The sequence below is a fragment of the Neophocaena asiaeorientalis genome, unplaced genomic scaffold (assembly GCF_003031525.2).
Source record: "Neophocaena asiaeorientalis asiaeorientalis breed wild unplaced genomic scaffold, Neophocaena_asiaeorientalis_V1.1 scaffold7, whole genome shotgun sequence".
NCBI classification, from domain to species: domain Eukaryota; kingdom Metazoa; phylum Chordata; class Mammalia; order Artiodactyla; family Phocoenidae; genus Neophocaena; species Neophocaena asiaeorientalis.
The window spans coordinates 19,468,297-19,540,385 of NW_020185337.1; the positions used below are offsets into that span (position 1 = coordinate 19,468,297).

General features: G+C 38.2%; 1 protein-coding gene across 1 annotated transcript; it reads left to right on the forward strand.

Annotated features, from left to right (window-relative positions):
- The first annotated feature begins 26,696 nt into the window (after positions 1 to 26,696).
- Positions 26,697 to 57,754, forward strand: LOC112393699 (protein FAM13A-like). The gene is made up of 3 exons (XM_024736024.1): positions 26,697 to 26,943; positions 34,322 to 34,531; positions 57,573 to 57,754. Exons 1-3 carry the CDS (start codon positions 26,697 to 26,699, stop codon positions 57,752 to 57,754), a joined length of 639 nt encoding a protein of 212 aa, XP_024591792.1.
- Positions 57,755 to 72,089: the final 14,335 nt, after the last annotated feature.

The window sequence follows — 72,089 nt, forward strand, 5'->3', positions numbered from 1 at the left end:
CTAAATTGTAGTTGTTGGAAATACCTTGTGCCTAGATTGAGAGCAAATTAAAAGAACTAAAATAACCATGAATTTGCTTCCAAGAATATATATAGCATTTTTCTATTTCATATTCTTGTTTTCATTTAGTAATTTCTAGAATTTTTATTTCAGCGTGGTTGCTAAAAGTAATGGTGAAAGAGCTAAGTGGATAAATGAGTGTGAATCCTTCTGGAAACTTCTGGTTATAATACAGTGGCAGCAATAAATAACACTGATATAAAATCCATGGGGAAATGTGTATATTTCTAGGGCTGAAATTCATGAATTTCAAAAGCAGTTCTTTTGGTGCTTACATGTAATCTTTTGCAGTAACCGAATATATCTTCAATTATATAACTTACAGGATACTGTCATTAAATTTTTTATCTCAATATACAGAAAATGCATAAAGAAATCTCAAGTTGGTATTGTATTCCAAGGGGCTTTTTTTTTTTGTCCCTGGAGGTACTAAATGAGAAATATCTTATTCTTTATTATTAACTGCTCCCTAGTGTTTCATCACATTTAGATCAGATCCTATTTATTAAGTTTCAGAATGAGCTGTATTTTGTTGTAGCTATGATGGCATCCTAAAATATCTAGAAATATCTGGGTAATTTTTGACACGTAGGCCCTGAATGGCCACCAGACGGCGCATTAGCCCCACAGGTTGAATCTCAGTAAAACTGCAGGGTGACTCCCTCGTTTTCAGCTCAGAACATCTCAGCATCTTGTGTGCAAGTCTTCCCGACTCTTGTTTCTTTTCTGTTCAGCCCCGATGCTTGGGTGCTCGTAACATCCAGGTGTGCAGCTGGTGATCTTTTTATCACTCCAAAGAGTTTCCTTCAAAATCTGACTTTTCTATGTGGAAATACTGGGTTTTTAATTTTACTTCAGACACAAGTGTGCATTCTTCCAGCTTTATAAAAGAAATACTTTAGAGCTGGAAATGTGTAAAGATAGATCTACTTGTCCTGAGATTTGCAGACATCTGATTGATTGGATCTCTACTACTTGCCCTTGGCCTACATATATTGATCTCTACCTTGACTGAAAAGCAGACTAACCCATGTATGAAATTCCATCTTTTTCCTTAATTTATATGCAAAGCACGTACAGAATTTCATTTAATGTTGACATAAAAATCATACCATTTAAGAGATCATTCACTCCAATGGATGAGTATTTCTCAATCATTCTTACCCTTCGACTCCAGCTTGGCCCTTTGATTGTGCTGTGTCCCAGTTTTACTATAGGAGGAAGCACATTTTTAGGAATCGTAGCATAGTATTTCTGGAAAAAGAGCTATTGAAGAACAAAACACTTTATGTTTGTGGCAGAAAAGTGAGAACTAATTCACACATAAATGAATGCATATGGGCTCATATGCTTTCTTGAGTTTGGGACTTTTCTACTTAGACATATATGTAGTAACTTGCTGAGTGTCCTGCTACTGAAGGTAGCCATTCTCCAGACAAAATAATCGAGTACCGGACATTTGTAGAGCGTGTGTATGGCTGTGTGTGTTTATGGATTCTTGAAGTGGGACAGACAGGTTTAAAGATTTTCATTTCCTACTTCCATTGACCAACCAACTTTCTCTTCCTCATTCCTTTTGTTTTCTTCTCTTTCCCAAATTGCAGTGGGCTCACAAATGTTCTTACGTTACAAAGAAGAGGTAGGTTCTTTACTGTAACACACCTATTTCTCCTCAGTACATCACCCCCAGGCAGAACAGAAAACTTAAACTTGCCAACCGATGTTATCTGAGTCTCTTCTCGTGGATGACTCAAGCTTTCTCAGGTGAAGCCTGAGCCTTTCCGATTCCCTGCCCCTCCAGCTGTTCTGCCCAAGGTGGTGTGTGGTCATTTTGAGGAGAGCTGGGCTGAGAATGGGGCGTTTGCATATTCTGGTGGACGAAGGAAGGGGAGCCTAGAGCGCTTCTGTGTATGTTCTTATAGCATACCCTGAACGTCCTGCTGTGTGAGTGAGTTCAGGTAGCAAGTCTGTGACTGGTAAATTTGTGGATCAGTTCTCCTGGTATTGTCGGGACCCAGCGGGCCCCCTGTCCTGACTTAGCCCCAACTCTTGCTGGTGCTGGCAACAATTCCAGGGGTATCCCAGGCTTTGTAGCCTTTGTCCCTAACTTGGGCACCTCCTGGCCTTAGCCTCTGGTGCCATCAGCTACCTTACACATATCTCATAGTGTAGGCAGGTCACAGTACAGAAAGGCTCACAGACCAAATCAAGATACTCTAGTTGCAGATTTATTGAATCAGCCTAAAACACAGCATGAAGCAAGGGGGAAAAAATAGGGGTAGGTTTACCTACTTAGAAGGGGTTTAAGTGGGACTGAAGGACCACACGCCCTGAATCCTGTGTTATGTAGTATTCATCCTTCCTATCTTTCTTGCCATCAACCTTCCCTGATCATGGTGCATTTCATTTTTTTTTTTTGGGTGTGAACTTATTAGGTGAGCTGTTTAAAACACAGTGAATCAGAGAGGTACTCTCCTGCTTTTTTTTTTTTTTAATTTATTTTTTTATATTTATTTTTGGCTGTGTTGGGTCTTCGTGTCAGTGCGAGGGCTTTCTCCAGTTGTGGCAAGTGGGGGCCACTCTTTATCGCGGTGCGCGGGCCTCTCACTATCGCGGCCTCTCGTTGCGGAGCACAGGCTCCGGACGCGCAGGCTCAGTAGTTGTGGCTCACGGACCCAGTTGCTCCACGGCATGTGGGATCTTCCCGGACCCGGGCTCGAACCCGTGTCCCCTGCATTGACAGGCAGATTCTCAACCACTGCGCCACCAGGGGAGCCCTATGGCGCATTTCTGAAGACCAGCATTGGGCATGAGCTGTCTCAGCTGATGGAGTGCATCTGGAGCCAACACAGCTTGCTCTATCGTCAGGGGCAGGTGTGCCTAGGTATAACTGTAGCTTGCTAAGACACTACTGACCAGCTATGGATTTTTATGTGCATATCTCAGGCAGAGAGCACATGGGGCCAGAATGGGTACAATCAATGGGCGACCCACTAAAGACATGAATATTTGGTGTCTCGTAAATGTTGGGTGCTTAACTTGGTTCTTCCATCTCTTCTTAATTATCCTTCGTCTCTTCTTAATTATCTATGTTGAATATATCTACCAAGCTATCCTATGTCCTTACATGTTGTCAGTACTTCGTTGTATCTGTTCTCCTTATTGTTTCTCTTGTTATCAATTTAACTGAACCAAACTTTCTTTAATACAACTAACAACGTGTAAGGTCAAGTTTCAAGGCCATCACAATTATCCTTTTTGTAGTTTCTAGATTTTTGGTACCAGCTTCCTCCCACAAAGGCTATATTTAGGTTTCTTAAATGTCATGATGAATTTCTTAATTTTTTTAAATCCGTTTTTTATTGGGGTTTTAGAGAAACATGGGCCTTGTTTGGAGCTTGGAGTACCTGAGCTTAAATCCTGGTTACGTTAGTTACTACACTCTGATCTTAGACGTTATTGAGCAGTGTGCTGTCTTGATAGTAGATTTTAGGGAGTATTTGACCATCTGTTCAACTTGTTGCCGTAATTTGTCTGTCTGCCTTCTAGTAGGCAATAGTTTTGACAGAAGGGGTCATATCTTATTTGCATTACTTGCTTCTTGCTCAGGGCTAGGCAATAGTAGTTGTTCAATAAATGTTTGCACAGAACAGCTCAGTCATTCCCTAGGTTTTGCAGTTTCACCTGCTTGTATTTTATTTTTAAAAGGATTTTTGAAGACCTTCAAGAATCTAAAGGTATGTCTGCAAAGGCATTCTATCTTTTTGACGGTGCTTCTCGTGAAAATGGCACAATTTTCCATTTAGCAAAAATTAGCAGGATAATTATAAATATTTTGTACTTTTAATCATTTGAGTTTCCAACCGAATAGCACAGGAATTATTACTATAAAATTGCATATAGTCAAAAGACTCTGCACACCCATTCCATCTCAGATGATGTTTAGTCTGGTCAGTGCATAGCTTTCCCTCAGGTGAGCATGTAATCTGCGTGGATCAAGGTAATTAACGCTGGGTGTCCCAACAGACAGATCCTGAAATCTCAGTAGATCAAGGAGGCAAAAATTAATTTGTAGGTTACTCAGAGTCTGATGCAGGTTATCAGAATCTCTCTTCCATCTGGTGGCTCTGGTATCCAGGCTTCCTCCATTCTGTGATCTATTTGCTAGTTTAACATATTACCGTGTATCCCCTAGGTTACATCAGGGAAAGAAAGAAATGGAGGAGGCACACATGCTATTATCTGCCTCATTCTGGAAGTGACTCATTTCTCTCCTCATAGTTCATTGCTTTGAACTAGTCACGTGTTCCCACCTAAATGCCAAGGTAGTGGGGCAATGTGTAAACAAACACTCTCTCTGGCCATAACCTAACTTGCTCAAATCAAACAAAGAGAAGGACATACGTTCCATGATTACGGTAGCAGTCTGTCTCCCACTCCCCTACTGAATGTAAACAAGGAATTAAATACCCCAGATGCTGCTGGCAGGCATCTAACTTATGGATGGAGAGGGAAGGCAGCCTAAAGATCTGCCTTTAGTTAATTGATTAATAAATGGCAAAGTAGTGGTGACATTGACGAGCCATTGCATCTACCAACTTAATCTTTCATTCCCCTGAACTCCTTTGTATTTTTATAATGTGTTAATAAATGTCCTTTATTATTTTAGCTAGTTTGAGCTGAAATTTCAATTACTTGCAGTCCAAAACGTCTTAACCGATGTACCGCATCACGCAGTGGCTTAGTGTTCTGTGGTTTGGGGAAGCTTGTCATGCATTAGAATGAGGCAGGATTTGAAGGCAGGAGGCATGGCTTTGAGTCTTGGGTCAGCCAGTTCCTGGCTCTGTGACCTTGGGCAAGATGTTTAACCTCTCACTTCCTCATCTATCAAATGGGGACAATAGCAGCCTAAATTGTTTGAGATTGTTGTGAGAATCAAATCAAGCACTAATGTGAAAATACATTGTAAACTATAAAGCAACATAAAACACTACCTTTGTTATATGGCTCGCTACTTGCCTTAAGGTGGTTTCCTTAATACTATATCTGTTAAATAAAAAAAGGAACTCTGTAATCTGAATGGAATGTTTATATTATTGGATTTAGACCAAATTTTAAACAGGATTAAACATTTCATTCTGCCTTGCTTTCTTTTACAGTAAACCAATGATGAGATATTAGAAGACTAGATTAATAGTCAAAGGCATGTCTATCTTCTTCACATTTGAATTGTGTTGCAAGAAGAATTTTCATCTTTGCCATAGAGAATTCAAAAATCAAACAAATCGTCCATAACGCAGTAATGGATGAGTGTTTAGAAGCTGAGTTGGGGGTAAAGTCACTTGTATCTAGGTTACTTATTCTACGGTTCATTTTTTTTGAAGCATGGTTGGTTGTGTGGATGGATTTAATTTTAATTCCTGTACAGATTTTGAGGAAGTTTTAGTGACAGTGCTGGAAAGTGCAAACCAGCAGGAAGTAGCATATAAAGTGAAAGAATGAGGCAACTGAGTAGGGAAGACCATGCTAAAATGATAAGTTAGATTAATTCTGATCCATATCTTAAAGCTGACTTAGGGAAACTAAATTTCAAAGACATAGAAGAAGCTTGCGTCCAGTAGTTTGTGAAGCAGAGACCATAAGAGAGCATATTTGAGCTGTTCTCTGTAACCACGAATTAGCAATGGTTTATGAAGAGGTACTGCAGCAAGCCGTAGCATAAGTAAGTTTATATGTTATATAATTATATAAATAACAGGAAGTTTGGAGATTTAAAAAAATTTATCATCCAAAATGAGTGGTTTATGGGAAAATAATCTATATGATATTATTTTATGACGGCTCTAAATTATTATAGCTACTCCTTTAAGACTAAGTTTGGAGAATTTAGCATATCGGATAGTAAAATGACAGGAATTAAAACAGTTTAATAATGGCTAGCTACTTGAAGGAAAATAATTGCTGAATTTCTTCCTAACTCTTTAAAACTAGAGATGGATCAAAGATATAAATATCAAAGTAAAATCATAAAAATACTAGAAGAACATGTGTGAATTTAAAAATTAATTTTGGATCAAGGAATGTGTTTCAAAGGAGACCCAAGCCGCAGGCCCTAAAGAAAAGGATGGGTAAAGTTTTCTGACAACCAAAATGTCTGCACAACCACAAGTAAACCACAATTAAAATGCCAAAAGAAAACTAGGGCAGATGTGTACAACACACATGACTAAACAAGATTAATTTTTTTTAATATACAAAAAAAATCCTATAAATCAGTAAGAAAAACTACCCAGTTAAAATTAGGCAAAGCTTATGAATAGAAGGTTCACACACAAATAAGAAACGTAAGTGCTAACACACAAAATTGCTCAATCTCATCCATAGTTAAATTTTGGCAAAATTTAACATTTTTTCATGCTCAGGGATGATAGAATGGGAAACAGGCACTGTCACGTGCTCTCAATCAAGCTGTAAACCACGAAGCATTTTTGTAGGGCAACGTGGTAATATGTATCCAAATTTATAATTTATATAGTAACAAGTAAAATGAAAATTTATTTTGCTTTCATATATAAGTCTAGTGTCAAGAGACTACTCATTTAATTCTTGGAATTAGCATAAAAAACGTATGATTTATAAACCTGTTGATCTAGCAATCTCACCTCTAGGAACTTATCTTACAGGTGTGTGTACAATTAACGTAGAAATGTTTGCAAGAATGCTTATTGCTGAAATATTTGTAATATCAAGAACTGTAAATAACCTAAACATCAGTAAATAAGATTGGTTAAGTCGATTATAGTGTCTTTATAATGTAATATTAACAGGTATATGTGCTACTATGGAAAGACCTCCGAAATCGATTAAGTAGCAAAAGCAAGTGTAAGTATACAAATAGTTACATTTGCCTTTTTCAGAAGAGTATGCATATATATGCTTAATTATGCATACAAAATTTCTGCAAGAAAATATAAGAACTGTTGGAGCTGGGATAAGAAGACTTTTCAGGTTAAACTCCTATATGTTGTTTGGGTTTTGATCAAGTGCATGTGTTACTTTTATTACATTTAAATTATTAAAAATAAAAGCTGCTCAAAGAGTAGGGAATGGTAGCTCTGTCTGGAAGAAACAGATTGGTTTATAATCATAAAGGCAATGATTATTAAATTTGAATGTGTACAGTACTCTTACAGATATATATTGAAATATGTAAATTACTTGAGAAATTGTCTAATATGTGAAAGGAAGTGTACTTTCCCTGTAAATTTCATAAAGCAGACCTAGAGCTGGGTAGAAGGTAATGATGCAGTGTCAAACCAGTAGAAAGAAGCATCTAAAGATTGTCTAAAAGTTGAGCTGGTTGCCTTATGAGGTGGTCAGTGCCCCATCACTAAAAGTAAGAAAAGGAAAGCTGAGTGGTCATGGGTCGACTAGTCATAGGTGTTCCACGATGGAGTTAGAGTTAATGAGGTGAGATACCCTAGATGTGTTCAAGGATTCTGTGAGCCATTGCGTATGTCCCAGAATTTGTAGTTCTCAGCCAATTATACGTTTTCATTTGTTAGGCTGTTGGGAATTTAGCATAAACACTCCCCTCCCCCATCCTCCCTTCATTAGGGCCTCCTTTGTAAGAACGATGGGATGATTAGCCTAAGCTGAAGGCAAGATTCCATGATTTTGAGAATGCAAAACTAGGTCCCTAGGGATGGGGTGAGGGTAACTAACGTTTGAATTAGTCTCACTAGCTGTAAAAACAGATTTTCTAAATGAAGGAATTAGAGAGTATTACTACAGGCTTGCTAAATTTTTACTCCATTTCACTGTATGAAAAATGAATGTCACTTAAAATTATACAGTGGAACTCAGTCAAATAGTGTTCATTCTAGGAAAAGTGTAGAGAGTAGAAAAGGTATGCTGGAAGTAAAAGAGTTAAAGAGAATTTTGATATAAAATCGTCTTAGCAATTAATTTACTTTTGGTCTTAATTTCCAGCCATTCTTTTAATACTGAAGAAACCAGTTTTAGTCAAAATGTAAATAAATCATCTCCTAGAAATGTTTATTTCTGTGGTTTACACTGTAAGTAAATCACGTCAGCCTGCAGCATTAGTTTTAAGCACATTTGGCTTTTCTGAAGCTATACATTTTAGAATCTTTTGTTTTAACACTCTGGTTCTTCCTGTATTAGGTCATTGACCTTAAATGAGTCTTTCTAACTTTTTAAAAAACGTCCTTCTGTTTCTGACTTCACATTTTGCTAAACTTGTTGAGAACCAATGGCCTTTCCAAGAGTATTTTTCAAATTTGATGACAGCCTCTCTTCCATTTAAATCCTCCTCGACTCTATTAAGACTGCCGGCAATGATGAACAGAAGGTTCAACATTAGTGGCATTAAGAGCTTGTACCCCTTTTCCCAAAATAACCAAGGGATTCTAAGCACACGGATGTTTCTGTGCTTTCAGATTTTTATACATTGGTATAGCAGCAGTCACTTAATAGGGAGCCACCCCAGAATTTACCTATTTCATCTAGAATTATTGAAGATGGACAAAGTGTGCAGTTATAATGAAGAATGTGGAATGTTTCTAAAAGCAAATTATTATTCAGTGTGTTCTTTCTACTGACGGTCTGGCAGGAAATTACCAAGCACTAGCTGACTTTCTGTTTTTTTTAAACCGGTCTTTGAGATGTAATTTACATACATAAAATACGCATTGAAAATGTACACTATAATTTTTAGTAAATTTACCGGTTGTGCAAACAGCACTACAGTGTAGTTCTAGAACATTCTGTCACTTCAGTAAGATCCCTTGTGCCCATTTACAGTTAGTTACCACTTGCACCACCACCCCCAACCATAGACAACCACAAATTTACTTTATATTTCTATACATTTGCCTTTTTTTGGACTTTTGCTATAAATGGACTCATACAATATATCTTCTGTGGCGACTGGCTTCTTTACTAGCATAATATTTTTGAGGTTCATCAAAAATATGTATCAATTTTCATTCCTTTCTATTATAATAGAGTACCATTCTTTTATACGCTGTATCACATTTTATCCATTCACTAGTTGATGGACATTTGGTTGGTTTTCTGTTTTGACTATTGGGAATAATGCTGCTATGAACATCCATATCCAAGTCTTTGTGTGAACTTGTATCTTCATTTCTCTTAGGTACCTAGGAGTGGAATTGCTGGATCATAGGGTGAATTTATGTTTAGCATTTTTAAAACTGCCAAACTGTTGTCCAAAATGATTGCACCACTTTACATCCCCATTATCAATGTATGAGAGTTCCAGGTTCTCCATATCCTTGCCAGCCGATGGTCTTGTCTGACCATTTTTTTTTTTTTTTTTTTTTACTGTAGCCCATCTAGTGAATTTGTAGCGCTATCTCAGTTTCTGAAAGACTAATGATGTTGGGCTTATTTTCATATGCATATTATCCATTTGTATATCATCTTTGGTTAAAATGTTCATATCTTTTGCTCATTTCTTTATTAAGTTGTTTGTTCTTATTGAGTTGTAGGGTTGTTTTTTTTTAAATATTCTGGATGTAAGTTCATTTTCAGATACATGAACCGCTGGGTGTGGGGTTTTGTCCTGTCTTCTAAATCGGTTCAGCCAAAACCCAAGCTGCTGGTTTTCAGGGCTCTACCAGCCCAGCCTGGAGGGCGGAGGGACTGGAAGCAGGCCCAGGCAGCGTGCCACAAACTCACACGATTCTCAACTAAACTTCATGAGTTTTTCATCAATAAGTGTTTCTCAATGTTTTTTGCCTTCAGTCAGTTTCCAAAGCTCTGAAACGGTCGTTTTGACAATTTTGTCCAGTCTCTGTATTGTTTTTTGAGGAGAGGATTTGCAGACCTTTTATTCTACCGTCACTGGAAGTCAGCAGTAGGTCCTGAGTTCTTTTATATAGAGAATGTAGCTTTTTATAATAACCTTTTAATTTTTCTTGGTATAATAGTGATATATGTCTAACATATAAAATTATGAAATACAAATAAGTAAAGAGAAAATAAGAATCATCTAAGATTCCATAACCCAGAAACATGTACCATATTTGCTTATGTCCTATAGTTCTTTCTATGAGCATATAAAGTTATAAAAAGAGATTATACTTGACCTTAATTTCATAGCATTCTTTTTTTTCCCAATTAACAGTATATTGTGACTATCTTGAGTTCTCATTTGCATAAGACACGAGTCATGCACACTGTTACCTCCCCTTCTCCCCTGTTTGGAGACCTGGCTAGAGGGAGGACGGCCTAGAGAGAGGATGAGTACAGCGTTTCTTGGGCGTTGCCAAATTGCCCTCCAGATATGAACCACTTTACATTCCACCTCTTTTCTTCTTACCAACATTTTCTTTTAAGGAAAATTTCCACGAGTAGAAGGGATGACAAATGGTATCACATTATTGTTTTTGCCTATCTTTGATTACTAGGAACTTCACCACCTTCTGAGAAAATCTATTCCATCTTTAGAAGTGACCGTTATTTCTTTATACGTCTTAAAATCTGTCTCCAGATAAATACTATTCACTTTCTGGTTTTGTCCTCTGAATCACATGGTAGCTTTTCTAAAATCTGGAAATGTTTTAACCCGAGTCTTCTCTTTTGAGTGTAATTGTTCCAGGTTCTTCATTCCATCCTCGCATAACATGGTTATACTTTAAAATTTTTACTTAATTTTCTTAAATTAAAATTTTCAATTTCCTTTTAAAATTTCTTTGCCAGTCCTTTCATCAGAGTCTCCTCAGTCATCTATTAATTGGTTAAAATTTGTGCGCTGGTAGTTTTCTCAAGGAAGGTTCATGCGTACAGTATTCTCTTAGCCTATTATTCAAACTGTAGCTTTTATAGTTGGAGGACAGCTTGATTGGTTATTAAATTCGGCTCATGCGTTCTTAACTATCTTGTGAGCCTTATTCCATTGTCTTCCTACGTTAAATACTGCAGTCAGTAAATTTGAGGCCACTCATGTTTTCTTTCCTCATTATGACATACTTTTTGCCTGGCAGCCCAAAGGATTATTTCTTTATTGGTAGTCTAATAATTTCCCTAGAATGTATCTTTGTGTAGACTGTTCTGGGTATGTTGTGCCATTTCAATTTGTAGATTCAAGGCTTCTATTTAAAGAAAGTTTTTGTGAATTACATCTTTACGTATTCTACTTCACTGAATACTCTACTCCAAGATGTTATTTGGTTTTCTTCTTTGGGGACTTCAGTAACACATATATTGGAGCTCACTTAACTGCTTTCTGTAGCTATCACCTCCTTGTGATTTTTAAAAATGTTTAATTGTGTCTACTTTCTCCTTTATGTCTTCCATGCCCCTTACTGGGCTGTCCGTGGTTTCTGTTCTCCTTTGTGCTCATCAGAATTGAGTCTTCACTTCTGAAATGTTCCGTCTTTTCCTTTCCTTCCATTGCTGATTTCTGCCGGTCTCCATTTCACTTTCTCCTTTTGACTGATTATCTCTTCCCTATATTTCCGTATTTCTGCTTTGTGGTATGCTTTCATCATTGTGATCAATTCATTAACTTTTTAAAAAGTTGTGGTAAAATATATGTAACATAAAATTTACCACTGTAACTATTTTTTTTTTCACTGTAACTATTTTTAGGCTTACAATTTAGTGGCATTCGTACATTCACAGTGTTGTGTGACCATTACCATTATCCATTTCCAGAACTTTTTCCTCATCTCCAACTCTGTACCCGTTAAAAAATAACTCCCCATTCCCCCCCTCCCTCCAGCCCCTGGAACCATTGTTCTGCCTTCTGTCTCTATGAGTTTGCCTATTCTAGGTATCTCATATAAATAGAATCATACAATTTTGGGTTTTTTTGTGTATCTGGCTTATTTTACTTTGCATAATATTTTCAAGGTTCATCTGTTATTTCATGTTATGAGAATTTCATTCCTTTATGAGAATGAATAGTATTATGTTGTGTGTATATATATATATATATATATATATATATATATATATATATATATATATATATATCACATTTTGTTTATTCATCTGTTGATGGGCACCTGGGTTGTTTCTACTTTTTGACTACTGTGAATGAAGCTGCTATGAACATTGGTGTACAGATACCTTTTTTACTTCCTAATTTTAGGGTACATACTCAGAAGTATAATTGATGGATCATATGGTAATTCTATTTTTAAACTTTTTGAGGAACCACCTGTTTGCCAGTGCTGTATCATTTTACATCATCACCAGCAATGGATAAGGGTTCCAATTTTTCCACATCCTATCCAGCACTTTCTGATTTTTTTTATAATAACTATCTTAATGGGTGTGAAGTGTATCTAATTGTGGTTCTGATTTGCATATCCTTAATGACTAGTGAAATTGAGCATCTTTTTGTGTGCTTATTAGCCATTCGTATATCTTCTTTGGAGAAGCGTCTATTCAGTTTTGAAATGGGTTTTGTTGTTGTAGTTATTGAGTTGTAGGAGTTCTTAAACATATTCTGGATATTAAACCTATATCAGATACATGACTTGCAAATACTTTCTCCTATTCTATGGACTGTCTTTTCACTCTGTTGATAATCTCTGTTGATGCACAAAAGTTTTTCATTTTAATGAAATACAGTTTATCTTTGTCATTGTGGCATGTGTTTTTGGTGTCATTTCCTTCTAAACTTTTGTTAGTTATTTTTGTTAGGTTAAGTTACAGTTTTCATTTGTTTCTTGGCAGCATTTTTCTAATGAGTTATTTCAAGAAAGTTGTGGTGCTCTTTTATACTTTAAAAAAAAAATACTGTCTCTGTCTAGTTGCTGGCTGTGTTCCTTTTTTCTTACTCACATTTCAATGAGATGGCTTTTTGTGGTATCAGTATCAAGAGAGGTTCCTGTGAGGTATAGTGATGAGAGGCCAACGTAGCTTTTCAAGTTTTACAGCCCTGGAACTCCCTGCTCTGTTGCTACCAAAGGACTGTTCTCTTAAGTGTGGCCCTTCTGTTTGCCCATCTCTCCTTCTCTCAGAAGCTCACCCGGGTCAGGAACGCTCTACTGCCTTTTCTTCAAAAACTTGCCCTCCCAGGTCATGAACTCGCTATTAGGTGGTGGATTTTTCTGGTGCTTCCTGGTATCTGCCTCTTGGGGTCCCTTGTAGGTGCTTTTTGTACCTTCTTTCTCTCCTTCCTTTAAGCAGTTGAGCCCTGTTCAGTTCCCTGTCAAAGTGTGCTCTATCTTTAAAGTAATAAATATTTGTAGGAGATTTTAAAGAACATCCACTGCTGGGCCCCTACTGACCCTCTCCAGACCCTTCATGGTGCTGGTGTGACGTCTGCCGTAAGTGTCCTGCCCCGTCTTTACCTTTAGCAGCCATAATACACAAATTGGAGTTCATAGCTTTTCTGTCTTCTATTGATTTACTTTCATCTTCTTAATCTGTATGGTTTCAAAAAGAAAGGTGATAAGATTCACAAGGTTTTTATTGGATTTGTTTTTAATACTTTCTTTAACATTTCAATAATACCAGGTAACATAAAGACTCTTTAATAAATATTTTCTAATCTAAGTGGTGGAAATTAGTTGAACTTATTTGTGAGATAGTCAGTGATCCGAGATATTTTAAGTATATGTTTATTTGGATAGAGAAATCGGTTCTGCTTTTACATCTTAATTAAACCTAACTTTTCTATGCATGTCTAAAGATTCTTAGATCTTAACTTTTCAGATCATAGACCTCTGAGAATATGTTTTCTTAGAGTGAATCAGCTATACATATATCCCCATATCTCCTCCCTCTTGCCTCTCCCTCCCACACTCCCTATCCCACCCCTCTAGGTGGTCACAAAGCACTGAGCTGATTTCCCTGTGCTATGCGGCTGCTTCCCACTAGCTATCTATTTTATATTTGGTAGTGTATATATGTCCATGCCACACTCTCACTTCATCCCAGCTTACCCTTCCCTCTCCTCGTGTCCTCAAGTCCATTCTCTACATCTGCGTCTTTATTCCTGTCCTGCCCCTAGGTTCTTCAGAACCTTTTTTTTTTTTAGGTTCCATATATGTGTGTTAGCATACGGTATTTATTTTTCTCTTTCTGACTTACTTCACTCTGTATGACAGACTCTAGGTCCATCCACCTCACTACAAATAACTCAATTTCGTTTCTTTTTATGGCTGAGTAATATTCCATTGTATATATGTGCCACATCTTCTTTATCCATTCATCTGTCAATGGACACTTAGGTTGCTTCCACATCCTGGCTATTGTAAATAGAGCTGCAATGAACATTGTGGTACGTTTCATGTAGTTTTAAGGACTCATGACCCTTGGATTTCAGGTTAAGAAACATTGTTTGGATCTACAATACACACTGATAATATATGCTCTAAAGCATAACTAGTAAGGATAACTAATAAGAAATCCAGAAAATTCTTTGGGCTTTTAAAATTAATGAGCTAGATTTGGAAAAATTGAGTTATAGAAAGTTTCTGATTTTCTTGACTTAACGATACATTTAGTAAATACTTGTTGACATTCTAACAGAGCATTATTTGAAACTGTGATTTTTTTTCATCTCATGTAAAAGAAGCCCAAAGATAGGGATCGCAGGTGGATTCTGTGATGTCATCATGATGCAAATCTCTCTCTCTTTTTTTTTCTATTTTATTGTCCTTAGAGCTTAGCTTCTAGCTTCTGGGTTGCTGTGTAGTCACAGGATGGCTATCAGGCATTGCAGCTGTGATCTAAGCAGAAAACAGGGGTATTGGAAAAAGACTGAGTTGGCCTCCCTTTTAAGGAGTCTTTCTGGTGGTCCTGTTAACAACTTCTGTTTATATCTCATTGGCCAAACTTAGATATGTGATCATCCATGTCTGCAAAGATATGCTGCTACAGAGAAGATGGGGTATATTTTAACTGGGCAATTTGCTCCCCACCCTCTCCAACAAAATCAGAGTTCTGTCAAGAGAAAAGAGAGAAATTACCCATCAGTAGGCAACTGTAAGCTCTGTCACAGTGTCCTTTTAAAGAATTGGTTACCACAGAGAAATTCTTAGTGTTTTTCAGTATTGACTGTCTTCTGGTTGTATAATAGATGCTTTTACATATCTTCTACGTTATCTTATTAAACTCTCATAACACTTCAAAGTAGGTAGTGTTATTGTAGCTCAACAGATGAGGACCCAGCGTTGTTGTAGATGAAAACCTGTATAAGGTCAGCAGGCTGAATGTGAGGGGCATCTGGCTACAGTATTGTCCTCCTGGTGATACATAAGCTTGACTTAGCTCTTGTGGCTGGACAGAGAGCATGGGTCATCCTTCTTTAGGGGTGCATTTGCCCCCCTCCTAAGCTCACACTCGACCAAAGAGGCTGACATTCCCAGGGAAAATACCCAGTGGCATAACCTTGTGGTTTAAACCCAGGTACCCTAATTTCCAACAGAGTGCTTTCCCAGTGATGCAACCCTATCCAAGCTGATAGGATTGTCCACGTCTCTGTGTAAGAATATCCCCGCAGTTGTTACTGTTAATCTTTAAATTGCAATTTGAAGAGAACATATTCCTTTCCCTCCTAATTCTGCTGTCAAAAAATGGTATTACTCTTTCTTAGGCATGGAATCTCTTTGAGAGGTCTCTATTTCACCCCCCCCCCTCTTTTTTTTCTTGCGGTACGCGGGCCTCTCGCTGCTGTGGCCTCTCCCGTTGCTGAGCATAGGCTCCGGACGCACAGGCTCAGCGGCCATGGCTCACGGGCCCAGCCGATCCGCGGCATGTGGGATCTTCCCGGACCGGGGCACGAACCCGTGTCCCCTGCATCGGCAGGCGGACTCTCATCCACTGCACCACCAGGGAAGCCCTCCCCAATTTTTTATGTTATTACTTTATTAAAGTATAGTTAATTTACAATATTGCCTTAGATTCAGATGTATAGCGTAGTGATTCAGTTTTCTTTTTGCAGATTGTATTCCGTTTTAGGTTATTACAAGATATTGAATATAATTCCCTATGCTATACAGTAAATCCCTGTTCCTTAGGTATATTAAGTATAGTAGTTTGTATCTGTTAATCCCATACTCCAATATTCCGTTTTAGGTTATTACAGATATTGAATATAATTCCCTATGCTATACAGTAAATCCCTGTTCCTTAGGTATATTAAGTATAGTAGTTTGTATCTGTTAATCCCATACTCCTTATTTGTCCCCCCCGCCCCATGCTCCCTCTCCCCTTTGGTAACCATAAGTTTGTTCTCTATGTCTGAGTCTGTTTCTCTTTTGTAAATAAGTTCACTTGTATCATTTTTTAGATTGCATTTATAAATGTTATCACATAATATTTGTATTTCTCTGACTTCTTAGTATGTTAATCTTTAGGTCCATCCATCTTGCTGCAAATGACAATATTTCATTCTTTCTATAGCTGAGTAATATTCCATGGTGTATATATATACCACATCTTTATGTATTCATCTGTTGATGGACAATTAGGTTGCCTCCATGTCTTGGCTATTGTAAATAGTGCTGCTATGAACATTGGAGTGCATGTATCTTTTCAAATTAAAGTTTTTATCTTTTCCAGATATATGCCCAGGAGTGGGATTGCTGGATCATGTGGTAACTCTATTTTTAATTTTTTAAGAAACCTCCACACTGTTCTCCATAATGACTACATCAATTTATTTTCCCACCAACAGTGTGGAAGGGTTTCCTTTTTTCCACACGCTCTCCAGCATTTATTATTTCTAGACTTTTTGATGTGGCCATTCTAACTGGTGTGAGGTGATACCTTATTGTAGTTTAGATGTGCATTTCTCTAATAATTAGCTACGTGGAACATCTTTTCATGTGCCTGTTGGCCATCTGTATGTTGTCTTTGGAGAAGTGTCTTTTTAGGTCTTCTGCTCATTTGATTGGATTGGCTTTTTGATATTGAGCTGTATGAGCTGTTTGTATATTTTGGAAATTAAGCCCTTGTTGTTATTGTTTACAGATATCTTCTCACATTCTGTGAGTTGTCTTTTTGTTTATGGTTTCCATGGCTGTGCAAAACCTTTTAAGTTTAATAAAGTCACTCTCGTTTATTTTTGCTTTGTTTCTTTTGCCTTGGAAAACTGATCTAAAAAAGTTTTTCTGCAATTAATGTCAGAGAACATTTTGCCTGTGTTCTCTTCCAGGAGTTTTATGGTGCCATGTCTTAAGTCTTTAAGCCATTTTGAATTGATTTTTGTGTATGGCATGAGGGAACATTCTAGCTTCATTGATTTACATGTGTCTATCCAGCTTTTCCAACACCACTTGCTGAAGAGACTATCTTCTGATGTTTCACTGTTAGTGTAATGAAACATAACAGATTTCTGTATATTAATCTTATATCCTACTACCTTGCTGCATTATTAGTTCTAATAGTTTTTGTGGAGACTTTAGGTTTCTCAATATAGAGTGTCATGTCATCTGCAAATAGTATGTTTTATCCCTTCCCTTAGAATTTGGATACCTTTAATTTCTTTTTCTTGTCTGATTGCTGTGGCTAAGATTTCAAATATTATGTTGAATGGAAATGGCAAGAGTAGGCATCCTTGTCTTGTTCCTGAATTTAGTGGGAAGGCTTTCAGCTTTCCACCCTTGAGTATTAGGATTGGCTGTGGGTTTGTCATAAATGGCCTTTGTTATGTTGAGATGTTCCCTCCGACAACTACTTCAATGAGAGATTTTATCATGAATGGGTGTTGAAATTTGCCAAATGCTTTTCCTGTGTCTGTTGAGATGATCATGTGATTTTTCTCTTTCCTTTTGTTAATGTGGTGTATCACCTTGATTTGTATATGTTGAACCATCCTTGTGACCCTGGTATGAATCCAACTTGATCATGATGTATGATCCTTTATTGTTGGATTCAGTTTGCTAATATTTTGTTGAGGATATTTGCATCTGTATTCATCAAAGATGCTGGCCTGTAATTTTCTTTTTTTATAGTGACTTTATCTGGCTTTGGTATCAGGGTGTTCATTTCTTCTTTTTTGTTTTTCCTTTTGTGATTTGGTGATTTTCTTTTGTAGTATGCTTGAGTTCCTTTCTTTTTGGTTTTTGTGAATCTCCTGTATGTTTTTGACTTGTGGTGACCATGGAGTTCAAGCATGTTGACCCATAACTATATCTACTTGCTTTAAACTGATAGTCATACAGACTCAAACACATTCTAAAAGGTCTATATTTTTATACTTTCCTCCCTCCTCATTTTGTGATTTTGATGTCCTATTTTACATTTTTATGCTTATACTTTTACTGTTTATTGTAGTTAAAATTGCTTTTACAATTTTTTAAATTGTCTTTTTATCTACATACTGGCTTTAGTGTTCTTTAATCCTTAGAAATATTTGCCTTTCCTATAGATTCTTGCTACTTTTCTATTTAAAGAAGACCTTTCAATATTCTCTTAGAGTTGGTTTAATATTGCTGAATTCTTTTAGTTTTTGCTTGTCTGAGAAATTCTTTCTCTCCTTCCATTCTAAGTGATAATCTTGCTAGGTAGAGTATCCTAGGTTGCAGGTTTTTCCCTTTCAGGATTTTGAATACAGCATGCCACTGCCTTCTGGCCTGCAAAGTTTCTGCAGAGACATAAGCTGATAGTCTTATGGGGATTCCATTATAAATGACTTTGTTTTTTTTCTATTGCTTCCTTTATTATTATTTTTTTAACATCTTTATTGGGTATAATTGCTTCACAATGTTCTGTTAGTTTCTGCTGTATAACAAAGTGAATCAGCTATATGTATACCTATATCCCCATATCCTCTCCCTCTTGTGCCTCCCTCCCACCCTCCCTATCCCACCCCTAGGTGATCACAAAGCACGGAGCTGATCTCCCTGTGCTATGTATCTTGCTGCCTTTAGAATCCTCTCTTTATCTTTAACTTTTGTCATTTTAATTATGATATGTCTTGGTGTGGGTGTCTTTGTGTTCATCTTGTCTGGAACCCTGTGTGCTTCCTTGTACCTGGATATCTGTTTCCTTCTTTAGGTTAGGAAGTTTTCAGCCATTATTTCTTCAAATACATTTTCGATCCCCCTTTCCCTGTCTTCTCCTTCTGGAATCTCTATTACGTGTATGTTGGCATGTTTTATATTATCCCATAGCTCTCGTTTGTTGCCTTCATTTTTTTTTTTTTTATTCATCATTCTGTCTGCTGTTCTGATTGGGTGATTTCCATTATTCAGTCTTCCAGGTCACATTCATTTTTCTGCATTATTTAGTCTGCTGTTGATTGCATTTAGTTCAGTTTTTATCTCAGCAGTTGTCTAATTTTGATTGGCTCCTCTTTATAGTTTCGAGTTCCTTTTTAGAGTGATCTGCGTTTCTACCCATAGTCTTAATTCCTTTAGCATTTTTACTACCTCCTTTTTTTTTTTCCTTGCGGTACACGGGCCTCTCACTGTTGCAGCCTCTCCCGTTGCGGAGCACAGGCTCCGGACGCGCAGGCTCAGCGGCCATGGCTCACGGGCCCAGCCGCTCCGCAGCATGTAGGATCTTCCCAGACCGGGGCATGAACCCGTATCCCTTGCATCGGCAGGCGGACTCCCAACCACTGCGCCACCAGGGAAGCCCACTACCTCCTTTTTGAACTCAAGCTCTGGTAGACTGGAGAGGTCTGTCTCACTGTTTGCCTTTCAGAGGATTTTTCTTGTTCTTTTAATTGGGCGTAGTTCCTGTGCTTTTTCATTTTACTTATTTCTCTTACTCTCTGAATTTAGGAGAAACAGTTACCCACTGTGGTCTTGAAGGGCTGTTTTTATGTGGGAGTATCCCTGTGCAGACTGTGTGAGTCCAGTATTTCTGGTGAAAGGCTGTTTTTGGTATGGATGCCTGCTGTGTCTTTCCTCAGAGTGTGCTGGCTGTTGTCCCCTTGATAGGGGTGTGTTTGGTGTTGTGGTGACCAGGGCCTGCACTGGATGTTGAGTGGGGCCTCCTCTTTGCTCTGTGGTTGTCACAGACCTGTTGGGGGCAGACTGTGCTCTCTAGTTGTTGGAGTAGAAGCCCCCAGATCTGATGCTAAGCTGTAGTGTGAGGTGGGCAGGACTGGAGCACTCCCTCTGGGGAAGGAGCCTCTGCATATTCCTCCCTGGGAGCTGTCAGCCGGGACCTATGGCTCTGTGACACCACCTGCCACCTGGTGTGCAGGCCCACAAGGAGCACTGCCCCTGACCGCCTCCGCTGTGGCAGCTCCGATAATCTGCTTGGATGTCAGTTCTGCCTCCTGTGTATGCATGCTCCCAGAGCGTGAGCTCCCAAAGCCCACCAAAGCGTGCCCACTGTGAGAGCACCAACAGTAGGCTCAGGGGTCGGCCCCACCTCTGCATGTGCACACCCTCGAATTCCGCCGCTGTGGAATTACACCGAATAACCTTTACAATGATTTCATCTAATATCCAACACATTTACATTTCCCTAGTTGTCTCAAAGAGACAGTTGGCTAGTTTTTGGTTTTGTTTTTTCAGTCAGGAGCCAATCAGTATTCACAGACTACATTTGAACTTTGTATAATTTCTTTAAAATCTGGAGCCGATCTTTTCCTATGACACTGATGTTTTGAAGAGTGCAGGCCAGTTGCCTGTTCGAATGTCCCTGATTCTGAATTTGTTCGTTTCCTCACAGTCTCTTTTAACTTGTCCTTTTAGCTCCTGTTTTACCCGTAAACTGTGAGATTTAGAGGCTGGATTAGCAGCAGCTTAAACATTTTTGGCAAGAATATAAACGATGTGCTCTGCAGGTCGCGTCACATCAGGAGCACGTAATGTCAGCTCTTCGTGACGAGTGCTGCTACATTTAATCTTTTGAGTTAAGCTGAGTACACCCAGATATCAATTGTAAAGGTAATCTTTTTGTCCTTTGCAAATATCATGTGATCTTTGACACTGTGAAAATCCTGTTCTCAGACAACTTTTCACCTGATGTTTTAGCATCCACTTTCAAATCTTTGACAAAACTCTTTGTGAAATGATTTGTGGGAAAAAGGTGATTTTCTAATTCTGTTGTTCCTTCTGTACTTAGCTGCCACGTGTTCAGTAAAGCAGACTTTTACTTTGGTAAGCCCATGCTTTCACTCTTCTTAGTATCACTGTTGATTCAGGGAATTTTATTTACATAATATTTTAGAATCGTTGATAGTTCTTATTCCTGGTGCTCCAGCTGTCTGGAACTTGGCCAGTAGGAGCCCAGTTAAGATGGCCCACAGGTCTTCTTGACACGCCCCATCAATCCTTGAGCATTCCCACACCTTCGGGAACAAGCTGTCTCAGGCTCACCTTGTGCCGTCCTCGCACCCGTTTTACGTGGTGGTGGAGTGGCTTTCTATCCTGCACATTCCTGCTTAGATGGATCAGTGCTAGCCCCAGCTGCAAAGAGCTTTAAGGTGCTCAATTCTGAATGTAACCAGTCGTATAACCTGATTGTCCTTCAAAGTACCTTAAATTCATGGCACTTAAATTTTTGGAGGATTGCCTTAAGGAAATACAGCCGTCGAATTCAGTAATCTAAAATCATTTTGCTTTAAACTCTGTAAAGAAAATGCTGCATGTAGTTTTGTCCCCTTTGAGGGCTCATAGAACCACCAATGTTAAAGGTTCTGGAAATACGACAGTCTGTCATGGTTAAGAGCTCATGCGTTAGAGCCAGAGCACCTGGGGGTTACATTCTAGCTATAAAACTTTCTTAGGCAAGTTTCTTTTTCTTTGTGCCTTAGTTTTTGTGTCCAAATGGGGATAGTTAAGAGTACCTACTAAAAAGTTAGTTTTGAAATTTAGAGATGTTAATTTTTTTTTTTTTTTTTTTTTGCGGTACGCGGGCCTCTCACTGTTGTGGCCTCTCCCGTTGCGGAGCACAGGCTCTGGACGCGCAGCCTCAGCGGCCATGGCTCACGGGCCCAGCCGCTCCGCGGCATGTGGGATCTTCCTGGACCGGGGCACGAACCTGTGTCCCCTGCATCGGCAGACGGACTCTCAACCACTGCGCCACCAGGGAAGCCCTAGAGATGTTAATTTTAAAGCACCTAACCACAGAGTGTGGCACAAAATTGGCACTTTAATAAATGTTAGCTGTGGTAAAAACTCAAGGCTTCTGAAGCTCATCCTGTTTACTAGATTGATGAAAACCTTTTCTATGCAGGTTCTAATATCAAATATTGTTGTCGCTTCTGAGCATATCTTACTTTATTTTAAGGAGACCAAGAAGCTCAAATAATCCTATTTTCCTCAGCTGCAAGAACAGGAATTTTGTTTTATATTTAGCACGTGGACTGGAGTTCCCAGCATATGCTTCTTGAGTATCACTACATCCTTCGTGGAGACAGCATTAAGCATGTGTCCTCTGGACTCTGATGGCCTGAGCATGACTCCTGGCCACACCATATCCTTGATGGGACCTGGAGCACATTACTTGGCTGCTCTGTAAAACGAGGGTCACAAAAGTATCCTCCTTCCTAATGTCACTTTATCAGGATTTAAAGAGTGAAGCCATCTAAGGTATTCGGAAGTGTGACTGACATACTCTATAAACATTCCATAAAAGTTAGCTGTCATTATCATTCTGATTTTCTCATTATCTAAAACCTGGTTTTCTGTTTGTTCTGATTAGTCTTTTATTTTTTTTTGGAGTACTTTTATCAGTTGGGGTGTGTGTGTGTGTGTGTGTACACAGAACAGAAATGGGTTCTGGCTAACTTAAGCCCAAAGAAACTTTACTGGAAAGTTACAGAGTGGCCCACCATGTAGAAGGAACAGCTGAAGGACCGGTGTCAGAAAGGGGCAGCTAAAGGCCCACAGCAGCTCCAGTGATGCAGGTGGCAAGAGGTACATCGTGGTTAGTTAATCTAACCATCTTGTGAGAGCACTGCAGCTGGAATAAATTAGCTCCATCCATTTTTCTCAAGCTTCAGTGACAGTCCACTCAAGCTTCAGTGGCCTGCAGGACAAAGGGTCTGATTGACCTGCGAGGGCACCAGAGCCCAGCTCTTGCTAAAGGCAGGGCAGCGGTTGTAAGTGGCAGCCTCATCAAGGATGTTCACAGTGAGGGTGCGGTCATTCCCCCAAAGACGGTCAGGATTTGTCACTAGACAAAAGGGAAAGTGAAGACTAAGTGGTCCCCACATTTGTTCACAGTAGTGAACAGATATTCACTACTGTCCTGGTGCATGCATTTTGTGAGCTATCTTAACTATTTTTTATCACAAATAAATATAGAAAAGCAAGGTCCCAGCATGCAATTATAAAAATGAATATTGACATAAAATTCAGGTGACATGGGCTCTAGGCTCCACCCTTTCTCTTTGAGTTCACCACAAGTTTTGGGGTCCTGGTTTCCTTATTCCTAAGGTGATATTATAAGCACTAACCCCTACAGATTGTTCTAGCAGTAAACCCCAAGGTTCCCTGTCTGTTTTTTTAATGTGGGAACCTATATTACTTTTACACACACACGCACGCACACACACACGAGTCCAGTTTCCAAACTCAAGTGATGTATGGCATTGTATGCAAACGAAGGTTTAAACAGTTAAGTTTGATTTAGAATACTTCAATTAGTAACTTTCTTTTTCAACTTATATTAGGTCAAGAAAGGTAAAATGTATGTTTGAAGGGAAGCTGGAATTCCACAGATATTGACATTTATAAAGAGATAGTGGGCTTCCCTGCTGGCGCAGTGGTTGAGAGTCCACCTGCCAGTGCAGGGGACACGGGTTCGTGCCCCGGTCCGGGAAGATCCCACATGCCGCGGAGCGGCTGGGCCCGTGAGCCATGGCCGCTGAGCCTGCGCGTCCCGAGCCTGTGCTCCGCAACGGGAGAGGCCACAACAGTGAGAGGCCTGCGTACCGCAAAAAAAACCCAAAAAACAAGCAAACAAAATTTACCTTTTTAAAAGTATTAACCTAAATTAGATTACCAATTAATAATAAGATGTTCCTTTATTACTATAATTACATATAAACTTGCTTTGTAGTATGGCTCTGTACTGAGTAAACAGTTTAATTTGCAATCAGTTCAAAATGTGTGAGGTTAATTACATGTCTCATCCTTGAAAATATTGAGCCGTAATGCCAAGATTGCTTATTTATGCTATTAATAGGAGACACAACATAGTGACTGTACTTGAGTAAAGGACAGAATATAAAACAGGGCTATTAGCTGAATGTCACAGGTAGACAGGATTTCTAAGAAAACCTTGAATTTCTAATAAAAACTTGAGAAATTGTGATACTAACATGCAAAATGATTTTATGTTTATCTTTCAAAAGTCATACGTATATATTTTAAGAGATTGAGATACACGGAGAATAATTAGGTCGTCAGACTATCTACCAACCACGGGCCTAGACCATGGTGCCTTCTTCAACAGCAATCTTTAGTCCACGAAAACATTTGAGTACAGGAGTGGTTAAGTTTCTCTCAATTGTTTTGAGAAGAAATCAGAATAATTTCCTGGAAGAATGATGATGATGATAATAACCATCAGTACTTACTGAGTATGCCAGACACCCTTCTCATTCTTCTATGTATATGAGCTCCTTCCAACCTTATATATTCCTATGAGCTAGGGACTCCTGGTATCCCCATTTCATAGACGGGGAAACTGGGTGTAAGTGACTTGTCCAAGGTTGCACAACTAATGAGATCAGAATGGGATTCGAAATGGAGTCTGGTTCCACAGTCCACGCTCTAAACCAGCGGTCCCCAACCTTTTTGGCACCAGAGATCAGTTTCATGGAAGACAGTTTTTCCACGGGGCGGGCGGGGTGGGGCACGGGGTGGGGTGATGGTTCAGGAGGTGATGCGAGCTATGGGGAGCGGCAGATAAAGCTTCACTCGCTCACCTCCTGCTTTATGGCCCGGTTCCTAACAGGCCTCAGGCTGGTAATGGTCCGCGGCCCGGGGGGGGGGGTGGGGACCCCTGCTCTAAACGACTCTGCTATATTGTGTCTGTAAGAAAATAGGAAGATAAAACGTGTAGGATTTAATCTCATTGTCAGCTCTTTCTGATGCAACATTTGAGACTATTTTCAAAGTTTCATTATTAAAGCTTACTTTTTGGCTGCCTACTCACCAGATAGACCTGGTTGACTGAAATTTCCCATGTATTCTTTTGAAAGGTATTGATAGGTTTTTAAACTTACACACACAAAAATAGTAGTGGTTACAGATTTGACTTAGTTAAGTAACTTCCTTGGTAACAGAGATGATAGTTCTTGCCCAGACTACTCTGCAGTAGCTAACACTATACCTTATTTATAATATTAATAGATAACTAAATCTATTCTATAACTTTATACATTTGCTGAATTGTCACTAGGGAAATCTGGCTTTCAAATATGACCTATTAAAAGATGCAGAGATGTCCATGAAAGTTGGCCTGATTCTACAGATTGTAAGATTCAAAATCAAATTGAAACTACAGGGAACCTATAAAAATCACAACTGTAGAATTATCTTCGTGTCATTGTCATGTGTCACATGTAGAATTTATCACAGTTTGTGTTATACACAAGCTGCACTTTAACATTAATATAAATTTAAATTAAGGAAAGGAGCATGGACTTAGAGTATGATGAAACTCTTACCAGTTCCATGACTTTTACCAAATTACTTCTTAACTCTTTGATCTTTCTTTCCTCATCTCTACAATGGAGATAATGTTTCTTCTTTTAGATTGTAACAGCTACGTGAGCCTACACTTATAATATTGACACTTAGGTTAGTTGCTGCATTCATTCTCAAAAAGGGTGTGTTTCCCCTAATCTGCTTCCTCTGTCCTCAAATAAAATTTTTGCTTTTTGCCGTCTTTTCGGTGTTTAAAGTTACAGATACATACATTTATGTAGGACACATGCTGTTTTTAAAAATAAAAAAATCCCTCATTTCGTTTTATTAAACCATATTAAAATTTATCTTTTAAAATACTTCCTTGGGGAAAAATTTTCTATTAAAAGGAAGAAACAATTTTGTATGAAGTTTTCAGCGTGGTGATAACTTGAATTGATTGTAAATTGCATTTCTTATTTATAATATTTACAGTCTTATTGAAATTTTAAAAATTGTGATTACCTGAAACATTGCTCTTTCAGAGATCATAGCATTTTGAACTTCAAAGAAAATGGAGTTGATTTTTATGTGCCAAACTTTTCCTGAGATATTCAGATATAATCAAATCAGAGAAAGAAATGTTCATTCTACACATACATATTTTTTTCCTAATCCTTCAAATTAAAGCTCCCTTAAGATGACATTGAGATAAATTTTCGTCTTCAGTAACATCTTACTATTTCAGGATCTGCATGGGGTTTTGGGCGTTCTGATACGTGTCTTATTTTCCTGTTAACGAGGCACTTGTGAGTCACACCCTGGTTACTGTAGTAATATATCTTAGATACTGCCGTGTATTGTTGCCTCTCTTAGCTACGCTGAAGTTGTGGCTTTATGTTCCTCATTATTTTTCACTCCTTTTAACCGTTGTATCAGTGGGCACCATTCCTAACACACTGAGCAGCACGTGAGAGATGTTAGGGATTTGGGTTTGAGCTGAAGTAAAAATAAGTGAAGACCACTACTCTCCGAGCCTCCAAACGCGTACCCTTTGATTCAGGTGATTCTGTAGTGACCATGCAGCCTCCTGTGGTAAGCGTGACTGACTGCTCTTTTTTCTTCCGCTATTTCAAGCAAAGTAACGCAGCGGTTCGGCTGAAAGAAGACATGAAAAAGGTTGTGACCGTGCCACTAAACGAGCAGAGGAATTCCACCTACACAAAGTTATTTGGAGTCAGTCTCCAGGACCTCCACCAGCAGGGGCTGACTGAGAACGGCGTTCCAGCTATCGTGGGGCGCATAGTGGAGTACTTGACCATGCATGGTAAGTCCAGTTGAGTTGTGATTCTGTTGCTTTGTGTGAATTAGTCCCTAAAACACCTTAATTAGAATATTGAATTATGGCGTAATAGACTTTGCCCTTATAAAAGGATGTCAGGGGCATTATGACTGCTTAACACGCTTTTGAAAATATTTAATCCAACTTACCATCGAGAAATCACTTTAATTATTGAGGTTTCTAGTTTGGAATGATTCCTAGTTTTAAGTGCTAAAATACACTGTTTTAATATTAACAGTGCGTTCTCTTGATGCATTAAATTCCCACTGAGAGTCAATAATTTTTAATGTAACAGAATACTTTTTGTGTATCTCTTTCAGCTTGAGGTCACTCATGAACTTACTGAATGCCTCAATTGCCTTCAAAACTCAGAGTACCAAAAAAAGAAAGTATGATATATAACCTAGTATGGTGTTGGGGGGGACATTAACTTTTGGAATGATACAATCAGTTGTGTCACATAATTGCAGAGTGCCACAGTACATCGCACGATAAAAAGATGAATTATATCTCTCTTAGTTGCTGAGAACTAGTATGTTTTATAGCTTTTTAAATTATTTTATTTAAAATGGAACTTAGAGACCTGGATAATTTGAGACAGTGAGGCTTATCAAACTAGGGCAGTATCGTGGGAGAACTCCAAACTATAAAATAAATATCAATGAACTTTAAGAGATTTGTGAAGAAGGTATTCAAGGGGAAGAGCTTGGAATTTTCATTTTCTTTGCTGAAACACCATTTCTATACTAAAACAAGACTCACTGCAGAGTAGAATGTAACATTTGCGGGCATTTTTAAACGTAAAACTTGAGACCTGGAAGAAGTTCTGTACTTTGCACAGTTTGCTTCCGCCCCTCAATCTTGCCGTGATTCCGAGTCCGTTCTTCCTGCTGAGAAGGTGGCCACATGGGAAATGCCTGAGAGGCATGGTACCGCCTTTCTCCTGTAGGAACATGTGTCTGCTTGTGACAGGGACCATATGGCAAGACAGTTCAGACCTTAGAAGGTTGTCAGGTGTTCTGTGTTAGTTGAAAAACAGCTGCTTTTTCAGGTTACTTGGTATGTAGATGACAAAATGGTATTTTGTTCTGAAAACTGAAGAGCCAGGTTTGCATTCTTAAGCCGTAGGCGTTGTCTCCTTGTTTTTGGAGGAAGATAGCTGCAGGAGGGTGAGATTCTTAGCGAACAGCTCTGAGTTTGTTCAAATACTTTAAACAGGTTAAATACAAAGGTGTTATATGCAGCATGGCAGGAAGATGGGCCCTTGGCCTAGAAGATCCTGAAGCCAGATGTTGCTGAGATAGAGCTTTGACAGGACTCATTTACACACTCAGTATTGAGTAAAACTGTATCGTACTGACTTAGCTACAAACGGATCTCTAGGTAATGCATTTAATATCTTAAATAGGGTTGTTCAGTATTACTCATTTGGGTGCCAAAGTGTGACCACCTAACCACCATATTTTGGTTTTGGCATCATTAGTATTCTGACCTTTTATGCAGCAATGAGTGAATAATAATTGCCTTTTGAGGTTACTCTTACGTAAAATCATTTTCACTTTTAACCTCTTTAAAAGTATTGCATATTAATATGTTTATGTGGTCCAAAGTTCAGAAGGGTGTATAGTGAAAAGTCTCTCCCTCCAAGCCCTGTCCCCTGACCATTCATTTCCCCTCCCAGAAACAATATTACTATACTAGTTTTTGCTATGTTCTTACAAAGATATTTGAATATATAAGCAGATATGTGTATTTTTTCCCTCTTTTAACATAGCACACAGTGTACACCGTTTATGAATCCTCTTAAAAAAAAAAAACAAAACAAAAAAGACACTCGGGACTTCCCTGGCGGTCCAGGGGTTAAGACTCTGCAATTCTACTTTTTAGGGGGCATGGATTCGATCCCTGGTCGGGTAACTAAGATCCCACATGCTGCACAGCACGGCCAAAACAAATCACTCTACAGTATATTTTGGAGACTGTTCCATTTTACATAAAGAGCTTTTCCTCATTTAATTCTTTTTTTCCCCTGCACGCTATTCCACTTTATGTTTGTGTGTGTCACTGCTTTAACCAGTTACATCCTGATCAGCATTGAATTGTTTCCAGTCTTTTGATGTCTACAAACCATGATTCAGTGACTGACCTTTAACATGTATCAAGCACTGTGTGTCCGTAGACTAACCTTTCGAAGTGGACTGCTGGGTCAAAAGATAATGTGCATTTACAATCAACCCCAGAAGTTAAAGTAAACCAGTTTTTTATAGTCACACCATCAATGTATGAAAATCTGGAAAAAATTTGAATTAGAGATTGCTTTTCTTCTGCCTCTCCTTGGCATACCCTTAGGTGTACTTTAATAGGGTGTGTTCAGATTATGCAAAACTAAATGTCTTAGTGGGCTCAGTCAGTCATTCTTAACCAGGGAAGTGAAATGGTCACTAGCGGAATCTTTTCAGAATACCCATGCAATTGGCAGTACCTCAGATCTACTGAATCAGGACGTTTTTTGAAAATTTATTTATTTATTTATTTTTGGCTGCGTTGGGTCTTTGTTGTTGTGTGTGGGCTTTCTCTAGTTGAGGCGAGTAGGGGCTACGATCTTCGTTGCGGTGCGCAGGCTTCTCACTGCTGTGGCTTCTCGTTGCGGAGCATGGGCTCTAGGCATGTGGGCTCCGTAGTTGTATTGTAGCGCATGGGCTCAGTAGTTGTGGCTCGTAGGCTCTAGAGCACAGGCTCAGTAGTTGTGGTGCACGGGCTTAGTTCCTCCACGGCATGTGGGAATCTTCCCGGAGCAGGGCTCAAACCCGTGTCTGCTGCACTGGCAGGCGGATTCTTAACCACTTCGCCACCAGGGAAGCCCCTGAATCAGAATCTTGATGGGGCAAACTAGGGTAGGGCACCTGCCCTGTATTTTGAAAGGCTATATAGTTAATTACTCCATGGACAACCAGAAGCCCCTTTCTGTATTTGAAACTATTGATATCATGTTAATAAACCAAAGAGCCTGTGTAAGTTTGAGAGCAAGATACTTCAATTAGTTTTATTTAACTGTTTAAGTTAGATATTTGTTGTGGACCTGTGATACAGTAGGCACTCTGTCAGGTATGGGATATGAGGTGATTGGGTGTATAATTAACCATAGGTAGATATTGTGGTCATACTTTGTTGTTTAATGTAAATGTAGATATATAACAACTCGACATGAGGGAAACCTTTTATTATTATAAAGGAATTTTAGGACAGAAAGCATTTATAAAGGCCTATATTAAGGCCTGTTCAATAGACTTTGGCCTTTTTTCTTTAAAGAAAAAAAAGAAAAAATACACATTTTCAACATTCAAGGGAAAATCTTATAACTTACGAGGCATATCATCTTTTTTTTGTTGTTGTTTCTTGCGGTACGCGGGCCTCTCACTGTTGTGGCCTCTCCCGTTGCGGAGCACAGGCTCCAGACGTGCAGGCTCAGCGGCCATGGCTCACGGGCCCAGCCGCTCCGCGGCATGTGGGATCCTCCCGGACCGGGGCACGAACCCGTGTCCCCTGCGTCGGCAGGCGGACTCTCAAGCACTGCGCCACCAGGGAAGCCTGAGGCGTATCATCTTTGTACTATTTTAAAATAACTAATCTTGATGACAGTGTTACTGGATTCCTTCTACTTTACCATTAAGATGCTGTGGGATATTTAAATAGTGTAGGTTTCTCCACTTACCACTAGATGTCAGAATATGCTTACATATTGTCACATGACTGTCAGGGCCAGTGTGCCAATAAGACAAATTCTGACCTCTGGCATATTTCATTTCTGTTGATGTATTCATACATTCATAGATGTGCTCATCAGATTTTGAAATAAATATTTCAGTTGTACAAGAAAGTAGTTGTCAGTGTTATATATTATTTTTTGGTATTACTAAACCATTTATAAGTTGCTGTTTCGTGATGATTAACCCGTATCTCATGAAATCAAATATGACAGAATCTTAAATGTATGGCAGTAACTCCATAAAGCTTTCTAAACGTCTCCTCCCTCTAACGTTTCTGTTATAATCATTTCCTAAGAATTTAGAGTAGGAAAGATTAGAGATTATATAATCTGGTAAAGCTCACATGGGTATTGTATATATTATAAGTTCGCAAGGGACTTTTAAAGCTATGTGGATTCTTTTTGGTGTAATATAGCCATGTCCAGAAGTAAACTTCTCCAGATTGAAAAATCACTAAGTATCCTAAGAGTTTTTTTTTTTTTTTTCACGGTACGCGGGCCTCTCGCTGTTGTGGCCTCTCCCGTTGCGGAGCACAGGCTCCGGACGCGCAGGCTCAGCGGCCATGGCTCACGGGCCCAGCCGCTCCGCGGCATGTGGGATCTTCCCGGACCGGGGCACAGAACCCGTGTCCCCTGCATCGGCAGGCGGACTCTCCACCACTGCGCCACCAGGGAAGCCCCTAAGAGTTCTTTGGGTGAGAGATGTTCCTGAGGGAAGAGAGTTGTGCAAATAAATGGCCACGAGGGCAGAAAAAATGGTCGAGAAGCACTGACTTTAATGACTTCCATTTATAGCTTCTCTTTCCTCTAGTAAGGTCTGGGGGGATCAGGAACTTAAAGACCAAAGCCAGTTCTTGGAGATGGGTAGCTCTTTTCAAATAACTGGAAGTATACTTATTTGAGGAAAAGGTCAAAAAACGTTGTTGGAAGAGGGAACCTCAGGTCAAAGCTAGAAAAACACTGTGAAATCAGATCCAGGGGCATCTGCTGGTCCAAAAACAGGCTCTGGAGCTGGGTAAGATACAGGACTATGTCGTAAAATTCTGTATCTTCAGGATCTGGGCCTTGACCAGGAATGGGATTCTCTTTTATTGGGCGCTGTCTGCTTGATGCCGGTATATGTCTCTGAAGTTACAGATGAAGCTTTGTAGAGTAGAGGAAACAGAACTTGAAAGCTTTAAAAATGACTGAGGTGAAGACTCTTGATAGTAACCGATATTCTGCAGTGTTAAAGGGAACGGCATAGTTATCTCTTGCTACAAAACGGATGACCCCAAAACATAGTAGATTAAAGCAGTGTTTATTGTCTCACAGTTTCTGTGGTTCAGAAATCTGAGCACAGCTTAGTTATGTCTTTTGTCTTTAGGGACTCTTTAAGGCTGCAGTCATACCAGGACGTGACTGGGGAAAGGTTCACTTCCAAGCTCATGCATGTGCTTGTTGGCAGGATTCAGATCCTTGCGGGCTGTTCACCTGAGGGTCTCGGTTACTCATTGGCTGTTGTCCAGAAACCGCCCTCAGTTCCTTGCCACGTGGACCTTTTTATAAGGGAGCTCACAAAATAGTAGCTGATTCATCCCAGTGAGCAAAGCAAGAAGAGCCAGAGAGAGAGAGCGCGCACAAGGAAGCGAAGTAGGCATCACAGTCTTTTATAACCCGATCTCAGAAGTGAGTTTGGAACCTAATCATGTTCTCTTGGTGAGAAGCAAGTCACTAGGTCCAGACCGCACTCAAGCGGGGAGAGGACTATACATGATATGGTTACCAAGAGGTGGGTATCATTGGGGCCAATTGAGAAGCTGCCTAGCACACAAACTGACTGGTGTCTTCTCTGATTACATGGTGCTGTGGCCATACTGGTTGTTAAATATTTTTAATAGCATCTCTGGTTTCACAGATTTTTGTCAAAATTGGAGCTAAAATTCATGTCAGTTTTCTTTTTGTTTTTTGGGGTTTTTTTGCGATACGCAGGCCTCTTACTGTTGTGGCCTCTCTCACTGCGGAGCACAGCCTCCGGACGGGCAGGCTCAGCGGCCAGCGGCCGTGGCTAACGGGCCCAGCCTCTCCGCAGCATGTGGGATCTTCCCAGACCGGGGCACGAACCCGCGTCCCTTGCATCGGCAGGCGGACTCTCAACCACTGCGCCACCAGGGAAGCCCAGGTCACTCTTTTCTTAGAATGTGTCTTACACCTTGAACATCCCTCCGTGGTCTGACTCACTGCTTTCATGGTGCTCTGTCTCTGAATCCAGCACACTGAGCTGGAAATCATCATCCTCTCTACCTTAAAGCAGCTGCCACCCTTCGCCCTCAGTTCACCTTATCCTTTACCATGCTTTCTCCTGGATTTCTAGTTTTCAAACCTTAAAGTTATGTTTCAACCTTTCGTCTTCCCTATTTTCTTTTTGTACTAAGTTACCAAATCATCTTCATTCTCTCCTTTTCACTTCCTTCCCACCATAATCTGTCTTACAGTTGACTGTAGTCCCCCTAAGGCAAGCTCTCTGCCTTCTCCATTCTCTGCTTCTTTGCTAACTAGGTCTTCCTTAAACCACGATTATGTTGTGTCTCTCCCCTGCCCGCCCCCAACTCACACACATTTAATGCCCCAGTGATAAATAATGATAAAGTCTTCACTCTTTCCCTTGACATTCATGACCCTCTACTTAGCATTTCTTCCATTTTAGTACCCTATCACTCTTTGACCTAAACACCCCATATTTTCATCTGCCTGCCTTTCTTTACACTCTCCTCTCTCTGCTTCTCAGTTCATACATTTGTTTCTCTTTGTCAGGGGTAGATCAGGTTTTTGTGGTTCTGATGGTTAGTCCTTCTGGGGCCCTCTTTAAGAAAAAGAACACAAAATTAAGAGTATAGAATTAGGGACAGAGCGTTGGAAAGGGCGCCAATAAATGAGAGGCCCTGAAGCTTAAATTTCATTAGCTTCGCGGTACGTCAGCCTCAGTCCCCCAGTCATGCCTGTGCTTTAGCCAAAGGTTATGCAGTGGAGCCATGGCTCCTCCGTGAAGCCTTCTCTGCTGACCCCAGCCAACGCTAATAATCACAAATCAATTGGCTAAAGGCAAGGATCTCGTCTGCCGCTACCTTACAGTCTCTGAGTCTTATAATTTGAATTTATTAATTACTAAAGAAGTAATAGTTCTTTATCAAATTATTACAAAGGTAATCACATATAGTTAAAATGTTTTGCGTACATGTTAGTTTTTTCTTAAATAGTTGTTCTCAAAATGCTAAGCTGCTTTCGGAGCCCAGGGTAAGTTTCTGTTATACACTGTAGAAAATTATATGAATGAAATTTCTTTATAGAGAAGTACGTGTTCTGTGTTTGTATGTGTCCTAACCTTAGTTTTAGACGTCAGCTTTTATAACCACTTACGATCTTTGTAGTTGGTGTGTAATAGATGGGAAGATGTATTATTCTAAGAAAACATTTTTATAGGACGTGAAAATCTTCCAGTGCTTGATAATTATTCAGAAAATTCTATACTGAGATTTATTTACGTCGCTGTTCTTTAGAGTTTGTACCTGTTTGTGAGAGACCTCTGTTATTTTCTGTGCATGTACTTTGCTGTTCCAGGACTCACCCAGGAAGGCCTTTTTCGGGTGAATGGCAACGTCAGGGTGGTGGAACAGCTTCGATGGAAGTTTGAGAGTGGGGTGCCTGTGGAGCTGGGGAGGGACGGCGACGTCTGCGCGGCGGCCAGCCTGTTAAAGCTCTTCCTGAGGGAGCTGCCGGAGGGCGTGATCACCTCGGCACTGCAGCCTCGGTTCATTCAGCTCTTTCAGGGTCAGTACACTGAATCCTTCTCGGAATTAAAGCAATTTTATTTTTCAGCTAACACTAAGGTTTTAAATATTAAATATTTAAATTCTAAATGTTAAAATAGGATTTTAAATATTTGTGGTCTCTCCATAACCATCATCTTACTATTTCACTCTAGATCTTCATCTTCTACCCTCAAATAATGCTAAACTGATGATGAAATACCATTATATTAAATGTAATTTCTAAGACTATTGGCATTGAAAAGCCCTGATGCTTTGGGACCAAAGAAATTCTTTTCTGACTAGTTAGTGACTGCCATGGAAGTATTGACATTAAATTCTATGTAGGAAATATTAATTAATTAAATTGTGTTTGGTTAGTGACCTTTGAGACCGAAAAGTCACTGGTGGGCTTTCCTTTTCTTATAAGCAAGACTGAGTCCTAAAACAGTAGTTGTTTTACATAACTGAGGTTAAAATTGATTTTTTAAATGTTCTTAAGCATCTTTCTTTCACTGCAGTCTAGTTCATTTGCAATATTATATTAGTTTCAGGAGTACAACATAGTGATTCAAAATGTTTATATGTTATACTCCATTTAAAGTTATCATAAAATATTGGCTATATTCCCTGTGCTGTACAATATATCCTTGTAGCTTATTTATTTGATAAATAGTAGTTTGTACCTCTTAATCCTCTACCCCAACCTGTCTTGCCCCTTCCCTCTTCCTTTTCCTTACTGGTAACCACTAGTATGTTCTCTATATCTGTGAGTGCGTTTCTGTTTTGTTATGTGTATTCATTTGTTTTATTATTTTAGATTTCACATTTAAGTGATAAGACAGTGTTTGTCTTTCTCTGTCTGACTTATTTCACTAAGCATAATACCCTCTAGGTCCATCCATGTTGCTGTCAAGGCAAAATTTCATTCTTATTTTATGGCTGAGTACTATTCCATTGTATATGTGTATATATTAAATATATATACCACATCTTCTAATCCATTCATCTATTGATGGATACTTAGTTTGCTTCCATATTTTGGCTATTGTAAATAATGCCACTATGAACATTGGGGTGCATATATCTTTTCAAATTAGTGTTTTCATTTTCTCTGGATATATACCCAGGAGTGGAATTGCTGGATCATATGGTAGTTCTATTTTTACTTTTTTGGGAACCCTCCATACTGTTTTCCATAGTGGCTGCACTAATTTACATTCCCCCAACGTTGTACAAGGGTTCCCTTTTCTCCACATCCTCACCAACCTATGTTATTTGTGTTCTTTTTGATAATGGCCATTCTGACAGGTATGAGGTGATAGCTTGTTGTGGTTTTGATTTGCACTTCTCTAATGATTAGCGATGTTGAGTATCTTTTCATATGCCTGTTTGGCCATGTGTATGTCTTTGGAAAAATGTCTATTCAGGTCTTTGGGCTATTTTTTAATTGGTTTTTTTTTTGATGTTGAATTATATGAGCTATTTACATATTTTGGATATTAGTCCCTTATTGGTCATATCTTTTGCAAATATTTTGTCCCATTTAATAGGTTGTCTTTTCATTTTGTCAATGGTTTTCTTTGCTCTGCTGAAGCTTTTAAGTTTAATTAGGTCCCAGTTGTTTATCTTTGCTTTTGTTTCCTTTGCTTTAGGAGACAGATCAAAACAATACTGCTGCAATTTATGTTCGTGTTTTGCCTGTGTTTTCTTCTAGGAGTTTTATGGTTTTGGTCTTACATTTAGGTCTTTAATCAGTTTGAGTTTATTTTTTATATGGTGTGAGAAAATGGTCTCATTTCATTCTTTTACATATAGCTGTCTAGTTTTCCCAGCACCACTTCTTGAAGAAACTGTCCTTTCCCCATTATACTGTCCTTCCCCCTTGCCTCTTTTGTCATATTAATTGATAATAAGTATGTGGGTTTGTTTCTGGGCTCTCTATTCTGTTCCATTGATCTATATGTCTCTTTTTGTGCCAGTACCATACTATTTTGATGACTATAGCTTTGTAGTATAGTCTGACATCAGGGAGTGTGATACCTCCAACTCTATTCTTCTTTCTCAAGATTGCTTTGGTTATTCAGGATATTTTGTGTTTCCATACAATTTAGAAGTCTTCTAGTTCTGTGAAAACACCCATTGGTATTTTATTTTAATAGGGATTGCTTTGAATCTTTAGATTCCTTTGGGTAGTATAGTCATTTTAACAATGTTAATTCTTCCAATCCATGAACACTGTATATCTTTTCATCTGTTTGTGTCATCTTCAGTTTCTTTCATCACTGTCTTACAGTTTTCCAAGTACAGGTCTTTTACCTCCTTAGTTAGATTTAGTCCTAGATATATATATTTTTTTGAAGCATTGGTAAATGGGGTTGTTAACTTCTCTTTCTGATTGTTGTTAGTGTACAGAAATGCAACAGATTTCTGTATATTAATTTTGTGTTCTGAAACTTTACCAAATTCGTTGATGAACTCTGGTAGTTTTTGGTGGCATATTTAGGATTTTTAGTATCAGGTCATCTGCAAATAGTGACAGCTTTACTTCTTCCTTTCCAATTTGGATTCTTTTTATTTCTTTTTCTTGACTGATTGCTGTGACTAGGACCTCCAATACTGCGCTGAATAAAAGTTGTAAAAGTGTGCATCTTTGTCCTGTTCCTGATCTTAGAGGAAATGCTTTCAGCTTTTCACTGAGTGTGATGTTAGTTATGGGCTTTTTGTATACAGTCTTCATTATGTTGAGATTCATTTCCTCTGTATCCACTTTGTGGAGAATTTTTATCATAAATGGATGTTGAATTTTGTCAAAAGGTTTTTCTGCATGTATTGAGATGATCATATGATTTTTATTCAATTTGTTAATGTGGTGTATAACATTGATTTCATTATAAAGTGGTTTTAAATGAAGAATCTTCATTTTTAAAGGTACTAATTTTAGACATAATCATTATTGAGTTCTCCCCCCTAAATATAGGAAGAAAAATGATTTAGCTTTAAAAAGCCATTTCTTTCCCTGTTTTTGACAAGTTAGAGTGAAAATGGGAAAATGTATTTATAAGAGTGTTAGATACCAGATTAAGAAGGATGTTACTTAAAGCCACATTCCTTTAAAGCAGTGGTATAACTATTCACATGTAGTATGCTAAAGAATGAGTGAGAAGGCCATATTGTATTCTATTGAAAAACAGGAATAAAATATGAAAGCAAAAATTGCAGAACTATTTGTCTGTTATGGTTTTCTTCAGTGCTTTTAAGTTTTTTATCAGTAAGCTACATTTTAAAGTAATTGCTACCAAAGCAAGTTGAAGATTTACGATATTGTGTGCCTAATACAAAATATTTAGTATTACAAAGAATCTTTGGTACTCTTAAAATTATATCTTATAATTTATAATACTATAATTATATATTATTATAACTTATAATGCTATAATCATAATATTATCTTACTGTACTACTACTTGTGAATACTTGTGAATTGTAAAAGTGGATCACGTTTCCTAGGATAGCTTTCATTTGATAATGAGAATGCACTCTTTTATTTTTTTTTGTTAATTTTTACATTATAGTAATGTGTTAGAATTCAAGTTTTCTTTGTAAATGATCATTCATGACATGTTTTCTTGGTGGCTAAAAAAGTTGATACGCGTCAGAAAAAGCAAGGGGTATCATTCTAATAGAAGTAAGACTGCTTATTTAGTCAGCCGTGGGGGTTGAATGGGGCAGTGTTTCTGAATGGGGCAGAAACACTAATTTTTGCTTTATTGGTAGTATTCTCTCATTGCTTGAAAACCTCTGAGGTTAGATCTGAGAAGTTCGATAAAGGAAGTACTAATGAAGTACTTACAAGTTAGGTCAGCTGCTAAGTAGAGGGAATAAAGTATGTCTTAGGTGCCGGACAGTATAGCCTTCATAAAATAAACTTCTCTCTTTAATAGTCCAGGTAGAAAATATGCAAGTAGGGCTCCTGTGCTTCTGCTGGCTCACCCCACGCACAGTACTCTCACAGTAGAGGGTACCCACTGCAGCTGGTCACTCCAAAGCCAGAGGTCGAAGGCTCTTTGCAGACTCACTAAGTAGATGTTACACTTGGCCTGTTATAAGATTCTCATCTCTTTTCTGTTAGACAATAATATATAATAAAATTTTTGGAAGCAGTTTCCCTAGTAAAGACGACACTGGTTTTATATTTCAGTCCTTGTGACACCACATTAGTTTTTTTGATAGTCTGTCACAGATCAATGCCAGATTTCTTTTTTTTTTTTTTTTTAAATGTTGTGGGCCTTCGAATTGTATCCTGTATAAAGGGCAAGCTATTTGTAATGGAATATAACTTAAAATTTTTCAGCTCAAGCTCATCTCTTCCATACTTTAGAGGATGGAAGTCTGGAGCCCCAACTTAATATATTTTTAGACATTTAAGCTAAACCACAGGTACCACCGAGGACAGCATGGCTGCCGCCTGTGGGCATACCCATGCTGTAGACCACCCTTTGATCTTGTAGATCAACAGTGGCCCCTTGTGTGCATGGACATTTAGATTCTTTCCTTTTTATAAAAAATTATCAGCTTTAGATAATTATCAACTTGAGACTTTGTCTAGTGTCTAAAGCTCTGAGACGGTATATATTTTTAGTTAGCAAGCCAATACATCTGCATACCACGTGTTTATCAAAAAGTTCTGTATAAAGTTGATTTCTGCCAGAGCCTTTTGCTTCTGTCACATGCCTGCTTTAGACGATTCATCTTTGGGAGACTCTAAAGGATCTTCAGTGATTAGCCTTTCCTGTTGTCATGTTAAACCTATCTCTGATTGTACCGACTTGCCTTCCTTAATTTAGGTTTCCAGTATAATTGTCTCAGTTTGGCTATATTCCATGACTTCTGATATTATTTTATCCTTATCTTGGTGGGCCAGTAACATATCTATTTTTTATTTTAATAATTTCAGATGTGTTTGGGGAATAAACATGAATGGCAAGCAATAAAATGATTTTAGGATAGGATTCATTTAATTTAGAATTAACTAGAAACCCCTTTACGGTATTTGAATGCTCTCTATTGAAAAATCTTCTATAATGTAAATACAAATATTTCTGCCTCATCATCGAATATTCTTGTTGTTGTTTGAGTTGGATCAATCCATCAGTATTTATTTAATACCACCTACTTATACACTGGATGGTCCCAAGAAATAAAAGATTAAACTTCTTGACTTCGAGGAGTGTGCTGTTTAATTGAGGAGGTAGAATGTATGTTGTACACCTTCTGTAGTCCTTCAGATGAGCAAGTGCATTCAGCTGGTGTTCACAAGGAGAGGAGGAAGCCAGTCTGGTTTACGGTAATCAGAGAATGCTTGGTGAAAAAAGTAAAACTGGGGTATGTAAAATTAATTTCAATGGAGAGGAAAATCTTCTAGGTGAGGAAAGGGCGTGAGTAAAAACACTGTCAGTGTAAGACAGGAATGTCTGACAGAGTTGTCCATAGCTAAAGGAAATTTGCCAAATATATAATTTTAAAAGTAGGTTGAGACTAGGTGGTAGAGGGTCTTGAACGTTAGGCTAAAGGAACTAATATTTATCTGTAAGTAGTAAATACTTGAAGAAAGAAGTCATATGATGGAAGCAGTATTTCAGGCTGTGCTGTGTAAGATGGTTGGGTGGGGAGATGCTGGGTGCAGGGGGACTATCTAGAGTACTGGCAGAAATCTTGATCCTAACGACCTGTATCTGATAAGTAATAGGCAATGGGATATTTTTTTAAATCTGGGGTAAATATACATAATGTAAAATTGATCATTTTAACCATTTTAAAGTGTACGATTCAGTGACATTAAGTGCATTCCCAATGTTGTACAGCTATCACTGCTACCCATCACCAGAACTTTCTCATCATCCCAAACAGACACTGGTATTGGAATTTTAAAGGAAGGTTGCCAGAGACAGAAATATGAGAGAGGAAACATGGGCAGAAACATGATAGCTGATAATTAGAGGGCGAGCATAAGAAAGGAGTGAAAAACTGTGGGACGAGTAGCGTGGTGGCCCGACTCTGGTGGCCATAACTTTGGTGAAGCCCACAGAAATGGGCCCTGGGAAGGCCACAGCAGCGGAGAGCGTTTATTAAACTTTTGTGAATGGAAACAATTACATTGGGAAGGAAATTTCTGAGGCAAGGTTGACATAGCACTGGGGAGAGCTCCCTGCCAACTCCTGTGCTTTGACAAGGCTTAAAGCAACTAACGTTGTTTTGTCTTCAATATTTCAGATCTTTTCTATCTCTACCTACGGTGGATCTTAACATTTTATAAAATGCTTCAGTCTGTTAGACTTGATCTTTTGTCCTGAAATGAAGAAGCCCAGTCTTCAACTTTCTAGGAACCTTCTGTGACTGACTAATTCTCCTTCTCTACCTTCAGGTGAACTTGGGACTTAGCCCAAAGGCTCAGATGCTATTACCTTCAGGTGAACTTGGGACTTAGCCCAAAGGCTCAGATGCTATTACCTTCAGGTGAACTTGGGACTTAGCCCAAAGGCTCAGATGCTATTACCTTCAGGTGAACTTGGGACTTAGCCCAAAGGCTCAGATGCTTGGTAGGATCTAATGATCTCTTTGTGGGGACTTTATTGTCTGTCTCCTATCTCAGAGATCCAGCTGTTGTTATTGAAGAAAGAGGAGAGATCCTGATGTGGCATCTTGGTAATTGGTCTATTAATAACAATAATGAAAGTCAAGAAAGGAAGATCATGGGGCCATGATGAGGAGCTCATTTTATTTTACTTTATTTTATTTATTATTATTTTTTTGCGGTACGCGGGCCTCTCACTGTCACGGCCTCTCCCGTTGCGGAGCACAGGCTCCGGACGCGCAGGCTCAGCGGCCATGGCTCACGGGCCCAGCCGCTCTGCGGCATGTGGGATCTTCCCGGACCGGGGCACGAACCCGTGTCCCCTGCATTGGCAGGCGGCCTCTCAACCACTGCGCCACCTGGGAAGCCTGAGCAGCTCATTTTAAATGAATAAAATGAACATTAGTGCTTGGGAGAGGGGTATCAGGCTGAAGATGTGAACTTTATAGTCATCTTTGTGGACTTAATCGTGTTCATACTTAGAATCCTGAGCATCACTTATGTGTGGACAATAGTGTAGCTGTAAACTGATGAGAGCAAAGGGATTTTATATATCTTTCATCATGACTTAAGTACCTTTTCTGTGCCAAGATTTTGCCTAGAGGCTTTACATATGTGTGCCTTCCAAATTCCATTACAGCTACTCCTACAAATATTTCATAGATAAGAAAAGTGAAGTTTGGGGAGGGTAAGTTACTTACCAAAGAGCAAGCAGCTAGAATGTGCAGAGCTAGGATCTGCCTCACTCCGAAGCCCAAGCTTTTGCCATCATACTGTGCATATAAGTCAGCTCAGGCCGCCATAAAAGAATACCACAGACTGGGAGACTCAACCCACAGAAAAGTATTTTCTCACCGTTCCGGAGACTGGAAGCCCAACATCAAGGTGCTGGCCAGGGTAATTTTTGGAGCTCTCCTGAGCTTGCAAGTGGTGCCTTCTCACTGCTGCCTCCCATGGCCTTTCCTGTGTGTGTGCTCTCCTGCCTCTTCCCCTTCTTGTAAGGACAACAGTTCTTTTGGATTAGAGCCTCAGCTATATGACCTCACGCAACCTTAATTACCTTTGTAAAAGCGCCGCCTCTACATACAGTCACGTTGAGGGTTAGGGCTTCAGCCTGTGAATTTTGTAGGGACGAAATTCAGTCCATAACACTACTTTTAAAAACGTATCACAGTTTGGTATATGTATGATTAAAAATTAATTAGTAAAATGCCTACAGTGGGTGCTAACTAGGTGGTCTCTGGAATAGAAATCGTGACTACAGAATTGATGTTTTTTCTCTTGGAAATCTTAAAAGATGACTAGCAGAGCTAGGAGTAAGGAATGAGTTTAAAACAAATGATAAGCTGTGGAAAAAAATGTTACTGGGGTGTGTTTTCGTTTTTTGTATAGATAATTTTCTGTATTTTTGTTTGTATTTTAATATTGATTCTCTTTAAGAATTTATTCCTTTTAGTGATAATAGGTGCTAGTGACTCCTCACTGCGTAATACCTAGAAGGTATTTTATTTATATAACCTCTTTTGATCCCAGCATCAACTCTGATGAGGTACAGATAGGATAATCTTCCTTTTGAAGAAAGAAATTATAGCATATGGCTTAGAGCATAGGCTCTGGGTCCGTTCTGACTAGTTACAAATCTGTTCGCCCGCTGCCTGCATTGGTATGGACAGGCTACTTAACCTTTCTGTGCCTTAGTATATTAGGTATCTATTGTTACATAACAATTTTCTTAAAACTACTCTAAACATGTATTTTCTGACATAGTTTCTGTGGGCTAGGAATTCAGGTGTGGTTTAGTTAGGCAGTACTGGTTCAGAGTCTGTCAGGGACTTGCTTTCAAGAGTTGTCAAAGGGCTGCAATTATCCGAAGGCTTGACTGGGGCTGGGGGAGCTGCTTCTAGGGTGGTCCATTCACATGGGTGGCAATTTAGTGCTGGCTCTTGGTGAGAAGCCTCAGCTCCTTTCTCTATGGGCCTCTCCTGATGGCTGCTTGAGTGTTCTCATAACATGTCGCTGGCTTCCCCCAGAGTGAGCACATCAAGAGAGATGGAAGCTATCTTTTCAATGACCTAGCCCCAGAAGTCAAATAGCATCATTTGCCCCACATTGTGTGCATTAGGAGTGAGTCCTTAATTTGGCCCATATTCAAGAGGAGAGGAATTAGGCACCATCTTTTGAAGGAAGAAGTGTCAGACTTTGTGGACGTTGTGAAACCACCACACTTAGTTTCCCTAACTGTTGTAGTAGTTTGTTCATAGTAGTGTTTACTTCCTGAGTTTGTTGTGGATAAGTTTATCCATTAAAGCACTTAAAACAGTGTCAGTCATATATGTTTAATAAATGTTAAGTTAGTGCTTCTCAACTGTGGAAGCCCAGAAGAATTATCTGGGAAGCTTTGAAAAATCCCAGAGATCATTACATCCTACGCCAATTAAGTCATCATCTCTAGAGATGAGACACAGGCATCCATAGTTCGAATGCAGTCTTCTTTCCGTGTGCTTATGTCCCAATTTATCCTCAACCCTCACTTCCACCCCTTGGTTTCTTAGTTATACAAAGACAAACCATTTAGTGTGATTTCCCTCAAGTTTTCCACTTTAACCTTAAAATTGATTTCTTTATCCTTTCTGTATCCTAACTTCCCTGTCTCTTAAAAAAAAAAATTGCAGAAGAATAAGTGCACCTACCTGCCTAATGATTAAGGAGGAGGAAGGAAAAAGGACACAATGAGTTCCAGTTTGGAGTTAAATGAAGATTTCAAAATTCTTGCCCAAGTTAATTGAAACTACTTAAACTTTTGATTGTTGGTTGAGCTGGTAAATCACACAATATGGACAATATCTTCCAGAAATTCATTTGGGAATATTTTTGGAATGGCTACCAGTTATCAATTTTTATTTTTAAAAACATTTTATATAATTTTAATGAAAGCATAAACCTGCAAATATGGCCTGTTATATATAGTACAGGACTTTTTTTATGTTAAATCAGTGATTGGAAATTTTTCAATTATTAAATTGAGGTGAAGGCATTGTTTGGTATTTTATTGATCACATAGAAAAGTAGGATACTGTCCTGTCAACAATGGGCTTACAGTTTTAGTAGGGAACTAGAACTCGTACACAGAGAGCCGGGATACACAGAATAAAGTGGGGTTGACAGCGAGGAATCATTTCTAAGTCAGATGAGAAGGAGGGTTTATGGAAGAAGGAATTAGTACTTGAACTAGGCTTTGGAGGGCTGGTAGAATTCCCACAGATGGTGTTCATTTTAGGAAGAAAGGATTACAGGAGCAAAGGTGTTTGGAAAACAGGTACATGATTTCAGCAGTGAGCATAGAGTGTGTGTTCAGGAAGGTGGGGGGAATGGGTGGTTAATATAATTGGGTTTGGTGGTTTGTCAGTAATGTTATTAATCAAACACTGAAGAGGCACATTGTTAAGTGATGTTATTACTCTTAATAAAATTCATCATCTTATTGCTTTTGACATATTTTCCTTTATTTAAAGAAATATTTTTGTCAAACTAATACATGCATATGGTTTTATTTAAAAAATCAAATAAAATTAAAAGATTTTTATAGAAAACCCCTACACACCCTTTGGCAGCCCTTAATTTTCTTTCCCAGAGCCAATCAGTTTTCACTTACCTAGTTGTTCTTTTGGTATTTGCTTCCGTTTGATAATATAATGTTTTATCTTGATCTCTCACTTTCAGTCATTATCTCATTGCCTCCACTTACGAGGCAATGAGAATTAGCTATTACATTGTTACTTACTCCAGTATCGTTCTATCGTAATTTTAGCTGAATTCATAATTAATTTTTACCTTGTTAAGACTGTGTGAGGGTGTGTGCCTGTGTGAGGTGCGTTGCCTGATGTTAATATTTGTCTTAGGTTTATAGAAAATTACGTGAATGAAAACATATCTGCAGTGTTTTTCAAATTGCTCCAACAAATCCACCATTACCTATTTTTTTCAAAACATCAAATAATTTATCAGTTCTTTATTTCTGGGGCGATTCCTCTTTGGCCCTTTTGCTGCTTCTCCCCCAGTAGTAGGTGTCACCCTGAGCCTCCCACACCAGTCTTCCTGGACCTGCTGTTCCCTGCAGTCCCTTCTCAACTATGGTGTTAGACACTCAGCAGATTCCTTCAACCTGGAAAATATTGTCCTTTGGTCTTGGAAATGTACCTGTCTTATCTTTTATTGTGCCTTTAGAGGTTTGATAATTTTCTTTTAAGTCTGTTCTCTGTGAAGTTTAGTCAACTTTATTTTCCAACCTTGTCTGTTTGAATTTTAGCTTTTCGATTTTAATAGCCAACATATTTATGCTCTGTTTCAAAGTACTCTGTTTTATAGCATTCTATTCTTATTCTTTCTGAGATACAAATAAGGCTTTTGGTGGTATGTGCTTCTTTGTTTTCGGTTTGGTTTTCTCCCCCTTACATTTCTTTTTGTATCTCTTTACTCAAACATACGAACATCTTTGGCTACTGTGATTTAGGAATAACATTTTGAATGTGGGCCGGTGGGCTTGTCTACTGGTGTACCTCACTTCAGGAAGATTAGATAGTGGGGACATAGAGAAATCTAGCTGTTTCATTGGGGACTCACAAATGTCAATGTGTGGACATATTTTTCTCTTCAACCATTGAGTTCCTCAAGGGCAGGAGTGGGAGGGACATGGGAAGTAAGCTAATGGACCCGTTAGTTCTCAGCACATGTTCACTAATCTTTACATTTTCAACTGTGTTCCTTGCTCTAGCCCTTAGCTATCTCAGATGTCCAGGAATACACTGACATTATGAAGAGCCTAAACTTCAGCACTCCTGCCTGCCGGCATGCGTGCCTGGGTGCTCGGGGTGGTGGAAGCTCCCTGGAGCCTGCTGGGCTTTCGAACAGCCTGTCTGTTTTCAGTCACTCGCATTCACTTCCAAATGGCTTTGAAATCTCATCCCCTTCTGTCTTCTCTGCTGTTCTTTTTTTGCTTGCGGGCGCTTCTACTTTTTAAACATCATTTTACCGTCATTTTAGCGGGGTCTTGGGAAGAATATGTGATCAGTTCGTCTCTTTAGATGGACATTCTCCTTGGCCTCCCCCCGCATACTTGATTTTAAATGGGATAGAATTTTACAATAGCGGCTGTTCAAACACTATGTGAGAGTTAAGTACCTGTGAATTTTAGCTTATGAGCATTGGATAATGTAGACAGCATCTGTTTTTCTTAAGAAAACCACCCTAGTAATGCCATTTTAATCAGTACAGAGCCTAATGGTAAAGAAATCTAATTTCGTACACTGACTTGTGCTTGAGCCTTGTGCTGGTTTTCTTCATTACGTGAGGTATTCACTAGATAAGTTTGAGTTAAGGCTGTCTTGTATCTATTCTATGGATATGTATCATAATGCCACTTGTATTGTTTGACGTTAGCTGAGTGGTTTGGCCTTGCAAATTTTAAAGTACTATGCAGATGTTGGCTAGTTATAATGCTAGTTCTTTTTTTTTTTTTTACATCTTTATTGGAGTATAATTGCTTTACAATGGTGTGTTAGTTTCTGCTTTATAACAAAGTGAATCAGATATACATATACATATGTTCCCATATCTCTTCCCTCTTGCGTGTCCCTCCCTCCCACCCTCCCTATCCCACCCCTACAAATAGAACTACCATATGACCCAGCAATCCCACTACTGGGCATATACCCTGAGAAAACCATAATACAAAAAGACTCATATACCAAAATGTTCATTGCAGCTCTATTTATAATAGCCAGGAGATGGAAACAACCTAAGTGTCCATCATCGGATGAATGGATGAAGAAGATGTGGCACATATATACAATGGAATATTACTCAGCCATAAAAAGAAACAAAATTGAGTTATTTGTAATGAGGTGGATAGACCTAGAGTCTGTCATACAAAGTGAAAGTCAGAAAGAGAAAGGCAAATACCGTATGCTAATACATATATATGGAATTTAAGGAAAAAAAATGTCATGAAGGACCTAGGGGTAAGACAGGAATTAAAGACACAGACCTACTAGAGAACAGACTTGAGGATATGGGGAGGGGGAAGGGTAAGCTGTGACAAAGTGAGAGAGGGGCATGGACTTATATACACTACCAAACGTAAAGTAGATAGCTAGTGGGAAGCAGCCGCATAGCACAGGGGGATCAGCTCGGTGCTTTATAATACTAATTCTTAAGTCATTACTCCTTTGGTAGTGTGAGCTCCAGAGGAAGCATATGAAATGTCTCCTTCCCTAGGTTCATTCCTTCTTACTGAGTTCCTTTTCTTTCAAAATTATTCAACCCTCACAAATTTGTTTCTATGAAAAAGAGAATCATTATATTAAACTCCAAGTTTAAGCCCTTTCCATTTTCAGTATATGCTTTTTAGGTTTTCTATAAGCAATGCCAAATATATAAATTATGCATTTTTTCTGGATAAAGACCTAAACTCAGAGCAGAAAGCATTGCCATTTGCATATCTGCCCCAGCTGTCAGTCAGATGTGTGAACCCTCCACTGGAATAAATGAGAAATGTGGTGCCAGGAGACCCACCCAGGTTTCCACACATGACTTTATACATTTTGATGATATTCCAGTTTGGTTCTGCTTCCATCCAGATCCATGTGACAGGAAAAGCCTCATTCTTGTTTATAATCCCCTATAATCTCTAAGATTGTAGATCCTGATAGCTAGATGATCGTTTGTTTGCTGAGTATGCATATAAATATTTTCCTCTTAAGGACCTTTGATACTGTGAGGTAGTATTAGGTAGTGAGTGGGATTATGCAAATTTGGGAAAAGAGGTCATGACTGAGCAAAGTTATTCTGCATTAGAACAGCTGGTCTTGAGGTACGTGCGTGAATATGTGTGTATGTAAACTTACACACACACTGAAATCTTTCATCTACCTTGTCTTTTCAACCGTGTTCTCTTTATCCTTGATTGATGGCTTATACCTTACATTCTTGTCATTTTAGTGAGTTATTAAGAGGAAAAGTAGATAAACTCATTTTTTTTTTTTGGTACATGATAAATGACTGATATGTATTATTATTGAGGTGATTGTTTAAAAATATTCTATGTGGATGGGTACATGTTTCTGGAAGTACATTTCACTTTTTACTATATATACTTTTTTTTTTTTAAACAAATGAAAATCTATTCAACATCATTAGTCATTAGGGAAGTACAAATTAAAACCACCATGCGCTACCACTTACACATTATCAGAATGACTAAAATTAAGACTGACCATACAAGTGTCGGTGATGATATAAAGGAAGTAGAGCTCTCACACACTGCTAGTATGAATGTAAAAATGGTACAGCCCTTTGGAAAACAGTTTGACAGTTTCGTTTCTTTTTTTTTAAATGTATCTACTTTTTAAAATTGAGGTATATTTGATTCACAAAATTATATTAGTTTCATGTGCACGACATAGTGATTCAAAATTTTTATAGATTATACTCCATCAAGTTATTATAAAATATTGGCTGTATTCCCTGTGCTGTACAATATATCCTTGTAGCTTATTTATTTTATTTTTATTGGAGTATAGCTGCTTTACACTGCTGTGTCACTTTCTGCTGTACAGCGAAGTGACTCATACATATACATATATCCCTTCTTTTTTGGATTTCCTTCCCATTTAGTATATAAACTCATCTTTAACTGAGAGTTCTCATCTAACTTTTTCCTACACTGGATTTTAGAGCCAACAGAATTTCCTATTTATTGAGATACAATTTATACGCCATAAGATTGACCCTTTTAAAGTGTACAATTCAGTGGTTTTTGTGTATTCATAGAGGGCAGTCATCAGTACTATCTGGTTTTTGAACAGTCTTATCGCTCTGAAAAGAAACTCCAAGGCCATTAGTAGGCACTCCCCATTCCTTCCCCACTTCCCCCCTCCACTGCTACCAGCCCTAGAGAAACACTAATCTACTTTCCACCTATATAGATTTCCTATCATGGCCATTTCTTATAAATGGGATCACACAGTATGTGGTCTTTTTTGACTGTCTTCTTTCACTTAGCATAAATTTCAAGGTTCATCCATGCTGGAACATACATCAGTACTTCATTCCTTTTATGGCTGGGTAATAGCCCATTGTATGACTATACTACATTGTATTTATCCACTCATCCATTGATGGACATTTGGGTTGTTTTCACCCGTTGGCTAACAGGAATAATGCTGCTATGAACATTTGTGTACAAGTTCTTGTGTGGACATATGTATTAATTTCTCTTGGGTATCTACTTAGGAGTGGAATTGCTGAGTCAAATGGTGACTTTAACATTTTAAGGAACAGTTTTCCAAAGTAGTTGCACTATTTTATGTTTTCATCAACAATGAATGGAAGTTTTAATTTCTCTACATTGTTGATAATACCTGTTATTGTCTGTGTTTTTTTATTTTCATTATCCTCATAGTACAGACAGTAGAGTTTTGTAATAGCATGAAGATTATGGGCTTGAAGAGGAAAAAGAGAGACCCAGCAGCTCCAAGTCCAAGAAGATAATGTCTGTTGGGGATTTTTGAAACAAATTGTTGCAAACCGAGTGAAGTCCTCAATAAATTCTGCATTTTGCATGAATGCTTTTGTGAGGAGGTCTTGTTTAGATTGAGCTGGAAGAGGGAAAGAGAGAACAGCCAACAAATGAGTTATTTAAAAAAGAAGTAAAACAACTTGTATCAGTAGAATCAACTCACATAAAATATTGAAAATTTGTGTAAAGAATATCAGTTTGAAGGGATGCCAAGTGACGAGCTTGCTAGACACCTGTATCTCTACCTGAACTGAGTTAAGCTATGTCCTGAACATATGTCCTGAAGCCCTGCTTTGCTGAGCCCATGGGCATAGTCAAGTTTTACGCTGAGTCCATAAACAATTTGAAGACTTAAGGGGAAGGAGAAGACATCCAGAGCAGTCTTAAATAGCTCTGGGCTTGATGGTTTGGTGTCCTGTGACTTAAACCGATCCAGTCCACTTACAGCTGAGCACAGGTGTCAGCTGGATCAGTAGTGGAGGGTGGATAGAATAGGAGTGGTATGATTTGCACTGAAACTACATATTTACTGTACTTTGCTCGCTTAATATAGCACTAGATTTATGGAGAAAGCCGAGTTTTATTGGCTGGGATATTGCTAGTACTGTTGAAGGTTAGCATCATTGTGGGAGGCTCCCCCTCCTATATGCTATGACGTTTTTTCCCATGCTCCTGTGTACAGACATTCCCACATTGTAAACAGGTTCTTCAGCTGTTACATGCTTGTGTCTAACATTTAGACTAGATGTGAGCTCTTAGTTTTGATATTTAGATAGAATATTTTACATGCTTGTTATATATATATATATATATTTTTTTTTTAATTTTTATTTATTTATTTTTGCGGTACACGGGACTCTCACTGTTGCGGCCTCTCCCGTTGCGGAGCACAGGCTCCAGACGCGCGGGCTCAGCGGCCATGGCTCACGGGCCCAGCCGCTCCGCGGCATGTGGGATCTTCCCGGACCGGGGCACGAACCCGCGTCCCCTGCATCGGCAGGCGGACTCCAAACCACTGCGCCACCAGAGAAGCCTGCTTGTTATATTTTTAATCTATGTCTTTGTCCCCACTGACAGGCATTCAGCCCTCAGTGGATGCCCACAGAAAAGATATGTTGATCTACTACTTAGGTGTCATGGAGAGTTAGGTTTTGGCTATAGGACTGAAATGTGAACCTAACTCTTTGTTCTTCTGCGCCCTTTGCCTTTGCTGTAACGTGTGGGTTCCTTCTGGGAGTGGGAGTGTCAGTGTAGATACCAGCTAATTTGGCAATAAACACACCTCTGCATCTTGCAGAAGCTAATCAGAATGATAAGATTTGTCGTTTCATTAATAGCTTCTAAGAATAGGCTGTAATATATTAATTTTTATTAGTCACTTTATCATCCTGCCCTTTGAGAAATTTGCATGAGGCTTCTGAGAACGTTGTCAAGGGCAAGGGTTGTGAGAGAGCTGTAAAAATATAACCTCTCCCTTTACGTGGAAAAATACCAATTCCATTAATCATAAGATATAATTATGTATATAAACTTCTCGTCACTCTAAAGAAGCGATTCCACTCCTGAGGAATGAAATGCGGGGGTAAGATTCAGGCCAATCCAGGGTAGCTGGTGTTTTATGATTATTTTTCCCATTCTTCTGTGAATGCGTATTTAGAAAGAAATATAGTTCGTGTTTTGTTTATTCTTACATGTTGTATAAAACATTCTGTGACCTGACACTCTTGTAGGCTTTTATTAATATGCTGTTCCCCGCATACTCCCCAGGACCTAAGAAGCTATAATTGATTGTAAATGAATGAAGATTCCCACCCCCGACTCCTCACCAATTTTGCTTGTTCATTTGTTGACTCAAGAAACATTTCTTAAATATTTTCATGTCTGAGACAGTTGCTAGGTGCTGTGTAATAATGATGCTAGTAACGGCGAGCTTTGTTGGAGCGCACCGATCAGATCACGTGCTCTTGAGGTCAGACTGCCGGGATCTGAGTTGCAGCTCGGTTACGTGGTAGCTGTGTGAACATGGAAGAGTTAATTAATCTCTCTCTTTCAGTCTAGTCATCTCTAGCTGGGGCTGCCTAAGATTCCTATTGATGCTGTGACAGATTACCAGAAATGTAGTGGCTTAGAACATCACACATTTACCGTCTCCTTGTTCTGTGGGGAGTGTGTAAGCTCAGCTGGTTTCTTTCCCCAGGTCTCACAAGGTCAAAACCGACGTGTCAGTCAGTCTGAGTTCTTGCTGCTTCCAGGCTCATTCGGGTTTGGGGGAGTTTTCAGTTCCACGTGGTTGTGAGGCCGCGGCCCCTGTTTCCCTGCTGGCTTCTCCACTTTTGGAGGCTGTCCATATTCTCAGGCTTGTGACCTTCCTCCGTCTTCAGGGTCAGCAGCAGCTCACTATTCTATCGGATAGATTAGCAGGTTTTCAGAAATCCTTGTGTGAGACTTAATGAGGAAATAAAAAGCTACTTCAGTGAATCTGGCGCCATGAAGCTAAATATTTTGGTTCTTTTAATGGCTGACCTTCTCACGGCCCTGAGATACATCGTAGTAGAGATTAGCATTTTGCCAGTTGTTGTTTTTTTTTCTCCTTGAGGCTAAGATTGTATGTATAGTAATGCAGTATAACTTCATGGCCACTGAAAAGTCAAAGCACATGACAAGCGCTAGGATAAATGTCCAGATTAGAGTTAGGTGCCATCCCGTGATGTAGGTCCAGCGTTACTGATTATGATCCTAATCTCTTTTTAATGAGAGCAAATACTTGTCACATGGTTCAGCGTTTGCTACCTAATCTGGAGCAAAAGTTCTTACGGTACAGTCTTCTTCAACTGCTGAGTAGTTCACCTGTATACCACATGTACTGTGTGCTAGTTTCTTGTTTGCGGTTGAGCTTAAAAAATGGGTCAAATTTGGCCAACAATGAAAATCTTTTCAGAAACATGAATAATTTGAAGTGGCACTTTTCACTAATGGAAAAAAGTTAGTTCTTGTCCTAGGAAAAGATTGATGTTAAGGAAAATGATGACTGTTTCAATTATTAAACCATTATTCCATCTGCAAAGTTTTCTTAAGCCTTTTGGATTAATAAATTATACACATCCTAATTTTTTATTCCAATTTAATTCTAGAAGTAACCTCAAGTTTAAAACAGTTAAAATATTCTAATACATCCGCAGAGGCGCACTTCACTGCTTCTGAGGCCTTTCTGTGGAATTTTATCGCCGAGTATCCTTCCTCTCTGACCACCAAAGGATTTCTTATCATTTAAATACTCCCTGTAGTATAATTCCTATGTAACACCCTGACCCAGCTAGTTCTGTAAATGGACTAAATTACTCCACATTTCTTTTAGATATATTTGATATATAGATGTCTCTTTATTCCTATAGTATTAGGTCTTACTGCGTGGCTTAAAAGTGTGCCTTAAATGTGTATCGATCTATTAAAACCACTTCTTGATCACTTTTTATATGCCAGGCATTGAGGGGCTTTAAAAGATGTTTAAAACTCAATCTCCAACTCTGAAGGAGCTTACATTTGCCAGTTTGTGGTTTTTTGTTTTTTTTTTTTTTTTACTTTAACTTCCTCCAGACATCAGATGCATTGTCAACTAGGCCTTCCTGACAATCTTACTTATAATTACAGTCACCCCGCCTCACCCTGGCCAGTACTCCCAGTTTCTTCTAGCCCTGTCACTATGTTTATTTCTTAATGTCTCATCCACGAGAATGTAAGTTCCATCAAGGCAGGGATTTCTGTTTTGTTTACGGATGTATCCCAAATGTTTAGAATTGTGCCTGACATAGAGTGGTCACTCAATAGCTACTTGTTGAATGATTGAATAAGTATTCCGTACACATATTTTTCATGTGTAAAACAAACAGGACACACTGAAACCCAATCCAGAATCTGCCCGTGTCTCACCATCTTACCACTGGCAACTTGGTCCAGGCCAGCTGGCCTTTCTCCTCTGGGAGTGTCACAGTGGTCCTCTAACCAGAGTCTCCCTGCGTTCAGCTATGCCTCCCACAGTTGGGATTCAGTACAGCAGCCAGCGTGGTCCTTTCAAGTCTCCCCACAGCTCAGAACCCTGACATAGGGGGAGAAAAGAAACCCCATGACTTGTAAGACTGTAGTGGTCTGCCCTCAGCGTCCCTGGATTTCATGTCCTACCACTCTCCCACCTTCCACCCCTTGGTCCCAGCCCCAGGACCCACTTAGAGCCCTAGCACTTGCTGTGTCCGCTGCTTAGAATGCTCTTGGCTCTTTCCTTCAGCTGTGCTCGGTTGTCACCACAGCCGAGAGGCCTTCTTGACTTCGATAAGGTAAACACAATCACTACCTCATTAAGAGGGCTTCCTCGCTGTCCCTCACTCCTGCGTCGCTCTGCTTTAGTCCCCCGACCCTGCTTTATGTTTCTTCATAGCACTTCATAGCATAAATCAAAAAAATTTACTTGATTTTTGTCTGTCTCCCCCCCAAGTAGAATATGCTTAATAAAAGCATGATGTTTATTTCGTTCAGTGCTCTATTCCTGGTGTTAGAGACAATCAGACACGAAGACAGCATGTGATCAACATCACACATAGTGTGCCATAAGTATGCGTTAGGAATCAATGTGCCCAAGATAGAAGCATGGCTAACGCTTGTTCATGCTGTGAGACGTTGAGGGAGACATTGTCATGACCAATATAAATGCAAGAACATGAATGAATATGACACTGTTTATTATATTTAGGTACCAGTGAATCAAAAAGTAATGCAAGCAATAATAATTATTATGAATTTTGCTTCTGGAAAACATCAGAAGGCATCTCCTTAGGCACATTCATACCCACACTCCCCCACGGAGTGCTACGCTGGGCATTCTTCCACAGTCCCCCTCTAAACGTGTGGAGCAGTTATTAATCTTACGTGTAGGAGATCTTGTCTGGGGGGTTGCTGTAGTCCGACAATAATGGTGATATTTACCTCGTGTTTCTGGAAACGCAGTGCACGTGGCAGATTCTCAGTATTACGGTAGCACGTAATTAATCCGTATGGAAAGAGGCGAGTAGAAATGTCATGCTAATAAAGTAAGGTCTTGACAGCCCTGTCGATGTATTTGAACAAATTCAGGAGGTAAATTATGAATATTTAAGGTCCAAACGTGACGTGCTGCTGTCAGAGCCGCCCAAGTGGAGGACACTCGTGTCCTTACCCAGCGAGTGAACCAGTGAATCTGTCTTCCATCAGAGGCAGCAGAAATGCTCTTGGCTAGAAGGAGATAGATATATTTTTTCCCTCACATTTATTTTTGCTTTTGGAAAACATATTTAGCGATTCTTTCATTCATGCCATAAAGGATTTCATGGTATTTTGTTAAGTTGGAGATTCTCTGAATAGATGTCCCCCTTCCTATTTTTTTTATCAGTTTTATTTCCTGGGAAATTATCCACTGTATTTCAGAATATTAGAAGTATGATCAAAGTACTGCTTCTTTTTCAAAGATGTCATAAATTCCTAACTATTCTGAATATATTTTTTTGATCTTGTGTCTTCATGCATTGCCTGCCGTAGGATTTGAGGTTTCATTTCAGAGCCAGAAAGAAGGGCAGGGGTGCATTGTCAAGGCTGTTGGAAAGCTGTTGCTTGTACCCTGAAACGCTGGGAATTAATCCACAATTTTAGAATGAGAGCACACACCCATGAAGGCATCCAGACTCCCTTTGGATTAGTCACCATAAAAAAGAAACAAAAAAACAAATAGGAGTGCATTTTCTCTTAGTTCATATTTATATGATATAAAGGCATGAGAAATGGGTAGCCTTCAGTTCATTTTTAATCACTCCAAACTTAATTATTTCCATTTCTTACGTATTCCTGGTAGGCAAGATCATAGTACAGTGGAAAATAATGCCATCATATGCAACATACCACACATGTCTTTATGGATTATCAAAGTATTTGGATATGATTTCTTTTTTAAATGTAACTTAAGTTAATATGAAAAACTTCTAGAATCAAGAAATCTATTTTGCCCTAAACATTATAGTTTATTGAATCACATTGTTTGTGATCCGTAAGAAATAATTATTCTAATCATAAATAGAATGTTCTCCAATATGATTCTACCAAAGATTGAAATCTACACATTTTTGGCACTGCTATTTTTTTATATTTAAAAAAATTTTTTTTAATTAATTTATTTATTTTTGGCTGTGTTGGGTCTTCGTTTCTGTGCAAGGGCTTTCTATAGTTGCGGCAAATGGGGACCACTCTTCATTGCAGTGCGCGGACCTCTCACTATCGCGGCCTCTCTTGTTGGGGAGCACAGGCTCCAGACGCGCAGGCTCAGTAGTTGTGGCTCACGGGCCTAGTTGCTCCACGGCATGTGGGATCTTCCCAGACCAGGGCTTGAACCCTTGTCCCCTGCATTGGCAGGCAGATTCTCAACCACTGTGCCATCAGGGAAGCCCGGCATTGCTATTTTTGACAGCATCACTTATTCTAATATTCATAAAGGTTAGGTTTGGATTAGGGTTTATATTAAAAGACATTTCACTAAAACCTCAGTGTGCTCATAAAAGCAAATTAATGAAGGTAAAGCAAAAAGTTATTTTGTTTGTGTAACAAATACTTAACATAGCACTCAGTATGTGTCAACTACTCTGCTTTAAGTACTCTACGACTGTCAGCTCATTTAATCCTCATCACAACCCTACTGGATAGTTACTATTACCACTTACAAATAAGGAAACAGTTTAGTGAAGAGTCCGAGACCACACAGGTAGTAGGCGGCTAAAGCAGGATCCTAACCCAGAAAGTGGCTCCCAAGCCTGCATTCTTATCCCGTGCTCTGCAGACACTCAGTAGCAGTCTGTGACTTTCTGTGTGTTTTCTGTGTTTTTGTTTCCTGTGATGGCACGTTGCCTATGTATCTTGTAACGCTGACTAATCAGTGTTAACCGTCAGCCCTCTTCCTTTGCATCTTATTTGCTTCACTTTTCTGTTTCTTATACTCTTGACTGGCTAAAGCAGCTGGCCTATCTCAATTAAAGAATCCAATGTGTGTTAAATATAACTGGGTTAAATTTTCATTCTCTTACACATCCGTCTAAAGGATGGATCGTCATTATTCCGCTTAAGTATTCGCTGTAAAAGATTTGTATTTTCCTCTGATGGAAAGTAGTATACAAAATTACTTAAGATAGCAACTTCACTGTATTTAAATATTGACAAAACAAACAAATCTTTGAGAACTGAGGAGAACTTTTCACACGTCTGCCTGTGAATTCTGGCACATCGTTGGATACTTTTGGCTTTATACAAGGTTATTAGGCTTTTGTATGAGGCACGTAGCAAATTCTAAACTATATGACGTGGGCGATTAAAAAGCTGTGTAAAACTTAAAAGTTTCCTTCAGTTTTCTCTGTGCACAGATTCCTGATTACTAAGTTTGGTGTCACTCATGGTAATCCTGGAAGGTCTCTTGTATCAAATTTTATTCAACCAAGAGATTCTTGTTTTTAACAGACTGGAAGACAAAAGTCAAATGGAAGATTCCACTATGAATAAGAACCCAACCATTATCTTAATATGTGTCATGAAAACACAGAATTGAAATAGTAACCTATTTTCTGCACTGAATAAAAAGCTTGTGGTTTTCAGGATGTCTTGAATAAGTTAGTTTTTCTTTAAAGTCAAATGCTTGAGGATCAAAGAAAAGGCAAAAATGCCTCTTTATAATGCTATATCTCAGTCCCTGGGAATGATTTTCTGAATTAAGTGTTATAATGTATTGTACCGTATCTTTGTTATTGCTACTGTAAAATATGCCTGAGAACATTTTTCGTTCTTTTTTCTTTCCAGATGACAGAAATGATGCTCAGGAGAGTAGCTTAAGAGCCTTAATAAAAGAGCTGCCAGACACCCACTACTGCCTCCTCAAGTACCTTTGCCAATTCTTGACAAAAGTAGCCAAGCACCATGTGCAGAACCGCATGAATGTTCACAATCTCGCCACTGTATTTGGGCCAAGTTGCTTTCAGTAAGTTTTGCTGTTAATATCATCACATATCACCTTTTCCTTTACAACTGCCTGAAATCACTGCAATGTAGAAACATATTTCAGACGAAAAAGTCAACCAATTTATGTTGGAGAAGTTCCATTTTTGGTATTGGGCATTTTAGCCTTTTTTTTCATCCCAATTTTGAAGAAGGAAGCTATGCCTTTTTATGAAACTGTAATTTGTAATGTTTCAAACAACCTTATTTAAAATTCTGGAAATGAGTTTTACTTTGATTAAAATGGACATTTAAATAAATCTAATCTTAAACGTTGATTAGAAAAAAGGGAAGGAGTTTGATATAGTATGTAATTTTTTTAATAGTGATAAAGTTCAAATCATTGCTAATAGATGGAAAATAACAAGCAGAATATGTCAGTGAGAGAAAAATGTAACCTCAGCTACATTTATCTACTTTCTAGGAATAGACCAGAAATAAACTAGTCTCCTTGGTAGGTGTTATATTTCTAGACACAGAACTTTGGTAAAACTTTATGTTTTCCCTGTTATTCCTTAAAGCTCTTTAATCATTGATACATGAACTATGACCTTGTAAACCAGAGACTTTGCTTTTAACTCTCCTATTAATACCTCTGATATCAGACATGTTCCTTCTACTTATAAGGAGAGAGAAAGAAAGACCACTGACACTTTAAAGCTCTCAGAAGTTCTCAGCAAGTTTTTTTGTTTTGTTTTGTTTTGTTTTTTAAATAGTATATCTGCTTATCCACTCCATTTATCTACAGACTCATTCAGCTGCCCGGAACTAGTAATATTACAGTCGTCAGAATGACTCTAAATATAAACTCTGGCTTAGATCATAGTGACTATGGAGAGAAATTCTACCTTGAATAACTAATCCCCCTTGTAACCTTAGAGATTTACATTTTAAATAATGGCACAGGATATGTTAGGGTCTTGTGAGTAGCTGTCTCAGACACGGGCTCCACTAACATCTTATTCAGGAGCCCTGTGATAGTAAAAAGACTGTATTTGTTCTTTTTTACACTTATCTGCAGAGTAAACCTTGGGTGACCTACGTGTAAGAAATAAAGGTAAGTAGAAAACTGTTGAGTAATTTTGAAACCCGAGATTCTAGAGGCGGTGAAAATGAATTTGTAAATAGAGTGTTTATCGAATGACATATGGGTCATACTTCATTGCTGACTTGTATTGGGCTTGATCTGGAATTTCTGCTTCAATTAGTCAATCATAATATCCAGTAAGAAATGAGTTATATGGTCTTTTAATCAGTATAGCTTTTCAAATTTTTTTTATTGTGGTAAAATAAACATCATATAAAGTTTACCATTTTGAGTATGCAGTTCAATGGCATTAAGTACATTCACATTGGTGTGATCTACTAACTGATGTGTATTTCTAAACTTTTGGATTTTGAAGTCACTATTAGGTACTTTTCTCACTGAAATAGAGTATAATAGTTATAGCAGGTAGTGTTTATTAAGAACTTACTAAGTTCTGTACTCATTTATCTGATTGAGTCCAAAGAGGGAGAGATGGTTTATTTTGAACTTGAAGTTCGCCAATTTAGGACAAGAAAATAGTTACTTCAGTTCCTGTGACCACAGTTAGGTCAATGACCACAGTTAGTCCATAACTGTTATAAAAATCATCAGTAGAAAGCCTGCCATTTAAGGACAGTTCTCTCACCATGAACCACTGAAAGACAAAAGAAATACTTTTCAATAACTTAGGTGAATACAATGTATACATTATATGGTCAGTAGAGGAGGATTTTTTTCTGAAAAGGGGAAATCCTCATGAAATGTTATTTTTTAAAGGCTATAAATGTTAGATACAGAATGATATTGTTATGAAATATACAATAATAAAACTGGAAGGAATATACCAATAATATATGATTGGTATTCTGGAAGCTGGGCTTCTTGGTGACTCTTAATTACCAGGTTTTCAACATGTACTTCCAGTTATGGGTTATTAAATTTAAATGATTGGGTAATATTATCACTGTAAAATATTCAAACAGTGTAGAGGTATATAGAATAAAAGTATCGTCCATTAGTTCCTCCCATTTCAACCGCTTCTCTTTAGAGATAAAATCAGGAAAATACATACCGGTAGATACGTATCCTTTTTGGCGGGGTGGTCACGCTGTGCAGTGTGTGGGATCTTAGTTCCCCCATGAGGGATGGAACCCGTGCCCCCTGCAGTAGAAGCACCTAGTCCTAACCACTGCACCACCAGGGAAGTGTCCCCTGCTGCTTCTTTTTGAACATAGCCATAAATCTTTTTTTTTTTTTTGGCCATGCTGCATGGCATGCAGGATCTTAGTTCCCTAACCAGGGTTTGAACCCGCCCTCTGCAGTGGAAGGGTGGAGTCCTAACCACTGGACTGAGGGGGAAGTCCCATAAATCTATTTTTAAATATAAATGGGATTAAGATGCATATATTGTGAAGCTTGATTGTTTTTATGGTAACACTAGAACTTTTAATGACAAAATATTTATATACCTCATTCTTTTAGCTATTAAAAGTGTGAATTTATTCTAACTTAACTATCCCTCAATTGATGAGCACTGAGGTTGTCGATTTTTTACTAAAACAGTTGCAGTGCATATCCTGAGTGTGACTCTTTATGTACCCTGCCTTATTGCTTTGTAGAAGTTCTTTAGGTCTCTTGTCCGTTATAAAGATTACAAACATTTTCTCCCATTCTGTTGTTTGCCTTGTAGCTTTATTTATGGTGCTTTATAAATTTTTTTGATTTTAATTTACTTAATATGTCAACTCTTCCTCTTTTTATCAGAATTTAGGTCTTTAATATTAATAATGTCTTGCTTAATACTAATAATATCATAAAGGTATTACAAAACATTTTTCTTTTGTCATATTTATAGGCTTTTATGATTAGGTTTTTACTTTATTTAGAATTTATTTTTTATTTATTTTTTAATTAACTAATTATCTATTTTTGGCTGCGTTGGGTCTTTGTTGCTCTGTGTGGGCTTTCTCTAGTTGCAGTGAGCGGGGGCTACTCTGCCTTGTGGTGCGCGGGCTTCTCACTGCTGTGCCTTCTCTTGTTGCAGAGCACAAGCTCTAGGTACATGAGCTTCAGTACTTGTGTCATGTGGGATCAGTAGTTGTGGCTCGCGGGCTCTAGAGCGCAGGCTCAGTAGTTGTGGTGCACCGGCGTAGTTGTCCGCGGCATGTGGGATCTTCCCGGACCAGGGCTCAGACCCGTGTCCCCTGCATTGGCAGGCAGATTCTCAACCACTGTGCCACCAGGGAGGTCCTAGAATTTACTTTTGTATCTATCACATATGGATCCAGTTTGATTTTTCTTCAAGTAGATAGCTAATTGTTACCAAATCATTCATTGAGCAGTACATCTCTTTGCTAATTTACAATGCCAACTCAGTCACATATTAACTTCCTACACATACATGAGTTTGTTTCTGGTGTTTGTATGGCTTTTTCCTGTTTTCCATATTTCTATTACATTTACCCTTTCAGAGGAAGTTTAGAGTCTCCATGGTAAGTGGTATCTCATTGTGGTTTTGATTTGCATCTCCCTGATAACTAATGACATTGAATATCTTTTCATGTGCTTATTGGCCATTTGTGTATCTTTGGAAAAACATCCATTCAGGTCATCTGCCCATTTTTAGTTGGATTTTTTTGTCTTTATTATTGAGTTGTAAGAGTCTTTTCTATATTTTGGATATAAGTTCCTTATCAGATGCAGGATTTGCATATATTTTCTCCTATTCTATGAGTTGTCTTTTCATTTTCTTGATTGTGTCCTTTCAAACACAAAATTTTTAATTTTGATAAAGTCCGATATATCTAGTTTTTTCTTTTGTCACTTATGCTTTTGGTGTTGTATCTAAGACGATTTTGCCTAACCCATGAAGACTTTTTTAAGAGCTTTATTGTTTTAACTCTTACATGTAAGTCTGTGGAGTTAATTTGAAGTTAATTTTTGTGTGATGTAAGGAAGGAGTGCAACTCCATTCCTTTGGGTGCAGTTGTCCCAGTACCATTTGTTGAAAAGACTGTTTTTCTCCATTGAATTGTCTTGGCACTGTTGTCAGAAATTGGTTAACCATATGGTTAGGGTTTATTTATGGACTTCCAGTTTTATTCCATTGATCTGTTATATATCTATCCTTATGCGGTTACCACACTGTCTTGATTCCTATGGCTTCTTAGTAAGTTTTGAAATCAAGAAATGTCCATCTTCCAACTTTGTTCTTCTTTTTCAAGATTGCCTCTTGCATTTCCATATAAATCTTAGGATCATATTGTAAATTTCTGCAAAAGAAAGCCAGCTGGTATTTTGATAGGAATTCTCTTGAATATGTAGGTCAATTTTGGGAGTATTGCCAGCTTAACAATATTGAATCTTCCATTCTATGAACATGGGATGTCTTTCTACATACTTATGTCTTCTTTAATTTCTTTCAACAATGTTTTATTGTTTCCTGAGCACAAATTTCATACTCTTTTGTTAAATCTATTCTTCAATGTGTATTCTTTTAGATGCTATTCTAAATATGTTTTCTTAATTTTATTTTCAGATTGTTCATGGCTAGTGCTAACATAGTTTTAAGTTAATAAAAAATATTAACATATTTTATTATAAATGAAGTGGAACATCTTATATTTAAGGGCCATTTGTGTATCTTTCTGTCGACGTGTTTGTTCGTGTTTTTGCCCATTTTCCTATCAGGTCCTCAGGGTTTTGTTTTTTTTTTCTCTTGTTGGATATTTATTTATTTTGCTCTCTTTTTTCCCCTAGTAAACACATTTAAAACTCTGATTATCTCTCAGTCTCATTTTGTCACATCACATTCAATATTATTGTATCTCTTCTTGTCATAGTTTGGATTGTCCAAGTTCTAAGCCCTGAGACTCAGGTTTCAAGCAGGAGTTTTATTGGGTAGTGCTCTTTGGAACCATACCTGTAAGGGATGGAGGGAAGAAGGATTAGGCAGAAGTTGAACTGCTATACAGTGGTAACAAAGGCCTCACTCAGTCCCAGCGTCACTTAGAAGCTGGAATGGCTTTTCAGAGATACCCTAAATTGAGTCAAGGAGGTTGGTCCATTTACCGCATCTCCATCAGTCACTGGAAGTGAGCTGTACCCAGGGAGGTGGTGTAATCTTAGGGGAGGGACTTGGCTATGAGCCATAAGTAGGCGACACTCTCGGCACCTGGGGTAATGAATATTTCTGGTGTGAAGGGGCATGTGAGGCCCACAAAGTTCACTATATTTGTATAATAATGTTATAATAATGTTTTTATAATATACTATGGTACAGTAATACATATTTTTCTATGAAAAATTCAGCAAACTTTGGACTGTAAGTTGTATATGGTTTTTCTAGGGAGATCCCTAATATTCTAGTTTCTAAGACAAGTACAAGTCCTCCTAAAGAATGTTATTCTTAGAGATTAGAAGCAATTGCTTTCCTGAGTTTTGATAATTATTAAAATGGGTACTGGATTTTCCGTGGTTTGGATAGCATGACATAATAAAAGAATGTTATTCTAGTCCTTGTTCTGTCATTTGATAGGTGCGACCTTCTGTGTTATTATTTTTCTGTTAAGTTTTCTGTAAAATGGGACCTATAGAGTTTGCTTTGCAGCTTAAGTGAGACTCTAAGAGAAAGCCCTGGTGCATAGTAGACAATTGGTAAAGTGGTGTTGAAATGTGTGTACATTTAACTGAACACATTTACAATTGCATTAAGGGAAAGATCAGGTTTTATACATTTTGCCCATCATACCGCTTAATGAAGTGAGCTCCTTAGAAATGTGAGATGAGAGACGTGACATTTTGTTTACCTCAGTTGTCTTCGTTTTCACTTTCTTCTTACATGTATTATGATCATACAGTGTTGAGTATGCCTTTTAATATTTAAAGAAGATATTTTTTCTTGTCCAGTAAAACTTCTAAATAGAAACCAACTTCTTCAAATTATCAGACACACATCTTGTGATGTGTGTCTCCCCAGATTGCCTTGGCACTATCCACCTCCCAGACGAATCTGCCACCAGGGATTGACTGTTCAGCTGCCTTGGGAATGCTGGATCCTTCTCCTCGGCTGCCGCCTTGCAGCTGGGCCAACCAGCCGCCTGCCCAGAGCTTCCCCCATCACTTTTGGACTCTGGACTAGAATCTGAATTCCTGATGGCTGCCAGAGGGGCTGAATAAGGCAACCTGAAAGTCTAGAACAGTTAAGTCCCTCTGAGTGAACCGTAGCAATGCAGAACAGGAGTTGGGAGGAAACCAGCTAGATCTCTTCTTTCACCCTCCCATGGAATACTGCATGCCATGGCTTCTCTCTCCTTGCAGCCCACCTGCTGGATTCCAGGCCATCAAACAGCATCTTTCAAACAAACTGTTGTGTGTCTTGGTGTTCTTTGCAAAATAGCTATGCGCACTATTCATTGTTTCACATCCCCACTTGCCTCTTTTCCCCGCCCATGTTGACCTGTCCCCTACTTCCAAAGTTATGCACCAACATCCCCATCCTTGCCGCAGCCTCGGGTTTTTGTTTTTGTTTTTTGAGAATCTGCTCTAAGGCACTGTGCACCTAAGGACTCAGCAGGCTGCTCCAATACAGGAAGAAATCTGTTTTCTTAAGTTACGGTGAGAGTGTTGTACTTTAAGAATTTTAAAGAATAATGTTGGCTATGCATGATTTTTTTTTTTTACATGCTGACTTTGGAACCTAATTTCCTCATAAACAGCAAGTTCACTGTAAACATTTTACCTCCCCGGTATTATTATAGGAGTCCTTTGAGTTTGAAGTTTCCTTTGAGAAAAAGTATTCAAAGCTGAGAATGATGTTAGAAAAAGCTAAATATTTGTGTTTACTCTTATTATTAATTTAAAAATCTATTTGTTAAATAGACATTGATGAAGAGACCAAAGACCCCCTAATGATGCTTTAGCTGAGTTTTTTTGTTTTGGTTGTTTAATATTCTTGACACTCTGCATTAAACTCATTGTGTAGACTCAGTTTCCATCATTTAATAATATCAATAACATCAAAATTTAATATCCAGCAATTAAAACAAATCTGCTAATTGCTACGGATGAGTAAGCCATTTTGATCAAACTCTGCTTCATCCCTATGCTTCCTTTGCCTTTTGTCTATAGATCAGGAAGTTAATCCTGTCCCTTAAAACAGATGTTTCAGTGTTAATAAGGTAATCAGTAATATGGGTATTTCTGAAGCTTAAAGAGATCAATCAATTTTAGATTTTGAATGATAAGGCCTTCCACATGTGCTTCTATCGGAAATATTATGTTTTTGCTTAGAGATACCATAAAAATGGTTTTAAAGCTGCTATTGGCCTCTTTCAAATGTTGAAAACAAAATAATACAGTAAGTTAATGGTACCAAGTCACTAACTTATAACCTGTGGTTACATGATGTGTGTGTGTGTGTGTGTGTGTGTGTGTGTGTGTGTGTGTACATAATTAGGTATTTGGACATGAGTTAATATTAGATGAGATCAGCTAAATTTGTAGACATAAACAGGATGTGTAACCAGATAAGCCTACAATGTTGCTGTCATCTTACCTGCTCACTGCTACTAAGAAGCTTTGTTTGGTTTGTAGCCCAAATGTTACTTTTGGGAAATTGGTCATTTGGATTGAAAAATGTAGATGGTTGATCTTTTAAAAAAATTAAGCCCAAGCCCTAGTCTCACATTCTTATATATTTATAAGCTGTTGACATATCTATTTATAAACTGCAAGTTCATGTAATTTTTAGCACAATTGTATATATTATCGTCATCCTCCATAAACATGTTTTTGGCAATTAAAGAATGGGTGAGTGGAAAGTTTGGTCTTTCTCTGCTGAAACCCGGACCAGCCCTTTCCCGTGGTTACTTCATTGCCTGTACTTCTGCGTTATCAATCACCCATCACTTCTAATTGTGTTAATTGACTTTCCAGTTGCCTTTTTTTTCAAAATGGGTATAAGTTTATTTTTTATTATAAAAGTAACATTAATTTAAAAAGAAAAGTTTTTTTCGTACCAAACAACCACAAGTATAAGGATGAAAGTGAAAATCATCCATAATTCTACACCCACATTCAGTCATTGTTTGTACTTCGGCTTATGTGCTTCCATATTCTTTTCTCTGAATGCTCACATATATCTTTACATTTTTTCGATTAAAGATGAGGTAGTAAAATATTCCTGCTTTGCAACCCTTTTTAAAAACTTAATGTCATCTACTGTGGCATTTTTCCATGCTTATAATTTTACCTCATCATTTCTAATGACCTCATAGTGTTCTGATCTTTTGATCAATATCCTTCACTTAAGCCATCCCTATAAATGGCATTTCACAATTTTTTTCTCAGCAATGATAATAGGTAACATTTATTGAGTGCTTACTAAGTTCCTTGCAATGTTCTGGGTGCTTTTCATTTATTTGCCAATTTTATCCTTAAAACCCTATGAGGCAAATACTATTACTGTCTGAACTTTACTCATGAAGAAACTGAAGCACAGAAAGTTAAACTTGCTGCAGGTCACATGGGTAGGAAGAGGTTAGCATCAGGAATCTGAATCCAGACAGCCTAGTTCCTCAGCTCCAAGCTCTTAATCACCACTCAGTAACTGTTTCCCCTATAAACAGCATTGCAGAGACTATTACTGAACATACATTTTTCACATATCACTGATTATTTTCTTTGGATGTACTTTTAGAAGTAGACTTGACTAGTCAAAGGATATTTGTAGCATCAAATTTTTTCTTCATCGAGAGGTTGTACCAGTTCATGCCGGAGCGTCCACCTCTGAATGTTTCCCCTTTCCCACACCTTCTCCAATACTGATGTTATTATTTTTCATACTTGCCAATATAACTGAATATTATTTCTTGTTAAAAAATGTTGCTTATTTGACTATTGTGAGGTTCAAAATGTTTAAAAACCTGTTTTCCCATATAGTTTTTCTTTTGTAAATTGCCTTTTTACTTTTTTCAGGCTTTCTAAGCAGGTGGGTTTTGTTTTTGTTTTTGTTTTTGTTTTGGTAATCAATTTGTAAGAGTTCCTTTTGTAGTACAACTATTAATCTACTGTTATATATTAGAAATACTCACAGCTTATATATAATTCACATTTAAACCTCATAATTCTTTTTGCCATAAAGAAGTTTAAAATTTTTATTAATCCTGTATATCAGTTTGTGTTGTTTGTGTTTGATGTTATCCATAAAAGACCTTCTACTTCAAGGTTGTAAGAATATTTACTTATATTGTCTCAATATTTTTGCAGTTTCATATTTTGATAATTAAATCTTGAGTATATGTGAATATTAGAAAAGGTATATGGGAATCTAAAAGTTATTAAATATTCTCCTATATTTTATCATAGCATATTTATAATTTTTAAAATATTTAGTTACTGAATTCTAGTGAAATTTACTTTGGAATAAGGTATGCTTTAAGAATGTAATTTTTTAAAAAATGTAATTTTTCACTGAAATAATTAGCCTGCTAACCAAACACCTACAGAGTAATTCATACTTTGCCAAGTGATTCAAAAAGTCACTTTTGTCATTACTATATCAAATTTTTAGATATATTTTGGCCTTATCTGGGCTCTCTTCCCCTACATGAATGTACCTGCCTCTCTGGTGCTAGTATCATACCCTTTCTATTTTAATGTCATGAGTGGTATTCTTCCACTTAATTCTTCTTTTTCAGGATTTTCCTGGATAATTATGTGCATATATTCTCCCAGAACATCAGAATATTTTTCTAGATTGAAAAATTCCCATTGAGTTTTAATTTTACTCAGGTAGAGTTTGAAATATTTAATATTGAGTCATTCATTTAGTAAAATGACATATCTCCCCATTTAGTCCAATTTTTACTTACAGATTTTTTCCCTAAAATTGAAGACGTTTGAAAAAAAACATGTAAAGTTGTCAAGTATACAGTGAAAAATCATCCAGTAATCCTAGATAATATCAGAAATACTAACTTAAAATGTTTTGTCTATTCCTTTCAGCTTTCTTTTTATGTATATGTTCTTTTGTAAATTTTATGTTTTATATTTTATATACCTTTTTAATCCTGCTTTTTTTTTTTTTTACAAAACATTAAATTATAATGTTTCCCATGTCATTTAAATCCTTTAGTTTTTTTGTATGGAAGATGTTTTTTTTGTTGTTTGCTCATAGCCAAGATTTTTTTGTATAGAAGATGACAGACTTGTATATTAAATTCTGTATGTATACAAAAAGTATATTCCTCAATTATGTATTTCTCAGGGTGAATCCATAAGCATAGTTGGTACTCTCATACTTTTATGGATAAAAAGCTGAAGTGTACAAAGTATCGATCTTTAGGATTACAGAAGCTAAATATAACTGAAATTTATTTTGGTTTTTTCCATTTGAAACTCTGAACTAGGCAAGAGAATAATCAATTGCTTTTCAGAGAGAAGAAAACCACATTGGTGCAGAAAGATTTCTACATTATCATTGTCCCTTGCTCAGATGAATAGAAGTATAGGTCGAGCCATATAAAACTGCCATTTTTCTAGTTCAAAATGGCCAAATATTGCAATTACATATAATTAAATCTAATAGTAAGGTCAAGTCTGTTATTCCCTTTATTATCAGCTAAGAACATGAGTTTGAATCATAAGAAATCAAATATACATATTGAAGATGATACTACAAATTCTGTTAGCTGTTCTCTTACGTTTTTCCAGGAACAATGATGGTGTATAATTTTACATGACCCATACATAGTGTTCCTCCCAATATTCTGTGTGAAGGTAGAGTAAAGTTTATTACTCTGGTTAATGGTAATAATGGTGTGTCAAGCCCTGATTTTTTTTAAACGTAAGCAGTTAGAAAGGGTGCTTTTTGACGTTGGTCTCACTCAAGAGATGGCCATGTACTAACCTTAGATCTGCAAGTGTTTGCATAGATAGAAATAGATTGCTTGTTTGTAGTATATGAGATAACCAGCCAATAGTACTGAAAAGTGTCCAGGGTAATTTACATCTTTTCTTATATGAAATAAGAATTTACTTTTATATTGCAAGGAGCAGAGATTTTTTTTTTCCCCCCTAATACTCTTAGGTCAATACATTTAAGGTCAGTGCTGATGTGAGAAAAAGGGTAAAGTAGATGGCTTGTGGGTCTTTTACCCCATCAGTGTGATGCAGTGTTTTTAAAATGTGTGAACCCTTCTCTGGAATATACCTCTTTAGAGAATAACCAGTCTCAGTACTTGAACATTACTGATTGGAGCCAGAGCAAAAAAATTTCTCATCTTTTTTTTTTTTTTTTAACATCTTTATTGGAGTATAATTGCTTTACAATGGTGTGTCAGTTTCTGTTTTACAACAAAATGAATCAGTTCTATATATACATATGTTCCCATATCTCTTCCCTCTTGCGTCTCCCTCCCTCTCACCCTGCCTACCCCACCCCTCCAGGCGGTCACAAAGCACTGAGCTGATCTCCCTGTGCTATGCGGCTGCTTCCCACTAGCTATCTACCTTAAGTTTGGTAGTGTATATATGTCCATGCCTCTCTCTCGCTTTGTCTCATCCTTTTAAAAATAATACCTTAAGTCCTTCCGTCTCTGTGGGAATGCAGTAAATAAGCAATAACGTCTGCCTGACCGTTAATGATCAGCTGGGAAAATATATGGTCCAGGGTAAATTCAAGGTCCTTAAAGTCAGTCAGTTATCTCTTAAAGAGAAATGTTCAGCCAGAAGTCATCAACACTGCTCTGTTAATAGTGATCTAAAAAATGAAATTGCATGTTTCCCTTCAAAAATACCTTCAGAGGACTTCTACATGCGCGATCTTGCTTATTCCTTGTATCAGTATTAGGAAGAGAGAAGGCCGGTTGATTTTATTTCACCAAGGCTGACTTGAGGCTCCATCAGGTGGCTGGTGGCTGGGTGTCAATGATTGGCTTCAAGTTATATAACTTGTAGGCAGGAAGACTAAGAATAGGATGTCTTCTGATTCCTGGCCTGCTGGGTTTTCCACTACATCACATATTTTCTCAACTACAGAAGTTGTTATGTACCGCACTGTGCTTTATCTCAGCAGTCATGGGTTACGTGCGGGATTAATAACCTTCATTGTATTCTTTGCCTTGACGTCCATACGTGTATAGTCAGTTTTTAAATATAACTTTAAAAAATTGAAGGAAGAATTTAAAATGAATATTCTTCTCTTCGGGAGGAAAAAAAACAAACGCAGACTCTAATAATTCTGCTTTCTCATTTCATACCTCTAAAAGAAAATTCAAGGGAAAGCAAGATCAAACTACCGATGCAATGGCTGCTGTCTATAAGATTTCAAGTAAAAACTAGTGCCATATGTCTTGTTCAAGGGTAATCTTAAAAATAGCTATTGACCTTTGAAACCTTTTGGCATCATCATCCAGTAATGACAAGCAGCAAATTTAGGTATACATGCAAAAATATATAGATTTATACACTGAGGCATGTTACCTCACCGTTGACAAAATCCAGGGACAAGTTTATATTCGCAACATTACATGTGGGCGTGTATGTACACTTACGTAATAATCTCCAGAATTATCTTACACCCCCATATCTGCCTTCTACATTTGCAGTTTCTTTTATTTTCCTCTAGTCTTGGAGGAGCAGAATTCTACTCCCCCCTCTGTTATTAACTAGCTTTGCGACTTGAAGCAAGTCCTTTAATTTTTCTAACCTTCTGTTTGCTACTAGTTGATCCGTGAATTTCTTTTCTGCATTAAGATTTTGTTGTGACTTTAGTTTTCTAGAATTTTTATTTATTTGGCAAATTTATTCATTTAGCAGGTATTTTTTGAGTACATACTGTATGCCAGCAGACAGTGTGCCAGCTCTTGGCCAAACAACATTGTTCAGACCCTCAGGGAGCTCATACTTGTTGGGGGAACAGGGAGATTCCTTAAATAATTACTGAATTACAGTTGAGATCAGTGTTGCAGTGGGGTTTATAGTAGAGATCCCAATCATGTGAATATATGAGTGTGTATGCCAGGGAAGTGGCTTGTGACTCGTTCAAATTTAGCTGATGTATAGTTCTCCCTCCCTTTTAATGTACTCGGCATCCCCCAAGTTCTCTTCATTTCCTCTTTGGCTGATTTTGGTAACTTCTTAACTGGTTTTCCTTTTTGCTCTCAAGTACTTCAAATCCACACTGTTGCTAGATTACCTATTTAAAATATAAATCAGATCTTCTCTCTTGTTTCCAAGACTTTCATTCAGGGATATTTCTTTTCTCCACCATGATATTCAAAGCCTTATAATGACTTGGTCCCTAATTTCTTGTGTAGCCTCACTTGTTCTCCTACTGCTTCCTAAGAATTATCCATCAGGGATCTACAGCTAGGCAACTGTAATTAGATTAGAGAAAAATCTGGCTGAGCTAGAGTTTGAAAGTCATTCATTCTAATTTACTTCTTGAAGACAAAATGGACAAACTCTCCAAGAACAGTGGCATCTGGGAAATGTCTATACTAAGTAATGAGAAGAAACATTTGGAGAGATCAGAGGAATATAAGCTAGTGTAGCATCACCAAAGCCAAAGAAAATGGAATTTCAAGAAATCGTGAACTATAGAGAGGGATCAAGGAGAAAGAGAACTGAGAAAAGTATCCTGGATTTGTAGATATAGAGATTTTTTTAAATCATTAATTGCAGGCACATAATGACATTTTATACTATTTCCAAAAGAACAGTCATCTGAATAACACTCATTAAGAAAACATTATGAGAGGCACAATGTTACATGGGGAAAAAATAACTACCTCTGGGATTAGGGGAAAACCCCTCTGTTTCTAGAATGAGTAGTCATTTTAAGATGTATTAATATAAATAACGACTGACTCAGTTTTTTTTTTTTGCGGTACACGGGCCTCTCACTGTTGTGGCCTCTCCCGCTGCGGAGCACAGGCTCCGGACGCGCAGGCTCAGCGGCCATGGCTCACGGGCCCAGCCGCTCCACGGCATGTGGCATCCTCCCGGACCGGGGCACGAACCCGTGTCCCCTGCATCGGCAGGCGGACTCTCAACCACAGCGCCACCAGGGAAGCCCCTGACTCAGTTTTTAAACTTGAGAACTTGGAAGTTCTCAATTTTTTACCATCACATACAGTCTTTGTTAAATTCGTCATGCCTCCTCTAAATTTTCTATTAGATAACAAAAGGGGGAAATGCACGTAGGTTTGTTCCCGAAGTATCAATAGAATGTAAATGATGGAGGGCTTAGTTTTTGATGAGTTCTATAGAATCTGTGATCAAATAATATG

Coding starts and splice junctions, on each gene's coding strand:
- LOC112393699 (XM_024736024.1), top strand. CDS start 26,697: ATGCAGCCTCCTGTGGTAAGCGTGACTGACTGCTCTTTTTTCTTCCGC. Junction 26,944..34,321: donor GGAGTACTTGACCATGCATG/GTAAGTCCAGTT, acceptor TTGCTGTTCCAG/GACTCACCCAGGAAGGCCTT. Junction 34,532..57,572: donor GTTCATTCAGCTCTTTCAGG/GTCAGTACACTG, acceptor TTTTCTTTCCAG/ATGACAGAAATGATGCTCAG.